We start from the raw sequence: 72,089 nt of genomic DNA, 5'->3' as shown, positions 1-72,089 counted from the left end.
TGTTTTCAGAACCTGTTCGACCACTTGTGCCATTGGCTAAGGCAATACCACCAGATTTATCAACATTATTGTGATTAAAATTCTCTTTAAAAGAACTTGTTGAATGCTTCCTTGGGTCAAGCGCTGGATTATCTAGAGAAATCAATGTCCCATTGCTATCTTTGACTGTAGGATTAAAATGAGTAACAATTACCATGGAAGTGAGGGACCCTTTGGAAATAAGGAGGGAGTTGTCACTAATCGCCCTTTAGCAGGTTAAGATCACCACGGGCATCAGGCCTCGAATCCATGAACGTGCTATTAAAAGAAGAGCTTTGAATATTACCTTTCATACCCATATGCACTTCGAAAACATGTTCAGGTCCACCCTCCTACATGGGCCTCTTCCTTAGTGCCTTACTGAAGGCCCATTTTGCATACAATCCGAAACTGTTTCATCTCTAGCGTAATTCCTAACTAAATTAAAGGGTTTGAAAAATGCAGCAGAAAATAAATTTAGAGAAAAACCAGAATTTTAAAAATTTTTCCAAAACAAGATCTTGGTTGTAATATCTAAAGTAATAAACACTTAATCAAAATTATACATTTTCGATTCTTAATCAAAATTATACATTTTCGATTCATCTAGGATGAGTGCTTCGACTGAGTAGTCTTCTCCACTATCCTCAAGCTCATGTTTATCCAGTGTGGCCTAGCTTCGAATCAAAATTTTTTTAACAAAAATTACCAGTAGAGTAATTTTTCAATTTCTCTAAACTTACGGGTTAAGTTGTAAATCAGAAAAATATCTTTAGAAATTTTCTGAAATAATCTCTTTAGAGAATTTTCTCTCTACAACTTTCTCTTGAATTCAACTGTGTGTAAATAATGACTCAAGGCTCTCTTTATATAGGAGAGTTTAGAAAGTTCAACTATGATTAAACTTAATCCCTTTAATATTAAATTTAATATTAATATTATTAAAATAATAAATTAAATTTAATATTAAGATAATAAATTAAATTTAATATTAAGATAATCACTTTAATATTAAATTAATAAAATACTATTAAGATAAATATTAAATTCAATTTAATATTAAACTATTAAAATAATATTATTTATGGAATAGTTTATTTGAAATCAATTTCTCTGATAGAGTCCTACTAGGAATATAACTCTTCCATTGCTCAACCACGGATGACTAATCGCTGCTGGCCATCGGGACGCCGCCGTCGCAACCACCGATATTGCCATGTTCGGTGAAGCAGGTGCGACACCCTAACAGCACCCCGAACTGACTTGGCTGCTACTAGTTTGGATTGGGTCAATGATGACCCGACAGGTCTAACTAGCCATCGGTTGGACCGTCGGTCCTGCTTCACATATTGGGCCCGATTTGACCAGTTCTTGGGTCTTGGTCTCAGTTTTGGGCTCCCGGGCCCAATTTATGATCTCAGGTCTAATTTTAAAATTCAATTACCCATTAGGCCAATTGTCTGCCTTGAAAATTAACTTCCAAAAATATCATATTAATTTTAATTGATTTGATTAATTTAATTTTACATGATCAAAATTAATTTTTTCAAAATCACTTAGATTTTCCAAATAATTTTTCAAGAAAATTTTTTAATCAAATTCTCTAATTTAACAATTCTTACGACCATCTAATTTAATTCCATATCGAATCAATCGACTCAATTATGTTATTCCTAAATTTGTAAAATTTTCTTCTGATTCACATGTAGTCCGATCGAGCTTTTGTTGAGCTAGCAGAAAGACCAATCAGACATATACAATTAGGCTCTAGTGATTGCAATTATATCCAAAAGCATCGTTCCAAAAATTCGCAGTTACTTAATCATGGAGTTAGTCCACAAGAAGTACCATAATTGAAAACTCCTTATTGTATACTCTTTAATTCATCCAACTGCTTTATCCAATGACTCATCATGTATGTGTTACCCTCATATGATATCATCGATTCCTTTGAGTTAAATACGTTCACTTAATACAACCCTATTTTATCTCATTGTCACCATTGTGTCTTTGTAATAATTAATATGATCATTATCAAAAAATGACTGTGATAAATTGCTTGTTTGAGAACGAGCAACACGTGGTCGCGTTCCATATTTATCAATCCATATAATATGTAACACCCCTAACTCGTATCCGTTGCTACAATGGGTTATGGAGTATTACCGGACTTATTTCTTAAGTAATCATACATTTCACCTTCATTTCACAAATCCAAAGAAAATTCATTCAAATACAGTTATATAGTCTGTGACAGCCCAAAATTGACCCTAGTCGGGAAGTGGTTTCGGGACCGCTAAACTGAGTCACCGAAATGTTTGAATGTAATATTTATTGTCTAGAATATGTAATTATGAATGTGTGAAAATTTCAAGTTCCGATTTAGCCGATTGCATGTGAATTCAGTTAGTAGGACTTGTGTGACACTTTTGAAAAGTGAAAGGCTAATCTATAAGGACCTAATAGTGCATGTAGTCAAAGGGGAGGACTTGCATGTCAAATTCCCCCCCCCCAAGTTGTAGTGGCCGGCCATGACAAGGAATCATGGGCTAAACATGTCATGAAACATGTTTTGTTGGTGCACTAGGGAGAAACAATAAACAAATAAGTATGGGTAATAAAGAAAGAAAAAAAAATGTGTGTGTGTGAGTGAAACCCCCCATTGCCGTGCATTGTGGAAGAGAAAAGAAAAAAAATTGTTCATCCATCTTTTCATTCCCTCTTGACCGAAAATACTAGAGGAAGGAAGGAATTTTGCTTCATGTTTGTTTTGGAAGAGGATTAGGAAGAGGTTGGCTATACTTGCATCAAGATTAAGGTATGTTTGAGGTTGTGTCATGAGATTGATGCATGTTTTAGTTGCTAACTTGATGTTCATGTTAGCCATGGTTCAAATCCTTGTTATGCCATGGAAATGGTGTTTGGCCAAGGTTGATATTGTGTTGAAGCCATTGCATGCTAAATGTGAAGCTTGCTAATGATGCATGTAATGATGGATTGACTACTCTTGAAATTTCTTTTTAGTATTCTTGAGTAGGGCATTGAGTTCTTTGTTTAATCATGACCAAAATTATGGTGTTGTGATGTATTCGGCCATGGTACATCCATAAGTATGATTTATGCTAATTGCATGGGAAGTAAGATTTGTGTATTGAAATTTTGTTCATGTTTAGTTACAATCAACTTGAGATTCGGCTCTAGCATATATATATGTATATATGTTTGCACACGATGTATTGGTGTGACATATATGCTATTTCAAGGTGTATATTTGCTTGTGATGATGTCTCGATTATGAAGTAAATGAGAGATGTGCATTGAGCTACGATATGTAATGCGTTAGTAGTAAAATGTATGCTGTTTTTGTGTGGTATTAAGTGTATAATTGGCCTCAACATGGACATGTATGTTCGGCCACATGAGGGGAAATTGGTGTGCATGCATTCGGTTAGAGGCAAGCATATTGATGCCTATTCTTGGCTTAGAAAATTGGCTAAGAGGAATATTAACTAATGTGTTGAGTTCGATTCATGATTTCGTACATATGCGACTTTGATGCCTAATGAGTATATATATTGGCTAGGTATCTTGAATTCCTCTTTCGATGCTCAAATGATAAAACCAATTTATTTGTTAAATTAAGCTCAAGAGCAAAGGGGAGCTAAATCCGATAAGGGGAAAGAAAAAGTCGTCGAATAGCCGTCGAAATCGTTCGACCACGTCCGAGGTAAGTTTTCGAGTATCGGAACTTAGATTTTTATTCGATTGGATGAAGTATAAGCAATCGAAATTGTGCCCTTGTATGTGGCCATTGAGCCGAAATGATATTTCTTATTAAGTGAATTGTGCATAAAAGTTTTGTTATGATATTGAAACAAAGATGTGTATGAATGTGCGATTGTGATATCGGGCTAAGCTTCAAGGCAAATGTGCGAACTATGATATCCGGGCTAAGCCCGAAGGCAATGGTGCGAGCTATGATATCCGGGCTAAGCCCGAAGGCAATTGTGCGAGTTGTGATATCCGGGTTAAGTCCCGAAGGCATTTGTGCGGGTTACCATAACCGGGCTATGTCCCGAAGGCGTTTGAACGAGTAGCTATATCCGGTTAAACTCCGAAGGTATGTGATTTGAAAATTTTCAATTAATGCACTTGTGAAATTCCCAACAACAAGGTATGTGTTGTGTGTGCTTTGCACACTAGGAGTAAGTGCGTATGAATATTTGCTCCAATGATAAACGAGTTATCGGCCTTAACTAAGCCGTTATTTGTGTATGAATATAAGAGTTGGGATTGTGAAGTAAGCATGTCATTGAGAAATTGTGCATATGAATTATTGTTTAGCTACTTGAATGCTATGCTTTGGTTGTGTGTAAATTATGGCTCGAAACTTACTAAGCATAAATTGCTTACTCCGTTCCTTTGTTTCTCTGTTTTATAGATTTTGCTCGTTAGCGATCGGATTCGGGATCATTGAAGTGAAGTCATCCACACTATCAAACCCCCTTTTTGGTACTCTTTTGGTCGAACTTTGGATATGGCATGTATAGGACTACCCCCGATTGTTTTTAAGTTCCTTGTGATGTATATGTGTACGGCCATGCGAAAATGGTTCGTAAAAGTGGAGGATGGAATTTGACCATTTGTGCTTTGTAATTATATTTGGTTTCATGATGTGATTATGGTTTGGAATGAGAGTGTTGGTCACATGATCAGCCATTGGAATGGCTAAATATGATCATATGTGGACCTATGTATGTCAAAAATTATAGTTGGCCCATGGAAACCACAAGATACGTAAAGTTTACCTTGAAAATAGATGCTGGCAGCAGCAGTGGTGCGGATTTGAAAAATCGTAAAAATTTGTAGGAATGGTATTAAATAGTGAATAAGTTATGTAAACGAACCTTGACGAGTCTATTTTCATATGAAAGTAACAAAACGATCATATGAACAGTATACCGAGAGATATTAAAGTTCTCATGAGACAGGGCCAGAACGGTTTCTGGGTCCCCTGTCGCAACTTTGAAAATTTTCTATAAATTATCCAGAAAGAATTAGAAGTAATTCCTTATATGTGAAGATTTCATTTTGAGTCTAGTTTCATTAGAAACAAACGGCACCAGTATTAAAGCCCTGTACAGAGAGATATTCAAGTTGTAACGCACGAAGGTCAGTGTAGTCGACCCCTGTAACATGGGTGACTTTAACTAATAAACTGTACCAATTGGCCCAACCAAAAATTCTAGAAATAAATCCATGGATGGTTATATGAGTCTAAATTCAGGTAAAATTTACGGAATCAGTTTCCGAGTTTTGAAACTCGAGATATGATTTTTAAGGCGACAGTGACGCAGTTTTCCAACCTGTCTGGAAATGCCAAATTGGTCGGTACTTTAAGAGGATTTGTCTCGTTAACCCCTCGTGTCCGACACCGGCGATGGTCTCGGGTTCGGGGTGTTACATAGTCCCTAACACGATCCCTCGAGTCTTAAAACAAGAATTAGAAGTGGTTCAGGACTGAACCGAGAACTCAAGGAAATTTTGGAAAAACATTGAAAATTTTCAAAGTACAGGGGACACACACCCGTATGGACATGCCGTCTCTCACACGGCCAAGAGACATGCCCATGTCACAGGCTGTATGGACATTTGAAATGAGATCACATGGCCGTGTCTCAGCTCGTGTTTGACAACGAGTAAATCTCTGACTTGGGTCACACGGCCAACCACACGCCCTTGTAACTAGCCCTTGTACCCTTCAAAATGGCCTCACACGCCCATGTGTCAGGTCGTGTGCTAGGCTATGTGAAGCTACTGACTTGATTTCTAAATAAGTACTAGAGGACACACGACCATGTCACCTAATCGTGTGTCACATACGGCTGAGACACACACCTATGTCTCTGTCCGTGTGGACAGAAATAGGCCATTTTCCAAGCCATATTTCTCACCCAAAGTGGCACCAACCTACACATACCAAATATCATATGACCATATCATCAGTAGGCATTCAAACCAATCTCAACCAAGCCCAAATCATGCAATACCAATACCAACAACCATAATGCCCATATACTTTACAATTGGACATTCAAAATCATACCAATACCACCTTCAAGAATTCACCTAAATGGTCACTTTCATATATGCATTATCTTGCCTAATACTTAGCATGCTAATACATTCTCAATTTCAACCATTTGCTACCTAAATACCAATTCACAACAAGGCATTCACATAGCAATTATAAACTACATATCAAAGGGCCATTTATACATATATACATTTCAAAATATATAACTACTTACAAGCCAATTCAAATAGCCAAAATTCATCAAAACATAAAGGTTACCTTAGCCAAAAGACCTATACATGCCATATAACCAAAATACACATAGTTCAAAAGTACCAAAACAACAGCTGGACAGTGTGATGAGATCTCCTACAACTTCCAATCCGAGCAAGCTTCGAAATCACTGTAAAACATGGAAAAATAAACAAAGTAAGCTATTAAGCTTAGTAAGCTCGTATAGCTAATAAGTAAAACTTACTATTCATTCACAATTAAAGAAGTATAAGTAAACATAGGTAAGTTTCAATCAATCCAAATGTTAGCACATAATCATAACCATGTAAATCATGTATGAATACATCAACTATGAATTATTTGTCATAATTCTCCTGAATACCTGAACTAATTCGTATCCTCCCTTATAACCTCGTACCATCATCTTTAACCGTTGAACCATTTAGAATACTCTCGGGTACTCAGGAATCTCGCACACTAAGTGCTAAAACATGATTAAAACCATCGCAATCTCATATCTCATATAAAAGCTCACTCTTGAGCTATCACTGGGTCTGCTCACACAAGCTGACTGTCAAGACATAGCTACACGGTGCTGCTCACACATACTGGTGAGTAACTGCAACACATGCCAAAAAAATCAGCCACTGGTAGAACATGCGGACCAACACCCAAAACACAATAACCCCTAATGACATGTCATTTGTATCCTATCTATTCCTAAGGTTCAATCGGGATACTTACATCATCGATACTTCGTTGAACATTTCCTTGGAGCCGTATCATTATAATTATAATAATAAAGCATTTAAAACACATTTAATTTAATGCTTATTAACGTACGAACTTAGCTTGAATTAATACGGAGAAAATCAAGCGTTCAATCCATTACTTTATTTTTCCCCGATCTAATTCCGAACGTGGCTTTTCTTAATCTATATAATCAAATTTAACTTATTTAAATATCATTCTATTCAATTTAACCCAAAATTAATATTATGAAAAATTACTATTTTGCCCCTAAACCTTTAACTTCTTTACAATTTAGTCCCTAGGCTCGTAAAATGGAATTCATTCAATTTTACCCCTACCCAAGCCTAGCCGAATATTAAACATACCTATAGTAGATCATATTTTTCACATATTCACACTTTTACTACACAATTTATAACGTTTCTCAATTTAATCCCAATTTGCAATTTCATTCAAAATCACTTAACAAATGTTGTTTATCCAACAAAAACCATTCATTTTCTATCATAAAGCATTAAAACACATACACATTCATCAATGGTGAAACTCTAATACTTTAATAGTTTCACAAATTAGTCAGTAGGCTAGCTAGATTAAGTTATAGTGACTCTAGAAACGTAGAAATCAATAAAAACCGAGTAAAAATACATACCATGCACTCAAGAATACCATGGATGAACTTAGAAAGATTTAATGGCTTTACTTCCTTTGCAAAATCAGTGGAAGAAGATGGAAAAAGATGATGACCATGTTACTTTTACTTAATTTGTCCTTATTTACTAAATTACTAATTTAACCTTTTAATTAACCATTAAAAATCACTTATATGATGTCCATCTTTGTCCACTATTAATGTTAATGGTATATTTACCACATAAGGATTTCTACTTAAAGTTCTATAGCTATTAGAAACTTTTAGCTAATAGAACACAACTTTTACACTTTACGCGATTTAGTCCTTTTTATCAAACTAAGCAAGCAATTGATAAAATTTCTTAACGAAATTTTTATATGACTCTATTATCAAGATGTAGAAATTAAAATAATAATAAAATAAATATTTTGACCTTATATTTATGGTCCCGAAACCACTGTTCTGATTTTTCTAAAAACGGGCTGTTACTTAATGCCAATGAGAGGATATCATTAACTCTTTAGTTGAGTTATTAGTTCCAGTATTTCTAGTAAAGACATGCCACACACAAGTCATGTACCCAACATACTGGCTATGGGCTCAATCATCTTTAGAGCATAAGCCTCCACTTATATCAAAGCACATGAGTTGCATACGCATGGTCAGTGAGTAATTCAGGATTTAGGTAAATCACACCATGAATGCCACAAGTGAATTAGTTCACAAACCGATTTAGAATTAATTCATCTTAGGTCCGGCCCAATGTATCATTTTACCAATGAATACATCTATGTCTCTACTCCTGGAGTCAACTACTCCGATAGCCAAGGCTAGCCATCCCTCGAATTGGAATTGCAGATGACATAATAATCCTGCTCAGTATTTGAATTAAATGCTCACTTTGATTCTTTTATGGGATTACAGACTCATTTAGATTATCTACTAAAGTAAGTTGTCTTTCTTGCAATGTAAATGTTCTTTACAATGCCACTTATCTTTAGCTTGAACTTTAAACAATCAATGAACTAATATTTACTTGTCACAATTTCACTATGCATGCAAAATATAAAAGAGATAAATACAAAAGACATAATAGTGAAATGTGAAATTAACTTTCATCACATCTAAAATTCCTTTGGCTACTGGCTCTCATATAAAGTGATACTTCTAATCAATGTGGTTCGTCCTCTTGTGACTTCTCATTTCCTTGGTATTAGCTATCGTAGCACTGTTGTCACAATATAATGTTATATATTTTTCTATACCAAGAATAACTTCAAGTTTGGTTAAGAACTTTCGAAGCCATATTGCTTCGTTCATTGCCTCAGAAGTAGCTATATACTCGGTCTCTATAGTAGAGTTAGAAGTACAAGTTTGTTTTACACTTCTCCATACTATAGCTCTACGACCTAGAATGAATACTTTTTCTGACATCGATTTCCTCGAATCTTTACAGGTTTGGAAGTCTGAGTCTGTGTATTCAACATGAATAAGATCCTCCCTAGAATACACAAGCATATAATCTTTAGTTCTTTTAAGATACCTTAATATATGCTTTACAATTTGCCAATGCTTGAGACCTAGATTTGTCTGATATCGACTAGCCATTCCTATTGCAAAACAAATATCTAGACTTGTGCAAAGCATCACATACATAAGGCTTCCAACTGCCGAAAAATATGGAACCTTACTTATATGCTCTCTTTCTTCCGTTATCTTAGGACAATCATCTAAAGAAAAATGAAAACCTGATGCAGTCAGTTGAACATCTGGTTTTGCACTGGTCATTGCAAAACGTTCTAGTACCTTATCGATGTATGAAGCTTGAGATAGTGTCATCGTTTTATTTTTTCAATCCCTAAGGATTCAAATTCTGAGAATATAACTAGCTTCATCGAAGTCTTTCATGCTAAATTGTTGAGCTAACCATAGTTTAATTGATGACTGTTCTCCTACACCATTTCCAATAAGTAGAATACCATCGACATACAAAATGAGGAATACTACCTTTGTCTCCTTTATACACTTATAAACCCAAGGTTCATCAAAGTTTTGTTCAAACCCAAAAGTCTTATCGTTTGATCAAATCTTTTATTCCATGAGTTGAACGCCTGCTTAAGTCTATAAAAGGATCTTAGCAATTTACAAACTTTCTACTCCATTCCCTTGACAACATAGCATGGGTTTAATCTTAATCGGTAAGTCTACAAGTTCTTACACCGTATTGGATTTCATAGAATCCATCTCGGCATCCATGGCCTGTTTCCAGTGCTTAGAATCAACGTCCTACATAGCCTCCTTATAAGTGTATTGATCATCATCCTCATAATTGGCTTCTGTATTATAAATATTACCATCATAAATGAATAAGTCTAATTTCTTAGAAACTTTCTCACTATGATGAATTCCCCTATGCTACTACAACTTTCTCGAGAATTAAACTTGGTGATTCTTCTATCACTCCCAAAAGTTCCTCGAGTACCACTTTACTTCGAGGCTTAAAGTTATCCATGTAATTTTCCTTGAGGAAAGTAGCATGAGTAGAAACTTTAATCATATTATCTTTCAAATTTTAGAATAATCCTCCTTTGATCCTTTTGGATATCCTACTAACATGCACAATTTTGTCTGTGCACCCAACTTCTTTTATAATAGCTCGTTTTCAGTGAAATCGAAATAGTGGTTTCGGAACCACAAATTTGAAGTCAGAGAAAAAATTATTTTATTATTATTTTATGGTTTACTGTATGATAGAAATACAATATAAAAATTTCGTTAATAAATTTTACCGTTTACATACCTAATTTGATGAAAATGACTAAATTGCATTAAGTGAAAAGTTGAGTTCTAATAGCTATTGGCATTAAATAGCTATAGAATTTGAAATTGGAGGTCCTTATATGGTAAATAAACTATTAAAATGCTTAGTGGTTAAGCATGAATAGTCATCATTGGAAATTTAATGAATTATTGAAGGTAATTTTAGAAATTAATAAATTAAGTGATATTAAATAAAATATCATCATCTACCACCAAAAAGAAAAAGAAAAAGAAAACCTAGCCATGGAAGCTTCAGATATAAGCAAGGTTATTTTGCTCAATTAGATTCAGTTAGACCTAGTACGGAGTTAGATCGAGGAAAAGGAAAAATATCTGATTAGTCGCCCTCGTATCTACATACATTTGTCGAGGTAAGTTCATATAATTAAATTGTACATTAATATGTGTTAAATTGATTTATTATTTGTGAATTGTACAATTGTCATGTATAAAAACTGATCGTATATCCGGCGATTATCGAGTCCCATTTGAACCTTATGGAATTCTTAAGATATACATTGCAAGTCATTAGGGTTATGGATTTGGTTGGGGTATTGCATGTATTACAGACATACCACAGCTCTTATGAGCTTCCCAATACGCAGCTCGTATGAGCTTCCTGTTATTCAGCTCACACGAGCTTCCCATTATTCAACTGAGAAGAGCTTTCCGTTTAAAGCTCGTATAAGCATACATGTACATGAATTGACGGATTACAGTTCAATATACTTCGTGTGTACTACCCATATCCAATGATATTCTAAATAGTTTAACGGGCATAGTCTGTTATGAAATTATATGAGTTTGATATGAACTATTACCGGTATATACATGAAATTCATGAAATGTGATTACTTGATGAATTCATCCATTTGTGTTGAATCTTATATGTGAATTACATGGCTAACATGTTGAGGATATGTGTTTAAGCTTTTGGCCAAAATGGTTTGGATATATTTATATGCTTACCTTAAATGTGATTAAATGGTAAGTTAAATTATGTATTATACGAACTTACTAAGCTTAAATGATTACTCTATGTTATTTTTCATATTTTATAGTAATTCAGAAGCTCGTTTGGATTGGAAGCTGGTCGGACCTATTTCACACTATCCATCGGCACTTTTGGTACTTTTAGTAAATTAATCCCGATTATAATGGCATGTATAGGTTATTTTGGTCAATATTGATATATATAAATGTTTTGTTGAGACTAGTCACTTGAATGGCCTGTGTTTGGTATATTTTGATACATATATATAAGTGGCCTTATCATATTAATGTGTGTTTGATATGTTAGATGAAAGAAAGTAAAATGTGGTTTGAATATGCATATATGAATTTGGTCATAGGTAAATTGTGATACTTGATTGACATGTCATTAAGTTGTCATTTGAGGTGCCTAAGGGCACATTGGTTGTATGTGGTTACACTTCATGTTTAAGACTTGTTTTTAGCTTGATTTGAATGCCTTGATATGGCTTGTGAAGGTACAAATTATTGTGTTTAGGTTGGTACCAAATTGGGTGAGAAATGTGGCTTGGAAATGGCTTATTTTCGTCCACACAGGTAGAGACACAAGCGTGTGTCTCAGTCGTGTGTGACACACGAACACGACCATTTGTCCTTGTATCTTTAAACTTGTGCAAGTTAGTATGCTCAACATGGCCTAGCACACGAGCGTGTGACTTGGCCGTGTGACCCAAGTCATGGAGTTACACGGGCAAGAACATGGGCTGAGACATGGCCGTGTATCCCTATTTCAATTGCCCACACAGCCGTATGTCTCCTGTATCTTTAAAATTGTGCAAGCTAGTATGCTTAACACGGCCTAGCACATGGGCGTGTGACTTGACTGTCTAACCTAAGTCAGGGGGTTATACGGGCACGAACACGGGCTGAGACACGACCGTGTGTCCCTATTTCGAATGCCCACACGACCTGAGACACGGGCGTGTCTCCTAACCATGTGAGTCACACATTTGTCCCCCACAACTTTGAAAATTTTCAATGTTTTCCAAAAAGTTCTTTTAGTATCTGATCTAGTCCTGACTTGTTTCTAATGTGTATTTTAGGCCTCGAGGGCTCATATAAGGGACAATATGTTTAATTTTGATTGGCTTCTGGCATGAATGTTATATAATATGAAATGTCTGTTTATTTGATCTGTAATATCTGGTAATGCTTTGTAACCCTGTTCCGGCGATGGATTCGGGTTAGGGGTGTTATAATTATTGGTATCAAAGCTACGATTTGGTCGATTCTTAGACTAACATAATGTATACGAGTCTAGCCATACATGCCATTATATAACCTGTGATAGTGTGATATCTCCTGACCGTTTTAAAACAAGTTTTCATATAGCAATTTCATTCAACTGAGCTGATTCTGATGAATTAAAGAGTAAGGCTCAAGCCTCCGTTCAAGGAGTAGCTTCGGGTGGTACAAGGACAATATCTGAGGGCCAGAGAGAATAGGCTAAAGAGGCTTTTTTTTAGATGATGAATGAATGGTTCACTGAGTTTGTACGAACAAACCCGGTTGCTAAATAACCTCCATCCCCTCCTATTCCTCAACCAGCTCCCATTATTTCTCAAAGTACAAAACCTATTAGAATTGGTAAGCCTCCTGTTGATAAAATCCATAAGCACGGTGCTAAAGAATTTCAAGCTACAGCTGAGGATGATCTTGAGAGAGCTAAATCCTAGTTAGAGAATACTATCAGTGTTCCTGATGAATTATCTTGTTCACCGGCTAAATTTCTTAAGTATACAGTGTCTCTATTAAAAGATTCAGCTTATAAGTGGTAGAATACATTAACTTCTGTTGTGCCGAAAGAGATGATTACTTGGGAATTCTTTCAAACTGAGTTCTGAAAGAAATATATCAGTCAGAGGTTTCTTGACCAAAAACGTAAAGAATTTTTAGAGTTTAAACAGGGTCATATGACAGTGCCCGAATATGAATGGGAATTTGTTCGATTAAACAAATATGCTTGGGAATGTATCCCAACTGAGACTGCAATGTGTAAGCAATTTGAGAATGATTTAAATGAGGATATAAAACTATTAGTCGGGATCCTCAAGTTGAAAGAATTTTTTGTACTAGTGGATCGGATATATAAAGCTGAAGAGCTAAGCAAAGAGAAAAGACAAGTTGAAACTGAAGCCAAAGATTCAAGTAAGAGATTGATGGAAAAGTCATACCAGTTAGCATCGAAGAAATCAAAGAAATATCACGATCGTTCTACTACTTTTTTGGATACTCTAGTAGAGACAGAGATACCTAACGCTTCAATTCTAAATCTCAGGCTACATCAGTAGCAAGTGTAACTAATACTAGAAACATCAGACCCAAGTGCAAGCACTGTAATAGGCTACATTTTGGTGAGTGTCGAATGAACAGTGGAGCTTGTTTTAGATGTGGTTCCTTTGACCATTATCTTAGAGATTGCCTGGAGAAATCTGAAAAAGAAAGTATGCAAACTTCGAGGCCAAGCAATACAACTACGAGAGGTAGACCACCTCGTAATCCTAAAAATGTAAGTGATAGCCATGGTGTGATGAAATACTCTACTGTAAGGTCTGAGGCACAAACACCAGCTAGGGCTCATGCTATTCGTGTGCCTGAAAATGCTTCTACACCAGATATTATTACTGGTACTTTCTCTCTTATTGATATTAATGTAACTGCTTTAATTGATCCCGGATCGACTCATTATATGTTTGCACAAAATTAGTGTCTAGTAAAAATTTACCTGTTGAGTCCACTGAATTCGTGGTTAAAGTATTGAACCCTCTAGGCAGTACATGTTAGTTGATAAGATTTGCAAGAACTATTCGTTAATGATTCAGGGTTACTATTTTTGGCTGATTTGATGCTGTTATCTTTTGATGAATTTGATGTGATTTTGGGCATGGAATGACTAACTCTACATAGGCCCTGTTCTTTTGTGCTTAAAAAAACACTTCTGGCTCTAAAAGCACTTTTGGAAGAAAAGCTGTGCAGAACAAGCTGCTTTCGATGAAATTTATGGCTTTTCAGAAGTGCTTTTCAAAAGCACTTCTGAAAAGGAGAAGCTAAAATTTTTAGTTTTCCTCTCCCAAAATCACTTTTAGTGCTTAATTACTTTTTCACCCCTCCAATAACATAGTACTTTCCCTTTTTTTTTCTTGGTGCTTAACTACAAATGTGTTAAAATAATTAATTAAAAATAAAAATATTTTTAAAATACTAATTACAAATATTTAATGGTTATATTTAAATATTTAAAATGTAGTTTATATATTCTAATTAAATTTTATAAGTACTTAATATTTATTACTTAAAATATTTAAAATTTCTATTTCATATATTAAAATATTAACAACAAATTATAATAATTTTTATATTCTTACTAAAATATAATAATATTAACTAATTTAAATTTTATTTAAAAGCATATTTGTTACTTGATAATAACATGTCTAAAATGGACATTTTATTTGTCAAAATCACTTTTTGACAGCAATGCTAAACACTCAAATTTTAAACTAAAATTTTCAAAAGCACTTCTCAAAAGTAATTTTCCACAGCACTTTTCAAAAGCATTACCAAACTAGCCCATAATGTTGTGGTAAATTGTAAACGAAAGCATGTCATATTGAAATGTCAGAATGGTGAGATGTTTAATATTGAATCAGATAAATTGAATAGGTTACCTATTGTGATATCAGTTATGTCAGCACAGAAATATGTGAGAAAAGGTTGTAATGCTTACCTTGCTTATGTATTGGATACTAAAGTGTTTGAGTCGAAGCTTGAGTCAGCGCCTTTAGTTTGCAAGTATCCTGATGTGTTTCAGAGGAGTTACCTAGATTACCGTCGGTCAGAGAAGTCGAATTTGCTATAGGACTTGTACCGGGAACAACACCGATATCAATAGCACCATATAGAATGGCTCCTACTAAGTTAAAAGAGTTAAAAGTATAGTTGCAAGAGTTAACTGATAGAGGTTTTGCTCGACCTAATTTTTCACCTTGGGGTGTACCAGTTCTGTTTGTTAAGAAAAAGAATGGATCGATGAGATTATGTATTGACTACCGTCAACTCAACAAAGTTACAATCAAGAATAAATATCCATTGCCTCGTATTGATGATTTGTTTGATCAGTTGAAAGGTGCCATAGTGTTTTCGAAGATTGATCTTCATTCTAGCTATTATCAGTTACGAGGGAAAGCTTCAGATGTGCTGAAAACAACATTCAGAACCAGGTACATACATTATGAATTTCTTGTGATGCCGTTTGGTTTAACTAACGCACTTACAGTATTTATGGATTTGATGAATAGAATTTTCAGACCATATTTAGATAGATTTGTGGTGGTATTTATTGATGATATTCTGATATATTCCCGAGTTGAGATTAAACATGCTAAGCATTTGAGATTTGTTCTGCAAACTTTACAAGATAAACAATTGTTTGCTAAATTTAGCAAATGTGAGTTTTGGCTTCGGGAAGTTGGTTTTCTGTTTTCTGGGACACATAGTATCGACTGAAGGCATCAAAGTTAATCCGAATAAAATTTCAACAATTATTAACTAGAAACTACTAAGAAACGTATCTAAAGTCAAAAGTTTTCTCGGATTAGCTGGTTATTATCAGATATTTGTAAAAGGGTTTTTTATGATAGCTACACTAATGACACGACTATTATAGAAAGATGTGAAATTTGAATGGTCTGATAAATATCAGCAAAGTTTTAACCAATTGAAAGCCCTATTTACCGAAGCACTAGTTCTGGTTCAGCCTGAATTGGGTAAGGAATTTGTGATTTTCAGTGATGCATCATTGAACGGATTAGGCTATATTTTGATGCAAGAAGGTAAAGTAATAACTTATGCTTCCAGACAATTAAAATCACATGAAAAGAACTATCCAGCACATGACTTAGAGTTGGCAGCTATTGTCTTTGCATTGAAAATTTGGCGACCCCATTTGTTCGGTGAAAAATGTCATATATTTACTGATCACAAGAGTTTAAAGTATCTGATGTCACAGAAAGATTTGAATCTGAGATAGTGTGATGGCTTGAACTGTTGAAAGATTATGAATTAATTTTTCATTATCATCCGGGAAAAGAAAAAGTAGTTGCTGATACTTTGAGTAGAAAATCCTTGTTTGTTTTGTAAGCGATGAATATCCAACTGACACTATCTGATGATGGCTCGATTTTAGTTGAGTTAAAAGCTAAACCAACATTTTTACAACAGATATGCGAAGCTCAAAAATGTGATAACATGATGATATCGAAATGAGTACAGTGTGAGTCGACTTTTGATTCAGAATTTCAGATAGGACCCGATGATTATTTATTATTTAGAGGTAGAGTTTGTGTACTTAAGAATCCAGAGCTTATACAGAAAATTTTGTATGAAGTTCATAGTGGTAACTTGTCTGTTCATCCGAAAAGTAATAAAATGTACAATGATTTGAGATAGATGTACTGGTGGCCAGGAATGGAACGTGATATTTCTAAGTTTGTATATAGATGTTTGATATGTCAGCAAGTTAAAGTTGAACATCAGGCACCTTCAGGACTATTATAGCCAGTGATGACACCAGAGCGGAAATGAGATAGAGTTACTATGGATTTTGTATTGGGGTTACCCCTATCTCCGAAAAAAGAAATATGCCATTTGGGTTATCATTGATCATTTGACGAAGTTTGCACATTTTATTCTGGTACGTACACATTTCTCACTTGATAGATTAGCAAAGTTATATGTTTCGGAGATTGTCAGGTTGCACAAAGTGCCAGTCTCTATTATTTCGGATAGAGATCCACGATTCACATCGTGATTTTGGAGAAAGTTATAGGAAACTCTGGGTATGCAGTTGCATTTTAGCATAGCATTTCACCCTCAGACTGATGGTCAGTCCGAGCGTGTGATCCAAATTCTTGAAGATATGCTTCGATGTTGTATTTTAGAATTCGAAGGCAACTGGGAGAAATATTTGTCATTAGTCGAATTCGCATATAATAATAGGTTCCAGTCAAGCACAAAAATGGCACCGTTTAAGGCCTTGTATGGTCGCAAATGTCGAAATCCATTATATTGGACTAATCTTAGTGAGAAAAAGATACATGGAGTTGATTTGATTCGCGAGACTGGGGAAAAAGTGAAAGTGATCTGAGATAGCTTAAAATCAGCTTCAGATCGTCAGAATTCTTATGCGAATCTTAAACGTAAAGATATAGAGTTTCAAGTTTGTGACAGGGTGTTTTTGAAAGTTTCGCCCTAGAAAAAAGTTCTTCGGTTCGGTTGTAAAGGAAAGCTGAGTCCACAATTTATCGGGACGTATGAAATTACTGAAAGAATCGGACCTATTGCATATCGATTAACTTTATCGTCAGAATTAGAAAAGATTCACAATGTCTTTCACGTGTCTGTGTTACGATGGTACCAATCTGACCCTTCACATGCTATCTCCGCGACGGGTGTCGAGATCCAACCTGACTTGATATACAGTGAAGAACCGATCAGAATTCTAGTACGAGAGGTGAAAGAACTGAGAAATAAAAATGTAACTTTAGTAAAAATTCTCTAGCAGCAACATGGAATAGAAGAAGCTACTTGGGAACCCGAGGAAACTATGAGAAAGAAATATCCGAACCTTTTTACTGGTAAGATTTTCGAGGATGAAAATTAGTTGTAACAACAAGTTTTCAGTGAAATCAGAATAGTAGTTTCGGGACCACAATTTCAAAGTCAGAGAAAAAATTATTTTATTATTATTTTATGATCTACAGTATGATAGAAATGCAGTATAAAAATTTCGTTAAGAAATTTTACCGTTTACATACCTAATTTGATGAAAAGGACTAAATTGCATTAAGTGCAAAAGTTGAGTTCTAATAGCTATTGGTACTAAATAGCTATACAATTTGAAATTAGAGGTCCTTATATGGTAAATAGACCATTAAAATGCTTAGTGGTTAAGCATGAATAGTCATCATTGAAAATTTAATGAATTATTAAAGGTAATTTTGGAAATTAATGACTTAAGTGATATTAAATAAAATAAAATAAAAAACCTATTATCATCATCTACCACCAAAAAAAAAAAAAGAAACCCTAGCCATGGAAGCTTCAGATATTAGCAAGTTTATTTTGCTCAATTAGATCAAGTTAGACTTAGTACGGAGTTAAATCGAGGCAAAGGAAAAATACCAGATTAGTCGCCCTTGTATCTACGTACATTTGTTTAGGTTAGTTCATGTAATTAAATTGTATATTAATATGTGTTAAATTGATTTATTGTTTGTGAATTGTACAATTGTCATGTATAAATACCGATCACATATCTGATGATTATCGAGTCTCGTTTGAACCTTAAGGAATTCGTAAAATGCAAATGACATGTCATTAGGGTTACTGATTTGTTAGGGTCCTGCATGTGTCGCGAACACACCACAGCTCTTATGAGCTTCCCGATACTCAGCTTAGATTAGCTCTCTGTTATTTAGCTCGCATGAGCTTCCCGATACTCAGCTTACATAAGCTTCCCGTTTATAGCTCGTATGAGCATACATGTACATGAATTGACGGATTCTAGTTCAGTATACTTCGTGTGTACTACCCGTGTATCCAACGATATTCTAAATGGTTCAACAGGTACAGTCTATTATGAAATTATATGAGATTGATATGAACTATTACCGGTATATACATGAAATTCATGAAATGTGATTACTTGATGAATTCATCCATGTGTGTTGAATCTTATACGTGAATTTCATGGCTAACATGTTGAGGATATGTGTTTAGGCTTTTGGCCAAAATGGTTTGGATATGTTTATATGCTTACCTTAAATTTGATTAAATGGTAAGTTAAATCATGTATTATACGAACTTACTAAGCTTAAATGCTTACTCTGTGTTATTTTTCATGCTTTATAGTAATTTGGAATCTCGTTCGGGTTGGAAGCTAGTCGAAGCTATTTCACGCTACCCATCGACTCTTTTGGTACTTTTAGTAAAGTAATCATGGTTCTAATGGCATGTATAGGTTATTTTGGCCAATGTTGATATATATAAATGTTTTGTTGAGACTAGCCATTTAAATAACTTGTATTTGGTATATTTTGATGCATATATATAAATGGCCTTATCATATTAATGTGTGTTTGATATGTTAGAATGAAAGAAAGTAAAATGTGGTTTGAATATACATATCTGAACTTGGTCAAATACGTAAATTGAGATACTTGATTGACATTCATTAAGTTGTCATTTGAGGTGCCTAAGGGCACATTGGTTGTATGTGGTTACACTTCATATTTAATACTTGTTTTTAGCTTGATTTGAATGCCTTGATATGGCTTGCGGATGTGCAAGTTGTTGTTTTTAGGTTGGTACCAAATTGGGTGAGAAATCTAGCTTGGAAATGGCCTATTTTCGTCCACACGAGTAGAGACACAAGTGTGTGTCTCAGCTGTATGTCACACACTGACACGACCGTGTGTCTTGTATCTTTAAAATTGTGCAAGTCAATATGCTCAACACGGCCTAGCACACGAGCGTGTGACTTTGCCGTGTGACCCAAGTCAGGGAGTTACACGGGCACGAACATAGGCTGAGACACGGCAGTGTGTCCCTATTTCGAATGCCCACACGGCCTGTGACACAGACGTGTCTCCTGACCGTGTGAGTCAAATGGTCTAGCCACACGGTCGTGTGTCCCCTGCAACTTTAAAAATTTTCAATGTTTTCCAAAAAATTCTTTGAGTATCCAATCTAGTCCCGACTTGTTTGTAACGTGTATTTTGGGCATCGAGAGCTCGTATAAGGGGCAATATGTTTAATCTTGATTGGTTTCTGACATGAATGTTATATAATATGAAATGTCTGTTTATTTGATCTGTAATCTCTGCTAATGCTCCTTAATCCTATTTTGGCAATGGATTGGGGTTAGGATGTTACATCTTTACATCATTATCCAGAACGTGTGCTATACAACCCTATATTCTAAGGTGATTTAGAGCAGGTTTCTTTCCATGCCACAATTCATAAGCTGTCTTACAAGAAGACTTGGTTGGCATATCATTTAGAATATAGCAATCTATTTGTATTGCATATCCCAGAAGAAAGTAGGAAGTTGTGAATAGCTTAACATTAAACGAACCATGTCAAGCAATTTTCTATTACTTCTCTCAACTATGTCATTCTATTGTGGAGTGCCCAACACAGTCAATTGGGATAAAATCACATTCTTGATAAGGTATCCAAAGAACTCATTGGACAAATATTCCCTACCTCAATCAGACTGTAGATTCTTTATGGATAAACCTAATTTCTTTTCCACTTCCTCACGAGACTCTCAAAATTTATCAAAGGTTTCGATTTTATGGTGTATTAGATACGCATATCCATATTGAGAATAGTCGTTGATAAAAGTCACGTAATAATCATAACTTCCTCTAGCACTGATGCTCATGAGACCACATACATTGGTGCGCACAAGTTCTAAAGGTTGGTTGGCCCTTGTACCTTTCACATTAAAAGACCTCTTAGTCATTTTACCTTCTAAGAAAGATTCATATTGTGGAAGACTAACTGCATTAAGCATACTTAAGGGGCCATCTTTCATGAGTCTAGTGATTCTTTTTTGGTTAATATGGCCAAGTCTGAAATGCCATAGGTACCCCTCATTAGAGTGAGAAGTTTTAAGCTTTTTATTCACTATTTTAGTTTGAAACATTGAGTAGTTATTTGGTTTGATAAAGTAGAGATTATTTTCCATCCATCCATTACAGTTTAAAAAATGATTTCTATTAAGAGCAATCTCTTTATTGAATGTCACAGTATAACTGTCATAAAAAAACATGCTACAGAAATTAAATTCTTCTTAAAATGAAGTACATAAAACACGTTCTTTAAAACAATCTTCCTAAAATTATCAAAGTGTAAAATAACTTCTCCCACTACTTCGGCTGAAACATACCTCCCATCTTCGGTTCACAACGAAAGGCTCCTGTCACACAGACATCTCATTTCGCTGAACCTCTATAAAGAAACACACACATGGTTAGTGACTCCAGAATCAATAACCCAATTGTCAATTGATTCTTCCACTAAGCAAGCTTCAACCACAAAGAGTTCAATACCTTTTCCCTTTTCGGCTAGGTAATCCAAATACTCATTGCAGTTTGATTGAAATGCCCTTTCCTGTTGTAGAAGAAACATTTGATCTTTTTATGATTTTTTGACTTCTTAGCCTTCTTCCTATCCATACGAGGTGAAACTGAAGCCTTAGTTGGTTTCTTCTTTCCCTTAGCTTTTTGTTTCTTCTTAGAGGATGAAGGGCCCACAACTAAGTTTGCCTCAAGTTTCTCTTGAACCGACTTACCACCATTCAACATCAACTCATAGGATTGTAATTCCTTTATGAGCTAAGTCAAGGTAAGGACTTTGTTCCCAAGTTGTAAGTGACCCTAAAACTAGCAAACTCATTGATTAAGGATCTGACTCTATTTCAATTTGAGTGTTCAAGTCTAGTTCAACCCCATTGACCTATGCTTCCGCAAAGAATCTCATAAGCTTAAGCATATGTTCTTTGATCAGAGTGCCAATATTTTATTGAGAATTCATCAATTTTGTAAAAGCAGATTGTCGAACCAATGCGACTTGGCCTCTGAGTAAATCCTCCAAATTTGTCATGATCTCTTTGCCAATACAGAAATTCTCATGTTGCTTTTGCAGCACACTACTTATGCCCACTAACATTTAACATCGATCAATCGAGTCAGAGTCTCTCCAGCGATTTTCTTGCTTTTGGTTGAGCTTTAGGAAGGCACGTTTTATCAAGAACGAATCTGTGTTTCTCACAGATGAAAACTATCAACAAGTTTCATTTCCATTCTCAAAAGTTATCCCCATTTAATTTATTCTCAGTAAGAATGCTAATGAGAGGAGTAGGAGACATATTTGAACTAAAAAAATAAAGATTTCACTAATTACTATCTTTGTATTAAGCAAATATTTTTCATTTCAACAACATATAAAAAATGAAGTATGATGCATATGTCTTGTATTAAAACCTTAAAAAAAATTCATTACTACGATCATTCTCTGTAACATCCTTAACCTGTATCCGTCGTTGAATTAGGGTTACAGAGCATTACCAAAAAAATATAAATTTAAAACATACATCTCATACATCAATATAATCATAGCATAAATCATTAATTACATGTATATCATCCCTTAATCGAGCCCTCAAGGCCCTAGAAATGCAATAGAAACAATTCGAGACTAAATTGGAATCAATCAAAAATTTCATGTAAAAGTTAGAAAATTTGAACTACAGGGGTCACACGGCCGTATGGTTAGGCCGTGTTACTCACGCTACTGAGATACATGCCCGTGTCTCAAGCCATGTAACAATCAAAATAGGGACACATGGCCATGTCCCAGCCTGTGTTGGTGCCCATGTAACTTTTGAAATTGGGTCACACAGCCAAACCACACGCCTATGTGCTAAGCTGTGTAACTCTCGAAATGGTCTCACGCCCGTTTTCCAGGTCGTGTACTAGGCCATGTAACTACTTGCCTTGTAAACCTTTAAACCTACAAGGGACACACCGCCGTTTCGCATGGCCATGTGTCACATATGATTGAGAAACATACCAGTGTCTTAGACAGTGTGGACATGAAATTGGCCAAAATCTAGCCTTTTCCACCACCATTACAAGCATGTACCTACAAGCTAGTTGCTCCCATGACCAAGGCATCACAAACATACCAAAACATGCATAAAATGACCAATTCAACTAACCAAATCCATTCAACCAATTTGCCACATAGGGCACCTCAAAAGCAAGCATATAAACCTAGCAATACATATACCTATTTGACCATTTCTCAATCATAAACATTTAGTTCAATACCATTTTCAAAACATACCATAACTTGACTATATTGAGGTTAATTCATCACATACCACTTTGGCCATTCAAACAAGCATTAACACATTGCCAAAATAACACATACTAGTAAGGCATCTATGTGTACCAAAATGATACTAATCAACCAACCAACATCAAATGGCACCAAAACAACTTATACATGCCAGTATCATCAACTAGCACTCAATTAGATACCAACACAAGTCCACTTATACATGCCATTATAACCTTGGCTAAAACATCAAAAGACTATCGATATTTATGCTAGATGGTGTGATAGATCTCCGATGAGCTTCCAAACTAATCGAGCTTCTGATAATCTATAGAGTAAAAGAAAGTAATTTCGTAAGTAAAGAATGCTTAGTAAGCTAGTATAAACTTTTAACATAACATTCCATTTCAATAATGAACTTTATAGGGTAAATATAAACCTATACTAATGTCACAAGATTTATCAAACTATCTAACTATTAACTCAACATATGAGTAGATCCATCAACATTACATATATTTTTCATTCTTAACATAATAGGATTTATAAGACATAATACACAATCATTAACATTTTTATAAGATTATGAACCACTCCATTTACTTACTTACCATTCCATTTACTTACTTTCTATTTTATTTACTTAGCATAAACTTAAATAACATTATCAATTCATAAATTAGTGTGTTTATTCATGACATAGGTAAATTCATCTATAACATGAGTAAATTTCTCACATATAAGTAAATCCTTTAACCCATCAGTCCTTTTATTTCATCATATTGCATCTCAACTATGAACTTACCGTTTCATTACCTTTTCTTACCCATACCATTTGCATAATACAAGACATAAGCATAAACTTCGACCAATTACACAAGCTTGACACAAGCCTGAATATCATCATCAATACACAAATTAGTGCATTTATACATAACTTTTTTAAGATCAACCACGTGATAAGTCATTTCATAAGAAAATATATCTTTTGATTCATACAACCTTTTCGTACACATAAGCATATTTCCATTTGGACACTTACCATTTCAATGTATATAATTAAAATTAAGCATGATATAATCCAACCATAAGCTTGGCACAAACCTAAGCACTACCCACTACACATGTTAGTGCATTAACACATAATTCACTTGAATTAACATGAGGTAAGCTAGATGTACATGAACATACTACTTTTGAATTCATCCTTTTCATGAACACAAATATACTTTCATTGAACATTTCCAATTCAATCATTTTCATATATTCATGTCATAGTTCATTTGAACATTTACCGTTCTTTTCCTTTTCATGCCCGTTGAACCATTTAGAATAACATTAGATACGCGGGAAAGCTCACACAAAGTGTGCTAAACATATAGTCGTAACCTTTCCTTTATCCTTTACATCATTTCTCACTCGAGTTGTGAAATGGGTTTGCTCACACAAGCTGACAGTCAGAATGTAAGCTACATGATGCTACTCACACAAGCTATTGAGTATCCACAACAAATACAGGACATTAGCCATCGGTAGGACATTTAAGTCCAGCAACCGAGACATGGTAACCCTAATGACATGTCATTTGTATCCTACGTATTCCTAAGGTTCAAACGGGACTCGATAATCATTGAAACATTGTTGGATTTCCACGTTTGATTTCATAATACATGAAAATATAATTCAATATAACAATAAAACATTAATTAATCATACGAACTTACTTGACTAAATTGTAGCAATGCCTGAGTACATGGCCTATTTGGTAATTTTCTCTTATACTCGATTTTCCACTCATTCTTAATCTAAATTAACAATTTTAATTTAGCCAGAAAAACCAATTCCTTTTATACAATTTATTCCTTTTTGACATTTTTACAAAATTTCCCCCAACATTTTACTTTTATTCAATTTAGTCCCTGAGCCTAAAACATGCAAATTAACCATTTTTACTCAAATTTAAGCTTAATAGAATTATTGAGATCCTACTACAGCTCATATTTTCTTTTATTACACATTAAATCCTTGTACTTTTACTATTTCAACAATTTAATCCCTAATTGTCAAATTCATTAAAAATCACTTAACAAAATACTTATAAATAACAACTAATACTTCAAATTCATCATTTAACATCTAAAATCATAAGGATTCATCAATGGTAATATTCAAAATCTTTAACAATTTAAAAAACGAAGGTATGGGCTAGCTGTACCTAGTTGCAATGATCTTAAAAACATAAAAATTATTAAAAACAGGGCAACAACACCATACCATGCATGAAATTTCACCAAGGCCAAAAGCTTCCTTCCTAAATCCATGGTTTTTTCGGTTGTGTTTGAGAAAACCAAAAAGATGATAGCATTTAGGCCCTTTTGTTTCTTTTAATTAATTTAATTATGAAACTACAATTTTGTCCATTTAAAAATCAACCAAATTTCAAGCTTTTAATTACCCAAAACCGTCCACCAATAATTCATTTGATATAGTTACCAACTAAGTCCAACAATTCACCTTTTCATAGCTATTAGACACCTTTAATTAATAGAACTCCACTTTTGCACCTTTTTCAGTTTAGTCCTTTTCACCTAATTAACCCTTTAAACATCAAAATTTCTTAACGAAACTTTAATACGACCTTAATAACACTTGAATTTAGGGTCTTACCACTTGAACCTAATTGTTCTTCTATTTATCCAAAAATCATTAAATCAAATTGTACTATTGCACCATATATTATTCGTAAATATTAAATAATAATATTTACGGACTCACACATCAGATTTGTGGTCCCGAAACCACTATTCCAACACTTCAGAGAAATGGGGTGTTACATTCTCACACCCATCAACCATGTCACCTTGGGGTCCCATGATTAATTAGGAAGAACATGGATTACATCCAATCAGTTCTTGAATCTTAATTCTCTAGACGCCACACGAACTAACGACTGTTTAATGTTTGGCTATCATCTAAAGCTTAAATATCATTTCTTGGGAAACTATTTAATAAGATATGATCTTAAGTGTGTAACCATTGGCTAAACACTCATCATAAACATGCTTTCGTTTGTGAGTCATATTAGGACAATCTCTCTGAAAGTCATGCATGACTAGTTGTCCTTAAAAGGAAACCCCATCTAGTGAACCCACATGACAAAGTTTGCCTTAAGGTACAGCAAGGTTAGGAACTGCCTCGAAACTAGCTCGAAACTTTATCATGGTATCACTTAGGGACCATCAATGGAGACTATAGGTCTTGTTCAATGACTCTCTCCCACTTAATATTTTAAAAACATTCAAGGTTTGTTATCCCAAATTTCAAGAATGATCATATAATAGTCTTAGTGGCATTCTTACCTAATCCAAGTGGCATGCTTCCAATATATGCATGGCATGCTATGAAAAATTTTATAATATTCACATTCATTCACAAGAATCAATCAATCATAAAAACAAATAATTTTAATTTTCCATATTTTTTCTTTTAAGGGAAAAACTGAAGAAATGGATGCGAATTGTGCACCAGGTAAGGTCCCAGGAAAGGGAGGTGAGTCAAATTTGACCGCTTAAAAACCAAGCATTTCCTAACTAGAGCCAACCTAGACATGCGCCTTCTCATTACCACAGTTCTCACAGTTATCGAATAACCTAAAGAAGTGAATAGAACAAAAAACACATGTATTTTCTCATTACCATAATTCTTATATTTAATCAATCAACTATGGATCATTTCATATATATATATGTATATATATCACAATTCTAACATTACATAATATAAATATTATAAACAATTATAAAACAGATATATAATGAGATAGGTAATTAAAATAAAATTGCCAGCCAAGGTTTTCATGGTTTTATTTCTAGAAAATAAATGGAAAAATAAAATTACTCGATTTTCACTACGAGGCATTCCTTGGGTTTTCAACCGGCATCACATCTTTTTCTCGTCATGGACTCCTTTTAGAAAAATTGCATTTAAGTCCTATGTCTGTTTTTGGCTCACAAGATAAAAAAAAATAGCCCTACGTGAAGACGATAGTCCACGGTCTATTTTCTAAGAACCACAACCTCGGCAATAAAAAAAATTATATAACAAATATATAATATCGCATCCATTCCCATATATAACTCAAAACATGCATAAAATCTAAATAATGTCACTTTCTATGTAATCAAATCATTCAAGAAGAAGATGAATTTATTTTGATTATCTGTTTATGCTTATAGATAGAACACAACCTGGCTCATGATACCAATTGTTGGAAAAAATGGGTTTGGAAAACGCAGCGAAAAATAAATTTAGGGAAAAACCAGAGTTTTAATTTTTTTTCCAAAACAAGATCTTGGTTGTGATATCTAAAGTAATAACCACTTGATCAAAATTGTACTTTTTGATTTTTCTAGGATGAGCGTTTCGACTGAGTAGCCTTTTCCACTAACTTCAAGCTCACGTCTGTCAAGTGTGGGCTCATTTCGAATCTGAAAAAGTTTCACAAAAACTACCAGTGGGTAATTTTGCAATTTCTCTAAACTTTTGGGTTAAGTTGTAAATCAAAAAAATATCTTTATAAATTTTCTAGAATAATCTCTTCAGAGAATTTTCTCTCTACAACTTTGTCTTGAATTCTAGTTTGTGTAAATAATGACCCAAGACTCTCTTTATATAGAGAGAGTTTAGAGAGTTCAACTATGATTAAACTTAATCACTTTAATATTAAATTTAATTTAATATTAAGATAATCACTTTAACATTAAATTAATAAAAATTATTAAGATAAGTATTAAATTGAATTGAATATTAAACTATTAAAATAATATTATTTCTAGAATAGTTAATCTGAAATCAAATTCTCTGATAAAGTCTTAGTAGGAGTGTAACTCTTCCATTACTCAACCACCGATAACCAATCGTAGCCAGCCACCAGGATGTCGCCGTCGTAGCCATCGACATTGCCGTGTCCGGTGATATAGGTGCGACACCTTTACGACACCCCAAGCTGGTTTGGTCAGGGTCAATAATGACCCGATCGGTCCGGTCTAGCCATTGGCTAGGCTGTCGGCCCTATTTGACCAATTTTTGGGTCTTGGTCTCGATTTTAGGCTCTTGGGCCTAATTTACGATATCAGGTCCAATTTTTAAGTTGAATTACCCATTGGGCCAATTGTCTGACTTGAAAATTAACTTCCAAAAATATCATATTAATTTTAATTGATTTGATTAATTTAATTTTACTTGATCAAAATTAAATTTTTCAAAAATCACTTAGATTTTCCAAAATAATTTTTCAAGAAAATTCTTTAATCAAATTCTCTAGTTGAACAATTCTTACGACTACCTAATGTAATTCCACATCAAATAAATAGACTCAATTATATTATTCCCAAAGTCGTAGAATTTTCTTCTGATTCACATGCAGTCCGATCGAGCTTTTGTGGAGCTAGCAGAGGGACCAATCAGACATATACAATTACGCTCTAGTGATTGCAATTATGTCCAGAGGCATCGTTCTGATAATTCGCAATTACTTAGTCATGGAATCAGTCCATTAGAAGTACCATAACTGAAAAATCCTTATTGTATACTCTTTACGAAAACAATTCATCCAACTGCTTTGTCCAATAACCTCGTCATGTGTGTGTTACCCTCATATGATATCCTTGATTCTTTTTAGTTAAATCTGTTCACTTAATACAATCATATTTTATCTTATTGTCACCATTGTGTCTTCTTAATGACTAATATGATTACTGTCAGCAAATGACTGTGATAAATTGCTCATTCTAGAACAAGTAACTCGTGGTCACGTTCCATATTTATCAATTCACATAATGCCAATTAGAGGATATCATTAACTCTTTAATTGAGCTATGAATTCCACTATTTGTAATAAAGCCATACCATACACAATTCATGTACCCAACATACCAGCTATGGGCTTGATCATCTTTAGAGCATAAGCATTCGTTTATATCAAAGTAGATGAGTTGCATATGCATGGTCAGTGACTAACTCAGGATTTAGGTAAATCACACCATGAATACCACAAGTGAATTAATTCACAAATAGATTCAGAATTAATTCATCTTGGGTCCAGCCCAATGTATCATTGTACTAATGAATACATCTATATCTCTACTCATGGAGTCAACTACTCTGATAGCCAAGACTAGCCATCTTCCGAATTGGAATTCTAGACAGCATAATAATCCTTCTCAGTATTTGAATGAAATGCTCACTTTGATTCTTTTATGAGATTACGGGCTCATTTAGATTATCTACTAAAGTAAGTTATCTTTCTTACAATGTAAATGTTCTTTACAATGCCACTTATCTTTAGTTTGAATTTTAGACAATCAATGAACTAATATTTACTTGTCACAATTTCGCTATATATGTGAGATATAAAAGACATAAATACAAAAGACATAATAGTGAAATGTGAAATTAACTTTATTTATTTATTCATCATTCAAATCAATAGAAAACAGTTATATATTTACTATAATATGGGCGCATTTCCCAACATATCTAGGGTCCATACGCCGTACCTAACGCTCCATCGTCTTCCTTATTAGTTTCTCTAGTTACAATCGTCATCCGTTCAACTCCTTCCTTAATATTTCGGTCCACAACCACCATCGGACACATATCCTTATTATTCCCATATTTACAACACGAGAAGTAGATAATAGGTAGAGAGTCATACTCCACTCTTTGGATTTCTCCATTCACTAACACTTGTGAGACAAACAACCTATCAAGGTTAATGTAAACTTTGATTCTGGGAAATGATCCCCTAAAAGCCCCAACAATCTAATCCAAGCCATGACCACACTTGGGTAAGGATGCAACGAGCTTAAATCCTTGGTCCACAGTTGGATTGTCATATATTAACCATAAACTATCCATGGCCCTTGAGTCAAAACCTTACCATAGTCATCGACACTTTGGAACTTAGCCAAAAAGTATCCATTTTCTATATTAATGAGATTGAAGGGTTTTGAGAATTTTGAGAGGCTACTGATTCTGTCATGGAGGGTAACATGGCCAATACTTCAACCTAGGAGTTTTAAGACCACCATCCTTTCCATCTCTTTGAAGAGAATTTGCTGAATACAATCTAAAAAATTGATTGCCGTGTTGACAGTGGATTTTGTCACGTCTCCTTCAAGCAACACAAACCCTCCATCAATTTCATCATCAGAATAATTACTCTTGTCAGATCTGGATGATGCTCCCCCTAAGCTTATCCTTCCAAGACGGTGGCGACGTAGGTACAACGTCTTCACCATTCCCTTCCTTAAACCTGACCTTCTTAGGCTTAGTTTGGATGGGCAGTGTGTTTATCTCCGGTGAGGTTAAAAACAATGGTGGTGGTGAGATTAGTTACTTTAGCGATGAGATTAGAAATAGCAGTGGATATGTGTTTGGATTCAAACGTAGCTGTAGCGGTAAGATGAGAATAAAAAATGACCATTATAGACATTAGTTTACAATGTATTTATAATAAAATAAATAATTAAATTTATATTAATATAAAATAATATAACATAAAATAAAATTTTATTTTTATAAAATGATAATTAAAATATTAAAATCATATTCAATAAAATTTAAATATTTTTAAATTATATTAATAATAAATAATAAAACATATTTAAATTATTTTATATTAAATAATAATTAAAATTATATATTTATGACAATAAATTTATATATTTATTAAATTGTTATATAAAATTATATAACAATATCTAATAATATTTTACTTTCTATAAAACTCAAAAAAAAAAAAGAACAAGGGTAATAAAGAAACTGAGCTCAGTTTTTTCTCCACTGGCACCTTCCTTTAGCTCTAGTGAAAATTGAGAGTAGCAGTGTGGTGAGAGTGCTCAATTGCACTGCACCTCAAATCTTCCAAACAAAAAACCAGTGCAGTGAAAAGGAATATTCACCCTATATTCCATCTCACCATGGGTAAAATCCAATCCAAAGGAAGCCTTAGTGTCCCAATCCTCGAAGGATCTCACAACCTTGCCACTGTCATCACTTAAAGACATTGTTTTCAGAGAATTCACGATATTACTTCTTAATGCTTTTGACTTTGAGGGTTAGTCGCAAAAGATGATATCATTTCAGAGATCACATATTTATATCAATTTAGTTTTAATATTGACTGTACCATCCGACTTTTTTTTATTGGAAACCTAAATTTGATAACCTTTACATAATTTATTTTTGTCCAGGTTGGTACCTTCTATTGTACCATTTGCTCATTTTTGTAAAATAAAATTTAAAAATATGAAAAAATTAAAATTTTAAAAATTCAATATTTTAAAAATAAAAATATATATAAATTTAATTTAGATTTGAATTTTTAAAATAATATAAAATAATTAGTAAAATATTTAGAAATGTAACATTCATTATAATTTCTCAAACCTATAAATTGTTGGTGTGTGAGGATAAAATAAATTTATAAGAAATTAACAAAGGCTTCAAGGCATGTATCAGTGCCATTTTCTTTAAGGTTCTACTTGCTCCCATCTATACTATGGTGTGCAAAAGAGTTACAGACAAATAACCCTCAATGATACAATGAAGCCCAATGGCTGACTACGTTTTGCACTAACGGAAATAATTCATTAAACACTGAGCGAAACATAACAAGGATATTGATTTCTGTAAAGAATTCTTGCAATAATTCTTTATAGAACAATCTAGGGATATGCAAGATGGTGGGAGAATAGACAGAAATTTTGTTTATATATTTTTTAGTGTCATATAAATGAAAGTTCACTAGGAGGTCTCGTCTCTCTTTATAAGGGCATAACACCTAAATAGATAGTAATTGTTTTAGTAAAAAACATAATTATTCAATATATATCTACTTGAATAATTATGACTATTTGTTAATAATTAAGGGATATAACTTTTAAATTTAAGATACATAACTCATTACTATAAATAGTGATAATTTTGGTTAATAACCAAGTGACATAATTTTGGTTACTTATAACTTTTCATTTGCAATTATTAAAACAATATATATATTGAAAATATTCCAACATAAATTTATTATATATCTATTTAGTAATAATTTTTAAAATGCTTAAAATATTTTTGACTTTGATAAATAAATATTTTTATACTTTTCAAATATATTATATTAAAATTTAACTAATTTATTCGTAATGTATACCTTTTATTTTTACCATTTACATAATAAATAAAATCCGATAATACTGTTGCAAGTTGGAGTGATGTTTTGTACTGCTAGGTTTTCTTGCGGGGTAATATGGGGACAGTTTTGCTAGGGACGTTCGATAACCAAAATAATAGGGGTCATTGTAGGAACACTCATCATGATAGGCATATTGATTTTAAGGTGGCATTTTTTGGAACCCTTGGTCCGATTGTTGGGGATGGTTGCCAGCGTTGAACGAAATAGAGGAGGCAGCTGAGTCGTACTATTGTTGGAAGTCAGATAGGATGTCTTGGTTTGACATGTTTGGTTGTTTTTGTGAGGTAAAGATACAATTTTTTGCTCTAGTTTTTATAGGCAACCCTAATTATTGATATAAAAAGTGGTATCGAAGATTAGAGATGATTCATATAAAATGTTGAAAGTTGTTAGTTGTAATTAAGAGTGTTTTGGAGAGTTATGATAAAAGAAGAGCGAAGTTTCAGTAACGAAAAAGTTGCTTGTAGATTTCTTGAATATGACTAGACTTTGTAGAGGAAGTAGTAAAATTATGGGAGTCTTTATTGGATAGAATAAGAAAAGTCTCCAAATGGATTTCAATGTGATTTGATGGTGGTCCACGTGATATACATATAAAATTCTTCAATTGAGAAATCTAAGTGGTTATCCTAACGAGGTGGTTAGATATATCACAACTATGATATGGGGACATAATAATATACATCTTAGGTTGCAACTTATCCAGCCATTGATTTTCCTGTTTCTTGATGACATGCATGTTAGAATGAATCCAACATCTGAATTTTCTGCTTTTGTTCTGTACTTAATATACAAACCAACAAAATGGGTAAAGATCTTTTTGAAGAATAGCAGGAAAAGAAAATGCTAAAATTCAATCTATAAATTCAAGTAAATTTAGCTTATGATCGAAGTGGTTTTTCCAATACAGCAGAAAAGAAAGACTCATCCTCCAATTTATCTGTCTTTGGAACAACTCTCCACAGTAGCACCTTGTAGTGTAGCCTGGAAAATTCATCCAAATACATCTTCAACTCATCTCTTTTGCAGAAGAATCGATCCACCCAAAGAAGTCCTTTGGGTCGAAGAACACGATCCCAATCATGAAGTACAAACTGAAGAAGATCTATTCCCATCCACCCATCTAAAAATAGGGTAGAATGTACAATATCGAGTGTGTTATCAAAGAAAGGCAGTCTTGAGCCAATTGATAGGTAAAGAGGTAAGAGGCCTCTAAGTGCAATCACCTCATTAAAAGGAGCCCCTAAGTTTAGGGTAGCTGATGCAATCGTTACATTTCTTTCCTTCATTAGTGCAGCAAATGTGCCGGTTGTGGGGCTAAAATCAAGTCCAATTCTGATCTCTCCTGGCTTCAATCTAAGAACTTCATCTATGGTGAATTCAGCTGAAGTTGATTCGTTGGTTGGGATTTCCCATCCTCTTTTCGAAAGATCAAAGCAGTTTGAACATTTGAAGAAGCCTCTTTTGCCTATTGTTCCATTAGACACAAGACAGGAGTAATCTTTGCACTTGTAGTGACTCCACATAATGTTGGTGTCAGCCGGTTGAGACCAAAGGGACGAGTTTATTGGAAGTGGTTTACTGTAACGTGGAGGTGTTTTCGAGAAGCATCGTCTTCTTGGTAATGGATCGCAGCCACTGATCATAAGCTTCTGAGCGATGTCCCAGTCATCAGGGCACATCCTATAGATCTTATAACCCATAAAGCGATTTACATTTGAGGCCATGTTGGCACAAAGGAGTCCTACAGTTGGGCTAATAGCTTCCACCCCAAGGAAGTTTTTCTTCCCAATCAGTCTATTTGGTTTCAAAGCGGTGTAGTTATGAAGCTCACCTGAGTTAAAACTATGAGTATCTGATCCTTGGTTGATTTCACTTTCATCAGGGTCGCTGAAGTCTTCGTCTACAGTGCTGACTTCATTTGTACCGGACGAACTGCTGTCGTAGAAATCTGATAGGGCTTCTGCAAACTTGTCTAAAGATGTGGCAATATGTAGAAGTTGATCCGCAAACGTTGTTAGTGCTTTGGATTCTGCACTTGCACCATGTAACTGCTCCAGCAGAACTCCCACTTGGCTTTGTAAATCAGCGATTTGATTCAGAAGTGAATGAGGCAAGATGAGTTGGCCTCGGGAGACACTGGCCACGGAAGTGGTGGATCTGAAGAGTAGCTGGGAATAGAAGATGTTGGAGCTTAAGATTGCAGCCATTAGGATGCTTCCAAGCACACACAGACATAGCATTACAGGAAGGCCAGCAGGAAGCCATTGTCGAGATTTCGACACACTTGGTTTCTGCATTTCTTGGTTGAGGTTGAGCTTTGTACGAGGAGCTATCAAACCATCAAGTTTTTCATTATATCCCAAGAGCTGTTGAGTATTGACTTGATTGGCCACTTGGATTTTCAGGTTGTTTTACTTCCTTAACTCATCCCTAGATGTTTGACTTACAAAATTCTACTTTTTCCCCCTCCAATAGGGACAACTTGGAATTTTATTCGTCTTTGAAAATCTCGAAGTGGTGAACATTGTTATTGTTAATGGCTTGATTTAATAAAGTGGCGTTTAATTGCAGTTGGTGCAATGATCTGGATACTTGGAAGCACTTTCAATGCCTCAGCAATAAAAAAATAAGCTACCAAAACTTATGGAAGGATAGAAAAATGACGAGATGCATTTCACATGGTGTTTTAGAGGGGTTATGAACCAATTGTTGCTTAGTTTAATAACATTGCTTGTAAAGAGAGAGAAAAGGTAAAAGATAATGGGCAGAAGTAGATCCATGCCACAAGAATTACAAAAGCATCATCTTCAGCTAAGAAGTTTTAACAGGTAATATCATCATAATGAATTATATTCTACGAGGTTTACAAATCTTAAGACAAAATTGTAAGAACTTGTTAAGCCAACAGAACATCTTTACCACAAGCTGTAGGGTAAGGGTATGTGTTTCCATCAAAGCTTACGACCAAAAAGAATGGTTAAAAGATACGACCATCGCAAAACTATAACTGGAAAACAATCTATAACTGGAAAACAATCGAGAGCAGAGGTCGACGAAAACTATTAAAGATTCTGGGGTACGCCCAGATTCCTTATCCTGCATAAGTTATTCAGTCTTCGCAGTTATGCACTTGGTTCTCCTTTGTCATCTTCATCATCCTCTCTATCTTCATTTTCATCTTCTTAACCATCATTTTCATCATCACTGTGGTCATTAATGTCATCATTCCCAGAGTCATATGGATCACCATGATTTCCAGCATCTTTTCTACCTAGTTTGGCATACTGCTCAAGAGATGTAGAAGGAAATATTTCACCCACTCTACCATTTTCTTTGTTGGTTGTGGTTTTTGATGAACTTTTAAAACTATTTTTATCCATCTGTTACAACAAAGTAAGGTAAGCATTAAGGCATTTGACAGAACAAAGCACCAGAAAATAACAACAGATAAAGGAATGGATGGCAATGTTGATATATGAAGAGTAACTCCAAGTACATATGTCCCACTTAGCTTAGAACTTGCCAATGCAGAGGTATAATGGTATATTGGAGGTACATTCAACAAATATTCAAAAGCACTGCTGAATTCCATCTGCACTGAGTCTTAGAGCCCAATTACATTTCTCCTTTCCTTGATGTTTAAGTTGATGACAGAATAAATGCATTATCAACCTTGATCTGCATACTGATTTTAAGTAACTTGTCCAAAAATAAATACATGCCTATTTACATTTTCTCACTCAAGCAGAAGCAAGAGACGAATCATAAGAAATGCAAGAAGAAATTTTGTATGTCTTGTCAAACTAATAAAGACTGATTTGTTTATCTAATTAGGATATATCTTTTTTATGAAATAGCTAACATCCAATGGCAATTGTTGGTCTAAGATTCAAATATCCTAGCACCATCGGATCTTGCCAGAAAGAACCATATCATCTCAAGCAAGGTAAATTCAATTCAATAAAGCCTAATGTAACTTCTAAGCATTAGTTTAGTCTTTCCTTCTCCTGTTACATCAAGAGATTATTAACCTAGAGGTGTAAGCTACAAAGAGCTTACTATAGTTTACAATCACAAGAACTCATCTACAATCACAACTTCAGGGTAAGCAATTTCAACCTCAATCAAGAAACCCTTACAATCAATCACAATCAGGAAAAGACTGAAATCTCATAGTATAAAGGTAAATCCCTTCTATGTTACTGCTTTATCAGAAGTTTGGATCCACTAAAATTTTATTATGCATCACCAAAGTAATAATTAATTGGATAGAACTCCTAATTATTAGCATAATCATGAACCATCTTGATTACTATCATCAAATAGTTGCAAATTATTTCCAATGCAAAGAGTTCAATTTATCAGTAGCGGACGATTGAAAGCAATAAAAGAATCATCACTGGACACTTACAGCACGTAATAATGTTCTTCTATCCCTCTCTCGAGCATTTTTAATAGCCTGAAACAACATTCGTGAAAATCAACCATCAAAGCAAACATAACATCTAACACTGAAAGCAACTAATAAATAAGAAAAGATATAATTCCAAACCAACCTCCTCAAGCATCTTTTGCTCTTCTTCAACCTCCGCAGAATCCCTATATGAACACAAAATGATAAGTTCGGCATTTGATCTTTACCCGAAATATATGCAGTGGAAATGAGATATCATAAATTTCTCAAAAGATTCAAAAACAAACCTCCCAACTATTTGATTAACGCGACATCGACACTTTGCACATACTTTTTGCTCCTTAGCACATCCTAAAACAAAATATCCATCCCAATTTTATTAATTTCAATAAAATAAATACATTTTAGCAAAATATGTCTGCTCAATTTAAATAGCAACTTTAGAATCAAAACAAGCAAAGAACTAAAAGCAGAGGAAACGAACCAGAACAAAGATTATGATAGGCTTGACGCACATTACGTTTGGAGCAAAGCTGACTGCCAAAAACCAATCCATAAATAAATAAATAAAAATCCAAAAAAACCCAGTATTACTCCGAGAAGAACATACCATTTTGCAGGCTCCGTTAGGGGTTTATATTTGCCGTAACGCCGTTTCCAATCGATTTGTTCTTTGCATCGAGGGCAAACTCCAGTTATTTCAGAGTAAGGCCTTAGCTTCCCTCCAACTTCCTATTAAAAAAATGAATTTCTTAGAAATTAAATAAAAAAATGTGATTAAAACATTAAAAGAAAAAGTAGTATTTATTTACCTTCTCGTTGATTTTAACACCGGCGTTTGGCTTCCAGGCGTAGCTGTTTTGGTGCTTCGGTGGCCCTCGCCGACTACTCATCTTTTGCTAGCTGCCGACTCGATCACCCTTTCTCTTACTAACCTTTGGAACTTAATAGTTAAACCTAGAGTATTTTTCTAACTCTTTTTTCCTTCTTTTTTTCGAATTGACAAACATCATAAATTTGAGCTTTAAATAAAATATATGAAAATATATAAATACTCATAAACTTTTAAAATTTAAAATTTACAATAACATGATTTATAACTCTTTCAAAACTTATATTTTCTATTTATTTAATTTTCTATTTTATTTTAAATTAAATTTTATCGTTAATTTTTAAAAAGAGTCAAATCGTTTTTAACGAGATATATTGATTAAAATATTAAATTTTTATAATGTTGGCATGATAATCTTTAAAATAATCCACGTGTATTTCATGCTTGCATGATATTATTTATCTTATATGATATGCCAACAAATAATTTTAAAATATAAAAATTTTAAGAAATAAAAATTAAAAATTAAAAATTATGAAAATTATGAAAATTTCATAAAAATTTAAAAATTAACATAAAATTGATATAGACTATCATGTAAGCTATCATGTCTGAAAATTTAATGTTTTAATTAGTATTTTTATAAAAAATTCATTCTATTTTTTTAAAAGAATGATGATAAAATTTAACTCTTTTAAAAATTAAGGGTAATTTAATTTAAAAAATATTGACCAAATTAATAAAAAAATATAAACATCAAATGTCAAATTTATTATTGTGCCTAGAGAAAACTATCTCAAACCTTATTGCTATTATTATATTTCTAAAATTTCCATCTATGTCAAGCATATTACAATAATATATAAGTATTTTTTGCAATTTGATGAGGTGTTTCCTTTCTATGTGGCACTATTTGATTGGATGAGATATTTTTTCACAAGAAATATAGATAGGATAATGTGATTGATATAAGAGAAGTATGGGGATGAACTGTATCAAAGTGATAATTTAATTCTAATACAAAATCCAAAAGAGATATTAAACTTAGAAAACTAAACTAGATAATCTCATATTTTTTGGGGTGTTAGAATGTTATGACCAGACTATCTTTATACTCCGCTTCAAAAATTAGTTAAAGATTGAATTAATGTATTTTAATTAAAACATTTTGTAATGCTTTATCACTATAAATTATATATTTAAGTTGTCCCTGACAAACATAAAAAAAAAAAAAAAAAAGAGAGAGAGAAATTGTAAAATTTATCAATTTATATGTAAAAGTAGAAGAAAATAAAATACAGAGATAATAATGTTATCAAACAAAATTTTAAATAATTGAGTCTAAAGTAAATCTTTTGGTAATCTTTTGTTTGATATTGACAACAATTTATCTACAAGAAACTCTTCTCTTAATTATTTGTAATTGAAATAGTTGTATTAGTTTAATTTTTATAAGTTTCTAATACATGTATATTATTGGATTAAAGAAAATATATTTTTTTTCTTGACATGTTAAAATTATAAAATTATTTTAACCAATTTCTACAACAAATCAATTGTAACACACACAAAAATATACAACTTACACTTCGCTCCAAAAGCGAATAATAACAAACTTACCTATAAATCAAATAGTCCGTCACTCATTGCACACAACTTATACAAATACTTCATTGGCTGATAGTATTGGAAAAATTGCATTTTTATGTGAACTTTGAGACATATTCTCAATAAGTAAATGTAGAGAATTTAATCATAAAATTATGCTTTCATATTCTACTCCATGAGACCTTTATAACGGTATATCATATGCTCAAAATGGTTGAGTGGTGAATAAGAAATTGATGCTAAAAGTAAGCTACTTGGAAATATTATTGAGGAAAAATAAAGTCTTAGATCTCACATTGGTTAAATACCAAAGTGTGAGATGTTTTTATACATGTGATCCCTCTTGAAAGATAATTGAATGATTAAGCTTGTAATCTTGCTTCGCACGAAGGGGGATGCAGGTCCAAACCCGATATTTTTCTCTGATATTTGTAATCTTGAAAGAAAATACTCTCTGATATTTTTCTCTTACTGAAACTCTGTTTCTTTCAAAACTCTTCATTTTCCTCTTTGTATTTTCAAACATTCCAGTGATAGAAAAAGACATTGTTCGTTCGTTAATCATTGTAAAGGTTCTACTACTTTGATCACTGTTGTTGTTGTATCTTTGGAGAGATTCGACTAATGTTACTCCAAGTACCGTAGAAGGGGCCGAATCTGTCTTAAGGAAATCGTGTTTCATAAACCTCAACGTTTCGTAAAATCTTAATTCTCCTTTATTTCAACTTTTTATATAGTTTTATTTGATTTTCGTAATTGATTAAATAATTATAAACAATTCTATTCATATTTTATTTCATATGTATTTATTTATATTTAATTTATTTGTTCGCTAGCATGTTTTTTTAACAATCTTAAGATAGATCTGATTATTTTGCAATTTTCTAATCCGAGACAAACGAGACACCAAGGCGAGAAATTTTTTTTTGAAAATCAATTTTCTTTTAAAAATTAAATAAATATGTTTCGGGATTATTCCTGCTGTTCAACAAATTTTTTTCCTCTATTTTTTTTATTTCCAAATGAATATTAAAACTAATAAAATGCTTTTGATTTTTCCCATTGCTTAATGTGTTTTATTCGATTTTGTTCCCAAAGTTAAAAGTAAATGAAATCCTGTTTGGGATTTATTCTCGCCGTTCAACAAATTTTACTCCATTATTTTTTATTTTATTTCCAAACTGGAAATTAAAGGTAAATAAAATCCGTTTCGGGATTGATTCTGTCGTTTAACGAATTTATTTCAAATTTTGTTTTATTTCCAAAAACGAGTAAAATAAAATCCATTTCAGGATTGATTCTTGCCGTTCAACGGATTTATTACATTTTGATTTTGTTGCCAAAAATGAGAAATTAAATTAAATAAAATCTGTTTCCGGATTTATTCCCACCGATTAACAAAATTTTATTTGATTTTATTTTGTTTTCAAATTAGAATAAAATTAAATAAAATCTGTTTCGGGATTTATTCCCACCGTTTAACAAAATTTTATTTGATTTTATTTTTTTTCCAAATTAGAATAGAATTAAATAAAATATGTTTCGAGATTTATTCTCGTCATTTATCAAGATTTTATTCGATATTGTTTTGTTCCTAAACCAAGACGTAATCAAATAATTCTGTTTCGAGATTTATTCCCGTCATTTAACAAAATTTATTTTGATTTAACGATATAATTTTGTTTCGAGATTTAATCTTGCCGTTTAACAAAATTGTTTTTTATTTTGTTTTAGAATTTTTATTCTACCGTTTAACAAATCAAACGGAAATTTTTCTGTTTATGGTGGCATTAATTGTGGCTTTAAATTGAATTAAAAGAAATTTATCAATGGTGAATTAAAAAGACAATATGAGAATGCATGTCTAGGATTGGTTCTTTGAAAGACTTGATATTTAAGCGTGCTGAGTGCACCACCTCTATTTTAGGGTTACCTACTTGGTGCATTGTTTTATTGTATTTTTTATTAGACCATATAAACTTTTGTTTCGGGTTTTATTAGTTTCCTACCGTCTAACAAAAGTTGATAAGTTTTCTAATTCTAGTTTTGTTTCTTAACAAAAAAATGAAGACTCCCACCAATTCAATCAATTCGCAATCTGAAGCTTTGGTCTAAAACTCACTATTGCCAGTGACGACTGCTATAAGCCATAACGAGAAACCTGCAAAATTCTCGGGATAGAATTTTAAGACTTGGCAACAGAAAATGTTGTTTTATTTGACCATGTTGAACTTGACCAAATTTTTGAAAGATGACCCTCCGACTATTAAAAAGGGTGAGGTAAATGAAGTTACCACTTTCACTGCTATTGAAGCTTGGAAACATTCAGATTTTCTGTGTCGAAACTACATCCTGAATGGATTGTCAGATGCACTGTATGAAGTGTATAATGTTAAGAATGTAACAACTCGTTTTTAGTCAAATCGGAACAGTGGTTTCGGGACCATAAATACCAGGTCAAAATATTTATTTTATTATTATTTTAATATTTACATCATGAATATATGATGGTGTGAAATTTTTATTAAGAAATTCTAGCATTTGGTTGCTCAATTTGATAAAAATGACTAAATCGCGTAAAATGTAAAAGTGTTGTTCTATTAGTAAAGGTGTCAAATAGCTATAGAACCTTAAATTTAAAGTCATTATGTTGTAATTAGACCATTATAATGGTGAGTGGACATTTTTGGGCATATATTAAATGATTTATATGTTTAATTATAAAGGTTAAATTTGTAATTCATAAAATAAACATGAATTAAGTAAAAATAAACCAAAATTTTCCTCCATTTTCATCTTCTACCACCTAAAATAAGAAAGAAAAAAGAAAAGCATCCATGGGAGGTTTTTAGGGTTCGGCCACTTTATGATTTAATTGTAAATCCGTTTTTGTCCCGTTTTTAATGATTTCTATGTTTTTGTGATCATTGCAACTAGTACTAGCTAGCCCAGGGACTATTTTGCAAAAATTTTAAAGATTTTTAATGATGCCATTGATGAATATGTATGAGTTTTGAAGTTTCTTGATAGATTTTGATTGCTTGTTGATAGATATACAAGTTTGGTTTAGTGATTTTTAGTGAAAATGCAAAATAGGGTTAAATTGAGAAATGTTAAAACTTTGTGGTTAAAATGTGAAATAAATGAAAAATATGGGTTACTATAGGTATTTGGTAATTCGGCTAAGCATGGGTGTTTTATATGTTTAATTATAAAGGTTAAGTTTGTAATTCATAAAATAAACATGAATTAAGTAAAAATAAACCAAAATTTTCCTCCATTTTCATCTTCTACCACCGAAAATAAGAAAGAAAAAAGAAAAACATCCATGGGAGGTTTTTAGGGTTCGGCCACTTTATGATCTAATTGTAAGTCCGTTTTTGTCTCGTTTTTAATGATTTCTATGTTTTTGTGATCATTGCAACTAGTACTAGCTAGCCCAGTGACTGTTTTGCAAAACTGTTAAAGATTTTGAATGATGCCATTGATGAATATGTATGAGTTTTGAAGTTTCTTGATAGATTTTGATTGCTTGTTGATAGATATACAAGTTTGGTTAAGTGATTTTTAATGAAAATGCAAAATAGGGATTAAATTGAGAAATATTAAAACTTTGTGGTTAAAATGAGAAATAAATGAAAAATATGGGCTACTAGAGGTATAATGGTAATTCGACTAAGCATGGGTGTCTAGCATGGGTGTCTTGAAATTTGCATGAATTTGTGATTTTGTGTAATAAGGACTAAATTGTAAAAATGTGAAAGTTTAGAGGCAAATGTGTAAAATAACCCTAATGTGTGTTTTGGATTAAATTGAATAGAGAGATGATTAAATAAGTTAATTTCAAATATATTTAGATCAAGAAAAGCGGAATTCAGATCTGGATCGGAGAAAAACGAAAGTTATTGACTAAACGACTTATTTCATCGTTTCCACATTCAAGGAAAGTTTGTATGTGGTAAATTTTAATACAAATGTATTTCATATGTTTTGATATTTTATAAATTGCAAATACGAGACTGTGGATATGAACGATAGTGATTCAACAACAATTCGACATTTGAACTCCCGGTTGAACCTGAGGAATAGATTAGGATGCTAGTGACATGTCATTAGGGGATACGTTGAGTTGGCTTCGGGCCATGATATAGCACTTTGGGTGCGAGTTCTATAAATTTGGCTTCGGGCCATGCATATCGACTGATTTGGCTTCAGGCCATGATAGTAGTACTTTGGAGATAAGTTACATTGATTTGGTTTCGGGCAATGGTATAGGTACTTATTGTGTGAAAACCTTGAGTATCTGACTTCTATTATGAATGGTTCAACGTGTAAAAAAAAGACGAGAATGTGTATGAGATTGGTATGAGATGGTACAGGTATGTGCATAAACCATATTAGCTCTAAATCGAAGAAATGGTGAGTGTATGATATTGGTACGAGATGGTACAGGTATGTACAAAAACCATATGAGCTCTGAATCGAAGAAATGGTAAAGAAAGTATATAGTTTTGTGAATGAGTAATTGAGAGGTTTGTTAGTTGATGTGAATTCTTATACTTATGACCAATTGTTGAAGTATGGGTTTATGATTATATCGAATTTATGTCATATGAGCTTACTAAGCTTTATAGCTTACATCATTTATTTTTCTATATTTTATAGTGAATACAAAACTAGCTCGGATTTGGGGATCATCGAAGATTGCTTCACACTATCTACCTATCTCTCGGTACCTATGAACTTGGTATTTTAAATATATGGCATGTATAGGGACTTTGAGTCATTTTGGTTATGTTTTGGTAATTATTTTGGCCATTTGAAATGGCTTGTAAATGTATATATTTTGGTTTGTATATATATAGTCATGTCAGTTGGCTTAGGATGGTGAATTTGATGATGTATATAAATGTGCAAATGGCTTTTGTTTTGAGTTGGTAATTGACTTATGTTGTGTGATTGAGGTGGATTCATGATGCTCATTGATATTAGGTAATTTTGAATGTCAATAGGTGATGATTTGTAAATTGGCATATTTGTGGAATTGAGCCTAATAATGCATATTTGTAAATGGTCATTTTGTTATTTTGAGAAGACAAAGATTGGCATGAATTTAGATGGCAATATGTGGTATTTATGTTTTGTATTGATGGGAAATGAAATGGTATGGAATATGCTTGGTATGAGATTGATTTAATGCTTATTATGCCTTGAGTTGGTGCTTTTGAATTATGGTGTAGGTACATGAAATTTGGGTGGCAAATTTGGCTTGGCAAATAGCCTATTTTTGTCCACAGGAACAGAGACACGAGCATGTGTCTCTGTCGTGTGTGACAGTTATATTGCACTGTCGTGTGCCTTTTGATGTTGAAATTAATATCAAGTCAGTATGCTTCATACGGCCTCACATACGGGCGTGTGACTTGGCTGTAATGCATAAGTCAGTATACCCTACAGGTTTGGCACAGTCTAGCACACGACCTAGCACACGAGCATGTACGACCATTTTTAGGGCACACGGGCTTGTGAGTTGGCCATGTAACCCAAGTCAAAGAGTTACACGGGGTTAAACACAGGCTAGGACACGGCCATGTGCTCCAATTTCGAATTTCCACATGGCCTATGGCACGAGCGTGTCTGGTGGTCGTGTGAGACACACGGTCTGGCCACATGGGCGTGTGTCCCCCGTTTTGAGAAAAATTTTCAAAGTTTCATGAAAGTTTCTTAAGTTATCAGTTTAGTCCTAAGCCACTCTCAAAACATGTTTAAGGCCTCGTAGGCTCGTTATAGGGACATTATGCTTGAGTTTGATTAATGCTTGCATGAAATGTGAATTTTATATGAGAATTGAATGTTTAAATGTGTTGTAAGTCTGGTAATGCTCTGTAGCCCTATTCAAGTGTTGAATACGGTTGAGGGATGTTACAAAGAAAACAACTAAGGAATTATGGACACCGTTGAACCATAAATACAAAGCCGAATATGCTGGAACTAAAAAGTGTTTAGTTGCTAACTTCTTGAATTTTGAAATGGTTGATTCTAAATTAGTTTTGAATCAAGTGTAGGAACTTCAGCTAATTATTCACAAAATTCTTACTAAAAGGATGATAATAAGTGAATCATTCCAAGTGGTAGCCATTATTGAGAAATTGCCTCTTGCTTGGAATGACTTCAAGAATTACCTAAAGCACAAAAAAAAAAAAGGAAGTGTCAATGGAAGACCTAATTGTTAGACTTCAGATTAAAGAAGACAATAGAGGAATAGAAAAGAGACTCAACAAAGTAGCAAATGACAATGTTGCTAGGGCAAACATCGTAGAAGTTAGGAAAGACTTCAAAAAGGGAAAACAATAATAGAATAGGTCTAAACTGGGACCAAAATGTGGTGTTTCCAAGAAGAAAAAATTTCAAGGAAAATGCTTCAATTGTAAGAAGATGTGGCACAAGTCATCCAACTATAGGATTCCAAAGAAAGTTAGAGTTAACGAGGCTAATACTGTGGAAGATGTAACGCCCCGATTTTTAGCCGTGGAAGTATTGGGCCTTGAGTCTGGGTTCGGGTGGAAAATGGCCCGAATAATTTGGATGTTATTATTATTTCGTATGTTTAGTTTAGTAATTAAATAAATTACGAAGGGTTTATGGTGTGGGAAAAAAAGGCCCAAGAGTAAATTTAATTCGAGGCAATTCTTGAATTTTAATTTTGGGAGAGAGGGTTCGGCGATATGGGCTTTTAAAGTTGAGGTGGTAAAATAGGACGCAAATAAGGCCTTGGTAAAGTGGCAAGGTAGCGCCACTAAGTTCCTAAAAATATGGCGTCTGAGAAGGAATTAAAGGTCTAGGGTTCAAGTTGCAAGGTAGGCATATTGTTATTTTTTTTAGGCATGTGCCGGGCATGTGATCACTTAAGTGACTTTCGGCAAGGGCCTTAAGGAGGTTGGGCCTATTGTTTTAGTTGATATTAGGGTTAGGTTCTTTTCTTTTTCTGTCTTGGAGAATTAAGGTTAGCTACCTGAAAGCTTTCACTGTCATTTATCCTTTCTGAGTTCTCACAAAAGCCGAAAATGCAAATTCCTTCTCCTTGGTGCCGATTTCTTCTTCCTCTCTTTTTCCTCCATTTTATTTCTTCCTTTTTGCTTTTTCTTCTAGCTGAAACCTTCTGATCACCTTACTCACCTCCTCTGTCGATCCCATCCTCCACAAAACCTCCATAACCGATTGCCATAAAAGCTAAAATCCCGAAAACTCACTTCCTGTGCCGATTTCTCCAAGCCAAAATCCTTCAGTTATTTTTGTTATTTTTGATCAACTTTCATCTTCTCTAAACCCTTAGTATCTGTCGGCAACATTACTTCAAAGTTATAGCCTCAAATCGTCATCTTCTTCGTCACTTAAAAAGCTGAAATACCATAGATTTAGGGACTTATAGCCCAAACTTCAGATCTCCTAGATTCGAGTTCTACTATCATTTAGAGGATAGATCTGTATCAGATCTGCGTAGAAATCAAAGAGGAATAAGTGGTAAGTGCTCATCACCTCAGATCTAGTCTTATTTTACAATTTAGAAAAGCCAAAGTCCCTAAAATCTAGGGAGGCTGTCGATTTGGGCATAGGGCTTTAAGGGTCTTTAACCGAAGATTTCTTTTCGTTTTTAGTGTCTTCTAGAGGTTTGATCGAAGGCTTAGATCTTTGGAGCAACTAGACTTGGACCTAGTCATCGGTTTTCAGTAAAAAGGTAAGATTCTAAAGACTTTAAGGGCATGGTTTGAATATGGGTAGGTGAATATTAGGATTGGTTGTTGTGGGTTGCAATCTAAAAATTATGGTAATAAATTGTAGGACATCGTAAGGGATCTTAGTAGCAGTCATCGTAAAACAGGTATGTATCGAACACCCTCTCATAGTTCAATTCGGCAAAAGCCGAAATGCCGAAATTTTGGCATTTCGTGGGCTTGTGAGTGTGCGAGTGCTCACAAGACGTTTAGAAATCATTAGATCTGAAATCGTAAAGTGGTAAGTTAGTCATGTGTGAAATTTCGTGCACTTCGGTAATTGAGCCTCGATAGGCTAAAACTGGGCCCAATAGGCTCACGGGCCCATACGGGTTAATAAATAAAAAAATAATATAAATATATAATATAAAAAATAGGCAATAAGTATGTTCTGTTAGACTGTAGAATCAAAACTGCTTAAACCGGTAAACTAGTCATAAAACTTGGGTTAAATGGGCTTAAATGGCTAATGGACACTGTAGGGCCCATTAGGGGTTTTAGGGCCCAATGGCTAAAATTGTGAAATTGAGACAAATAAATTATTGCGATGTCAAATGGGCTAGTAAGGATAGTAACATTCGTGAGAACCCTTAAAACTGATAAAATTATTGAAATACCTTTATAGGTAGAAAATTTACAGATTTACCCCTAGGGGCAAAATTACTGATATACCCCTAGGGTTAAGGTTGACCTGAATGCATGTTTGACTGTTACTATTTACTGCATGCCATGTTATTATTATCTGATAAGGTTGACCTGAATGCATGTTTGACTGTTACTATTTACTGCATGCCATGTTATTATTATCTGATGCATGGGACTGGGTTATTGATAGAGGAAGTACTGAAAGTGGCTTAACCACGTACTAGAGGCTTTGCCTCAACTTACTGATATCTAAGTAGCAATGTTGCAACTGTGGAGTGTAGGGCTAGGTGGGTTGAGCTATTCCCCACATGGAGTGTAGGGCTGGTACGGGTGGAATGTAGCGGTTGGTTATAGGCTGGGTTGGGCTTGCATACACGAATATGTCTGTTCTGTTCTGGAATGGGCCTATGGGCTATACTGTTATCTGAAAAGGGGCTAAGACCCAGTTTACTGTATTTTGAAAAGGGCTTCGGCCCAATACCCATGTTATCTGAATAGCGCTTAAGCTCAATGGGCTTGAGCTGACTTGGGCTTTGGATGGGTTTTCCATACACACTGAGTTTTCCAAACTCACCCTCTTTCTCTTCCATCCTTGCAGGTGAGCCCTAGTTGGTGGACTTGGAGCTGGGCGGGATTCAGGGTGGCCACGAAGATTAAATTTCTGGTTTTTTTTTAAATAAGTTTCAATTAGCTTCATTTTAAATTTTGCATTTATTTTTGATTATTTCTATTTTGGTTAAAGTTGTAATAAGACCGCTCTATTATTTTTATTTTGGGTTTTTAAATTGGTTAGCTCTAGGGTGCGTTTTATAAAAGTTACTTATTTTCAAAATATCACGATAACCGAGCAAAACTTCCGCAACGTAAATGTTTTCAAAGGAAATAAATATTTTAAATAGACTTAGAACTTAATTTGTTGTTCGTGGACAAGTAATAAGCTTAAAGTATGGCAATGGATGTGTGCATGTCTAGGATTGGATCATAGAAGAGCTAGGTACTTAAGCAGTCTAATTGACTCACCTCCTCTTTTCTTGAATCTTACCTGGTGCGCAGCTTCCATTCACTTTAATTTAAAACGAAAATGTTCTTTAAACACTAAGAAAGATTTTAGATAAAACATGACTTCTCTAATAATGCTTCAATGTGACACGTCAGATTCAGTCGGAACGTCTAGGCCGGGTTTGGGGTGTTACAGAAGAAATTTCCAAGGAAGTGTCTAATATGCAATTATGTGTCTAACATACGCAAGAACTATGAATAAGAATGTTCTTTGAAAAAGGGAAATGCTTGTGGGAAGGAGATATGTATTAAACTAAATGCTATCTTTATAAAAGTAAAACTATGAATAAGAATGTTGTTCTTTTTCTATTTATATGATTAAGTCATTTAATTTATGGCATAGTAGCCTCGGACATGTTAATTATGATACTTTACGTACATAAATTAACTTAGAGTATATTCCTTTGTTTCACAATAATTATAATTATAAATGTGAAACATGTGTTAAGGCAAAATTAACAAAGGTTAAAAAACCACGTGATTTAATACATAGCAATTCTTGTCAAGCATTTTTAAACGCGAGGAATGAATAAAAATGTTTATTACCTTCATTGCTACAAGCTAAGAGAAGATAATTTATTCTCTATAAGCAAGAAGTTGAAAACAAACTTAATAAAAAGATTAAGTGATCGTGGTGGTGGATATGTTGAATCATTTGTATAATGTACACAACTTAATAACACCACTATACTTTCCTCAAATAGATTAGCCGAGCAGAAAATCAGACTTTAAAGGAAAAGGTGAACGCACTGCAAAAAAAGCTCTAGGTTATCACATGAAATGTAGGGGGGGAGCATTTCTATAAGTTAATTACCTTTCTAAATAAGGTACCCCACAAGAAAAGGGGCAAGTCACCACATGAGTTATTGAAAGGTAGGAAACCATCCTACAACCACTTCAATGTGTGGGGGGTGTCTTGCTACCATAACATATAATGGTAAGTTGAGACAAATGAGCCGTTGACACAATATTGTTAAACAAATGATCTCAAACAAAGTTATCTCTATTGATTTTGAAAAATCAAAAGATAACATCGCGGATCCGCCAATTGAAGGCTTAAAAAGAGATCATGTTGTTAAAATATCGAAAGGAATGTGACTAAAGCCCATGAAAATAAAAGGCACTATGCGAAGGAAAACCCTACCTAGTTTACTAGAGATCCCAAGATCTAGGTTCAAAGGGACAACCTAATTGCATAAACCTTGTGAGGTCACTGTGGGGCCGCTTCAAGAAGACTGTTGGGGCATAGTTCTCTCAAACTCTTGCAGAACCAAGAGATGTTCGTAGCTATATGAACATAACCATGAGAACTAAAACCTTGCCATGGAGGTAGTTGTGTGAGGTATATCATCGTTTACACAAAAGGCAGAACAGTTCAAGGACATCACATCTACTAGTCAGCTAGTAAAGTAAATATACTTTGCAAGGAAAGGTTCAAGGGTTGATACTTACCTATACTATGCAACTATCGATCGTAGATTCTATCACCACATCGAGTTAATGTTTTTCAATAAAACTATTAATTTTCATTCATGTGGGGGTTGTTGGAAAAATTGCATTTTTATGGGAACTTTGAGCCATATTCTCAATAGGTAAAGGTGGAGAGTTGAATCATAAAATTATGGTTTTATATTCTACTCCATGAGACATTTACAACAGTATATCATATGCTCAAAATGGTTGAGTGATGAATGAGAAATTGATGATAAAATTCAGCTACTTGGAAATATTGTTGAGGAACAATATAGGCTTAGATCCCACATTGGTTAAATACCAATGTGTGAGATATGTTTATATCTATATGAATCCTCTTAAAGGGTAATTGAATGACTAAGCTTGTAACCCTGCTTTGCGCCCAAAGGGGGTGTAGGTCCAAACCTGACGAGGTTGGGGTGCACCCACACGACATGGATGACGCGAAATGTCTGAACCGGCTGGGCTCAAATAGACCTATGGATGTTTTATCCCAACATGAATTTATTTTCCTTAGAAAACATAATTTGCCTATATAAGGATATTTATCTTATTGATTTGATTCTAATAAATTTGATTAAATTTTTTTAATTAAATTGATTTAATGGGAAATTTTGTGGATATTCTTTTTCCAAAATTCCAATATTCTCCATGCCTATAAAAGGCCATGATTTCTGAAGGGTTACGCAAGAAAATACTCTCTGATATTTTTCTCTTACCAAAACTCTGTTTCTCTCAAAACTCTTCCTTTTCTTCTTTATATTTTCAAACATTCCGAAGATAGAAAAATGCATTGTTCGTTCGTTGATCATTGTAGAGGTGCTACTACTTTGATCACTGCTGTTGTTGTATCTTGGGAGACGTTCGACCAACATTACTCCAAGTACTATAGGAGCAACCAAATCTGTCTTAAGCAAACTGTGTTTCATAGGTCTCAACGTTTCGTAAAATTTCGATTCTCCTTTATTTTAACTTTTTATATGGTTTTATTTGATTTTTTATTTGATTATAAATCATTCTATTTATATCTTTATTTTATATGTGTTTATTTATATTTAATTTATTTGTTCGCTAACGTGTTTTGTCTAACAAATAGAACATAAATTAGTTTTACCTTGACTTAAATCTTAACTTTCAGCCATACAAATCATCAACAAGGCCACATCAGTGGGGTGTTACAATTCTCCCTCCCACGAAATTCTTATAATCAGGCACAACATCATATTGAGTTCTTATATCACAAACACTGGCTGATACCTTCGAACGAGTCTTGGCATATTTTTTCACTTGAAGTTCCTGGTACAGAATTCGATCTTCCAGAATTCCTTATTTTCATCTTACTTTGATTTTTACTACATGGTTGAGCTGTTCAATCATCTTGGTTTCCAGTTCTTAATGGATAGTCTCTTACCAAATGATTAGGTGATCCAAATTCATAACTAACTTTCTTCGCATTCCAATATATCCCCACATGGTTCCTTCCACAATTATTTCAAACAAGATTCTTCATCTTTTTCGATCCAACAAAACTTGTCTTAGATATAGTTCGATATTCACCACTATTACCTCAACTTTTTATCACTTGAGACTATTTTGCTTACTCATAAAAAAAAGTTTCTCATATCCATAGATTTCTCAAAGCTTGTAACACACATCGATTCAACATTCTTACTGAACTTTATATAGACTTACTCTATATAGGCTTATCAGAACTTATCTTAGATAAGAAATCCAAAACATCGTTTAATTTTGAAAAAAGTAATTAGAAAAATAAAAAATCAAATCAAAACTGAAAACATGAGTTTTAAGTTAAAACTTACAACTTATTTCCATTATCCTTACAAAAATATATCTTGAAATAGGATAAAAGAAAATACATTTGTTGGTTTTTCGATTAAAAATTAAATAAATAAGATAAAATATTTGGTACACTATCATTGGAGTTTTTAGACGAAATAAGGTTAGGGAGTTGACAAGTGTCCTATAAAGGTATAGTAAAATATTAATTAAAAACACATTGTAATTTTTAAGACTGTTTGTGAAATAAAATATATATTATCGATGTACCAAATATTTAACCCAATAAATAATACACTTTGCAACTTGTGGAATTAAATAAAACTAACTCTAGGATTGGTGTACAAAATAATGATCTAAAAAATAAAGTATTTTGGTTGAGCTTGTAAGAGAAACTAATAATTTAAAAACAAATTTAAATTAACATATTTATAATTTAATTTAATTCGGTATATATAATAAATGAAAGTTTAAAATTACTGAGAGAGACAATTTAATTTATTTAAGGTTTGGTATACTAACAATATATATATATTATTCCATAAACAATGTTAAAAATTAGCATGTGCTTCTTTTTAAAAATATTTTTTTATATCCTATAGAAAAGTTGTTAATCGCTAACCCTACTTGTACATTTTAAAAACTCCACTAGCATATCAAATATTATTCCTTGGAGGACTTGGATTCAAGAAAATTGACAGTCCAAATGATGCTTTCCTCAAGAAAATTGACTTTAATATTGTTACGAAGCCTGATCAATTATGGCTTTGGGTTTTTAGAACAAAATATAAATGGAAGGGTAAGTTGCCTACTACCTTACATGCAGGTAATTCATCTCGACTATGGAAGGGGATTTGTAGAAGCTAGAGCAAAATACGAGATGGTGTTGAATGGAATGTAGGAAAAGGTTTGGGTGTTGATTTTTGGAGAGATAATAGGGTGCAGGAATAGGATTCTCTTATGGACATTTGTACACAACTCGATTATATACCCATTGACACTTACCCATAATGGATATGGTATCGCCGAGTGGGGACAGGAATTGGAATGTGATTAACTCTGTTTTGCCGCATCCACTGGTTTGACCATATGGTAGGCTGCGTCGCTTTTGCAAATTTGCACCCTAAACCGCGGGAAATTACGTTTTGTTTTTTTAAAGTTTTTTTTGGGGTATTCTAGGATGTATATATGATAAAAATAAGAAGATAGGAGTGAGTCGTCATAGAATATTGAAGAAAATAACTCGAAAAACACCATTGAAGCCAATTTTGAAGCAAATTTCCGTCAAGATTGAAGATTCGCATTTGATTTCTTAGGAAGCCATCATGAGTTTCTTTGTTTCTTGTGGTTATATTGTATTTTTGTTGTTTTAATTTTCAAGTATGAACTAATTTTCTAAATACCTAAGGGAGATGAATCTTATGATAAATTCTATCTTTTGTTTTTTTATTTTACGCAATAAATACTTAGTTTCTTGTTCTTTATTGTATATGCTTAATTCTTAGTTTAATATTTTTAGATTATTGATTCATGTTTGATGTGCTTAAATTAGAGGAGGAATATACTTTATTTAAGAGTAGATCTTACGTGATTGAGTGGAGTTACATGTAACCCTAGAAATAGGACGACATAAATCTACCGGATTAAAGTCAAATCTAATAGAGGAATCTATAACACGAGACAATGAAATAATTAAGGTTTTAATTAGAAAGAAATTTCAATTAATCAACCTAGAATCAGTTGCTCTTACTCTCGAAAGAGATATTAGAATAATTTAGGGATTTCTACAGATCAAGCTACTAAATGAAGAAATTGCGTAATTTAGATTAATAGTAACAAATGAAATCTAGGTGAATTCTTTTTTGGGTATTGTTTCGCTTCTTGGTTATTGATCATTTTTTTTGTTCTTTGACATGTTCATTAGTTAATTTTAGTTTTTAATCAATCACTTGAATTTATCGGTTAAATAATAGAAAGACGGTAATTACTAGTACTTTTAGTCTTCTTAGGAACGATATATATTCTCATCGTAGCTATACTATTAATTGATAGGTGCACTTGCCTTAGTCAAATTTTTAGTTAGTTTTATGCTGCATCGTATAGACAAACTAAAATTTACAGATTAGTTAGGTGGATTCCACCTAAGGATGGATGACATAAGGTGAATATCGATGGTGCTATTAGTAATGTGTCTGGGAATGTTTCAACTAGTGGTTTAATCCGTGACAAACAAGGCAATTGGATTCCTAGTTTTTCTAAAAATATTGGTCGTTGTTCTGTACTCAATGTCAAGCTTTAGAGGTGCTCTTAAAGGATTGCAAGTAGCTTGGAATCTAAGGCTAAAAAAGGTGGTACTTGAGATGGATAGTACTGCAATATTCATTTGAATCAAGCAACTTCAATAGAACAACATCACTCAACTATGTTACGAACTATTAAAGATTTATTCCAACTATCTTGGATGGTTTAGGTTACAAATGTATTTAGAGAGAGTGACGGGGTAATTGATGGTTTGGCATTAATGACGTCCTCAAGGCCTGAGCAGGTATATCTACATACAACCACCGAATGAAATTCTTTAACTACTACACAATGATTGCTCTGAAATAACTTGACCTTGCCTAGCCTAATTATAGTTCCTTCCTTCTCCTTGTACCAAAAAAAAATATTATTCCTTTATTTTATAGCTAAATATATAAAATCATATATACAAGAAAGGTATCTGACCTGGCCCCGGTTCTTCAATGGATCTGCCCCCAGAGAAGCAGCGAGGAAAGTACACTGCTTGGACCTGATAAGATTATCACCTATTCAATGTTCCAACTAAAAAACAAAAATATGAAATTGAAGCTAACAACTCTCCAAATCCAAAGTTAGGCTTTGGAATAAGATTTATAATCATTTCTCACTTGTTCGTCTCTCTCTCTCTGGTACCTACATGGTCTTGATTTCTAATGAGAACTTCACTTTCCATCTTTTGTTTCTGTCCAGTATTTGAAAGCAAGTTAAAGAAGAAGCCGAGCAAGGGAAAAGCTAAATCATCACTTCCTCAACATCTATGCCGTCGATTTTCACTCGACGAGATCAGAGTTGCCACAAATAACTTTGACTCCCATTTGGTTATTGGTACAGGTGGCAGTGCAGTTGTATACAAAGGGCTTTTCGATGACGGGGCTTCGGTTTTCGCTGTCAAATACTTCCTGCTCGGATCCTCACGACAGAAAACACTTGAAGACTTTCGAAATGAGATGCAACTACTTTGCCAGCTGCGCCACCAACATATTCTTACTCTGATTGGATTCTGCGATGAGGCCGAAGACGAAAAGGTCATAGTGTTCAATTATATGAGCAACGGATCGCTCTTTGATCATCTCCACGGTACTCGCTATGATCCCCTCCCATGGAAACAGAGGTTAGAGATTTGCATTGGGGCAGCTCGTGGACTACATTGTCTTCATGTAGGAGCAAAGCGTGCAGTCATCCACCGTGACATCAAGACCAAAAACATTCTTTTGGATGACCTAAAGGTTTCTAAGATTGCGGATTTCTCCTTGTCTAAGATCGGCCCTTTTAGTTTATCAAACGCTCCCATCAGAATACAGTTACCTCCTCTGGATGAAATTGAATTGGAAACAAGTCGAACTAGGCTGTTTGGTACTTTGGGCTACGTCGCTCCTGAGCGTTTCATTGATACTACTCTTGTGACAGAGAAGTCAGACGTTTACTCATTTGGGGTTGTTTTGCTTGAAGTACTTTGTGGTAGAAAAGCAATAAAGTTTGATGTGGAGGACCATAATCATCGACATATAATTTCTTGGGTCAATGAACACCTAAAGAATGGAAGTATTTATCAGATGATGGACCCATATTTGGAAGGGCAAATAGCCCCGAGTTGCTTACAGAAATTCCTGGACATCGCATTAAGTTGCGTCCATGTTGGGGAACATAAACGACCTGCTCTTGGGGAAGTGGAGGTGACATTAGAGGTTGCCTTGGAGCTCCAAAAGAAAGCAGACTCCGAAGTGGAGTGGCATGGAGAAGTTATGTATGAAGAAGTACTTTTCCCTGCATCTGCCTTCAACAATTTCGCTGATTATCAGACTGATGTACTCTGGCCCCATGGAAGTTCTTGTGTGGAGGATGCATTTAGCTGCAAATCTGAGGATACATTTTCAGACATTGAAGATAAACAATCTGGATGTTTGGAGGGGTCAAATTAATTAGGCATGTTTAAGCAGATGGGATGTTTCTTAGCTTTCCTGACTGTTGTACGTTGAAGATTTGACGGTTCAGAAAGGAGAAACTTAGTTTGTTAAGCAATAGGATAAAGACAGCTTTTTTATTTTATTTTCTACCGTGATTTATTTGTGTTATGGTGTGAAAATAGCTGTACTTAAGAAGGGACAGTTGACTTTAGATTTAATCAAATGAAGAATTAAATAATTTTCATGTCCTATCACAGTTAAGAATTTGTAAATTTTAACATTTTATTATTCTGTAAAAGGAGATAATTAGATTTAATTATTTTAAATCTATTGATATAATTATTATTGTAAATGCAAAAGGATATGTGTTTGAATGTGTTCAAAATTTCAAATGTATTATATCTTATTTATGAGTTAAGGAGTAGATATACATAGTTTTGAGCTAGATATATTGAGAACTTATACCTAGATTGTTAAAAAAATTAAATTAAATTATTTTTATTTATTTATGTATTCGTAGTGGGTTAGTGCCTGGGAAATTAATAATTTTAGTAATTTGTTTTATTAAAAATAAATTTTAATTATAAATTTATTTTTGTTAAGTAGTAAATATTTATTTTACTTTTTGAGATAAATCATTTACATCAAATTAATTTTGAATCAAGTGAGAATAATAATTTTAAATTAAAAATTATTTCAAAAGATTGTGAACGAATATACATAAATACGTGATTTTAAAATAACAAAATGTTTTTCTTTTTGCAAATCGTGCATTGCTCCTAATTAAATAATTTTTTTAATAAAAGATCTGATTGGATTCATTTATATGACTAAAATACATGAAAGCAGAGTTTGGGCTACAATCCATAAAAATAAAAATAAAGGAAATCAAAAAACAGAAGTAAAGGTCTATTTAGAATCTGGCCTAAAGAGAGAACTAGTATAAATAGCCCCATTTGTCTGAATTTAACTAGACTAAAATAAGAACTAAGCCTTATCCTGTACCAATCAAATCAAATAGCTGGAAACCAATAGTTGTCATCTTTTCAAATCAACCGTTCTAACCATTAATTATAGCAGGTTTTCAAAAAATGCATTAACTTCTCATCTGCTACTTTTCACTTCACAACTTTTCATTTCTTCTTTCACTTAGTCTGGAGCTTTTGGCCAAAAACTCTCCACTGCTTGGCGAACTGAATCTGGAATTCCTCCCATCAGGTAAAATCTTTCTCTTCTCTTAAGGGCCTCCTTTGCTATAACATGAGCGTAGACATTCTCTGCCTTAGGGATAAAATGAAAGTCGATCTCCTGTAATCTATCTTTTTTTGCTTTGTATGTCTCTGATAATTGCTCCAATGACAAATTTGTCTGTATCATTTCTTTGGCATTTCTTAATGATAGTTTTCGAATCTCCCACTACTTCTATTTTGTTTAACCCCATAGAAATCCCTAATTTTATTGCCTGTAATCCTGCATATGATTCTACCGTGAACGAAGTTGCTATCTCGGAGTGCATGACTGCCTTCGATGCGAGGATCTCCCCCTCCTCGTTCAGTACAAGCAAACCCGTAGTCGATCTGGACGATAGTCGGTCGAAGGTTGCGTCAAAATAAACTGTGATCTTTCCCCTTCTACATATCTGTTGAGTATTTTCAGCTGGTTGAAGAGTAAATCTTGTCTCCTCTATTGCATCCAGTTCTACCATAACAAAAGAGCCAGATCTGCTCATCTGTTCCTTTATCATAGACCTAGGTAAGCCATTGCCATATATTCAGATTATTATGGCTGAAAACCTATGTTAGTCTTAACTGATTCCAAACTTCAATTATAGATGGACATTATTGAAAAATATGAGTGTTGTCCTTATCTCCTTGGCGACATCTAGGACATTGGGCATCCACCACAACCCTCTTGAGCCTAAGGTTGAGAAGAGACGGAATGAAGTTCCAAGATATTCTCCAAACTGTAATTTGAATTTTTGAGGGGATGCATAATTTCCATAGTTTTCTGTAGAAATTTTTAATTTCGATCTGTAAAATAATAGTATTAGGATCCAAGCAAATTTCATGTAATAGTTTGTAGGCACTCCTAACGGAGAACTCCCCTGTCAACTCCCCTTTCCATACTTGAAAAGCTTCATGTGCTGTCTCCGCTAGCGGGATCTTCAGAATTTTTTCCGCTACATCCATTTGGAAGGTATTCCTTATGACCTTTGTTTTCCAGCTTCTAGTAATGGCTTCGATTAAATTTGAAACTAACTTAATATTATCATTGTTGTCTTGGTTTGATATTCTATCTGCTTCATTTCCTGATATCAATAAATCATCCCAAACAGATATTTGATCCCCTCTCCCAACCCTCTAGCATAATCCTTTCTCCAGAAGCCCTCTCGCAGCCCAGACACTTTTTTAGGTAAGCGAAGGTAAATTTCCTAATCGAGCTTTGTAGAAATTCGAATTAGGATAATATTTTACCTTCAAAACATGGGCTAATAATGAATTTGGGGAATTGATAAGACGCCATCCCGATTTTGCTAAAAGCGCAACATTAAACTTCGCAAGATTTCGAAACCCAAGGCCACAATCTTCTTTTAATAAGCATAAATCTTTCCAAGCGCACCAATGAATACCTTTCCTATTGTGTTTCTTTTGCCACCAGTATTTAGCTATTATGCCTTCCAATTCAGCACATAGAGTTTTAGGAAGTTGAAAACAAGCCATTGTATAAGTTGGGATAGATTGGAGTATAGCTTTAATAAAAACTTCCTTTCCTCCTCGGGAGAGATCTTATACTCCAATTGTTAATTCGTTGTTTAAATCTATCCTTCAAATTTTGAAATGATGACCTCTTTTTCGTTCCCACCATATTAGGGAGCCCTAGATATCTTTCTGGATCCGTTGACCTTCTTACTCCAAGTATGTTCGAAACTACAACCCTTTCCCCTTTTTGTGTATTTGAACTGAAGAATAAAGTCGATTTATCATAATTAACACATTAACCTGAGCTCCTCTCATACTCATTCAAAACTTGTTTTAGTAATTGTGCCCCCCTTTCAGTAGCTTCGGCAAATAAGATACAGTCATCTGTAAAGAGTAAATGAGAGATGGTTGGCCCACTTCGACTAACTTTTAACTCCTTTTATAATGTTTCTTGTTCTCGCCAGCCGCATTAAACTCGAAAGCCCTTCCCCACAAAGTAAAAACAAAAATAGACTTAAAAGGTCCCCTTGTCTAAGACCTCTAGATGGAAGAAAATTTTCTCCTACATTTCCATTGAAAACTACAGAATATGATACTATAGACACATAATTTATTAACGGACTAACCCATCCTGGGTCAAATCCCATTTTCGTCATTACTCCTTCACAAAGCTCCATTCAACCCTATTATATGCTTTACTCATGTCCAGTTTCATAGCCATAAACCCTTTTTTTCCTGTCCTTTTGTGCTTTAAAGTGTGCAGAACTTCATAAGCTAGTAATACGTTATCGAAAATCAGTCTTCCTAGAACAAAAGCACTTTGTACTGAATCAATGCATTTATGAATCACTGCCCAAAGCCGATTAGCAATGACCTTAGCTATCAATTTATAAATCACATTGCATAAGCTAATTGGCCTAAATTGAGTAATACTGAAAGGGTTTAGAATTTTTTGGATTAGCACTATTTTTTTTGTTGATTGAATGTAATTCCATACTTTCATTTAATCTTTGAAGGCAAAAAGTGGATACATCCTCCCCAATGATCGGCCAACATTTTTTATAGAATAAGGCTGGAAAACCATCCTCTCCAGGTGCTTTTTTAGGACCAATTTCTAATAGAGCTTCTCTTATTTCCTCCTTGGTGTATCTTGTCTTTAATTTCTCATTATCTTCATAAAAAATGCTTCTGTCAATTTAGGACAAGATTTTAGAGAAGTTATCCTGTCTTCCTGCTGAAAATAATTTTAAAAAATACGATCTAGCAATTTCCCCCATCTCTTTAACCTCCTCTGTCTCTCTGCCGTCTTCAAACTGCACCTTGTGAATAAAATTACACTTTTTTCTTTGGGTCACCTGCTTATGAAAAAAAGCTGTATTTTTGTCTCCAAGTTTCAACCAATTTATTCAGGCCCTCTGCTCCTAATAGCATTCATCCTTTTCAATCTCAAAATTCAAATTAATCTTTGTATCAATAAGCTCTGCCAAATTTTCATCACTTCTATCGGATTCCAGTAATGTTGCTAGCTTTGATGTTAGGACCTCTGTTTTTATTTTTTTACACTGTCGAATCTAGTTTGCCCAACTCGTTAAATCTCTTTTGATATCATCCAGCTTGCTCAAAATATCACCTCCGGCATTTTCCTAAATACGTCTAACTTCCTCAAAAAATGTTTCCTCCAAAACCCACCAGGCCTCAAACTTAAAGTTTTTTTGAATCAGCCTTCCAACTTTGTGCTTTGTACTAATAAGAAGTGGACAATGGTTCAAGAATGAATAGGGGAGATGTTTAATTTGAGAATTTGGGAATAAAAAAATCCATTCTTCTGTAGTTACACCCCTATCCAACCTCTCTTGAATGTTCGTTTCTGGAAAGTTCCCTCTTTCCTAAGTAAACCAATTACCTAAATAACCCACATCCACCAAGCTACAATCTTCTAACGTCTTTCAAAAAGCTTCCATTCTTCTCTTATCTTTAGGGAGACCTCTTTTCTTCTCAAAGCCATATAAGATCTCATTAAAGTCCTCACAAACCAGCCATGGATACTCTGCGTTATTATTTAATCGTCTTAACAAATTTCATGAATCATCTCTATTATGTGTGTAAGGAGAACCATAGAAACCTATAAATCTCCACTTCTTCTGATCACCTACATCCTCAATAATCACATCAATATGTCGATTAGAGAAACTTTAGAGCATTATATTAGCATCCCCTTGCCATGTTAAACTTAGTCCCCTTCTAGAACCAATCGAATCAACATCAATACCAAAATGAAACCCGCAACTCGGCTGAACTTTTTCCATCTGATACTTATTAATTTTTGTCTCCATAAAGAAGACCACTTAGGGATAATGTAACTTCAGCGTATGCCGAAGTCTTCGAACTATCCGTGGATTCCCCAAACCACGGATGTTCCAACTTAAGATTTTCATTGCGATCAGTCTGCTTGCCTCTTGGCAACTGCCGATAATAAATGAGTAACTTCAGACATTCTCCTATTTCTTCCCATCATGGTACTGCTTTCTTCAATGTCCCCTCTAGGCCTCTTTTTCCCCTCCTCGCCTATAATCACCTCATTCTCTAGATCATGATCCATTGCCGTTTTAATTTGACCACCCAATGTTTCGTCATTCTCTAGGCTTGAGTGAACCTTTTTGCCTTCCAGATTGAATCCTAAGATAGGGTCAATGTTTGTATCACAGCCAAAACTTCTAACATCTTCCTATCTACTGTTTCCTCTGGGATCTGCATTAAGACTGCTCACAACTCCTCCTTCCTCCCTTAACCAAACACTACTCATTGTTTGGGCCCTTTTTGTCTGTGCACGTAAAGTCAGATCCCAACCCATGTTAGCAATTTCTGACCCTAGCTCCATCTTGGCTGCACAAAAGGAATCACTATGACCTAGACGGCCACAATAGAAGCAAAAAAGGGCCAGTCTTTCATACTTGAATCTGACATAAAAACACTTGCCACTAAACATGATTTGTTTTTTCCTTTTTAAAGGGCGACGAATATCAATTTGAACCCGTATCTGCATAAAATTTCTATTCTCTTTCTCGAAACTTAAGCCATCGTACTCCAGAAGATTTCTTATAAAATTTCCCAACTGTGTAGCCAAATTTTCAGAATAGTAACCCATGGGAATGTCATGAACTTGTACCCAAAAGGGAGTTAAGGTTAAAGGGACTTTTAATGGATCCTCTTCCCTTTGCAACTTATGCAAAATTAAAAGATGATTATTAAACATCCAAGGGGATCCCTTTAAAACCTTTTCCATATCCATGATGTGATAAAATTGAAATAATACCTTTTTTCACCCAGATCTCTAATTTGAACACCCTTAACAGGATTCCACAAATTAGCAATAGTGCTTTTCATTGTTGGAAAGTGAACAATATTGGCTGTAAGAAAACATCCAACCAAATTAAGAACTCCTCCTTCACTAACTGAATTTGGATCGACCTCTATCTGCAGAATTGCATCTTCTTCTTCATCAAGTGTTAAACCGGCGAATTCTGATTCCATGGATGTAGACAGAAAAACAAGAGGCGTTGAAAATTGATTTTTAAACTTAATAAGATTATGGAGATGGTAGCCGCCCAATAAAGGAGACTCAAAACAGAAAAACCTAAAGGCTTGCTAGAGAGAGCAGACAGAGACGTGCTAGAGTAGCAGACTTGAAAATCCTAATTAAATAAAATTAATTTGCAAATAAATATGTTGATTAAAATATTTAAAAATAAATTAAGAATGTTATAATTAATAATATCATATTTTGTTTTTATATATAATCTTATGTATCTTTATCCATTTTATAGTTTGAGTTTAGTCTTATTTGGGTTGGAATAATATTCAAATAAAACATTTTCAACAATGCCGACTCCAAAATTCGATTTGGATCTAAATTATAATTTTTCTAATTAATATTATAATAAATTTTAGATTTAGTTAGTTATATTTAGAATTTATTAGTTAGTCATAAAGTATTTTTCTAATTAATATTCGAGTAAATTATAGATTTAGTAACTTATATGTGCTTTAAAGTATGCTTTGGTCATCAAACTTTAAAAAGTTAGTTATTAACGTTATCCAAAATTACAATATTGTTATTAATTTATTATATTTTGATCACTAAACCATTAATTACCAATGGGGTGTAACAAGAAAATAACATTATGCATTATATTATAATCTTAAACAAAAATTTTAAGTCAAATTACATAACTAATTCTTATGCTTTTTCTTTTTAAGCGATTTAATTCTTGCCCTTTTATTTTCTTTTTCTTTTTGTTTTGCGTAGCTAAAAATGATTTAATGAATTGATGTTGATGAAAAACTACAATTAGAGAAATTATTAGATAGATCTTTCCTAACAAGTAATAACAATCCCTCCCAATAATTTTATGCTATATAAATCTTTTTCCACATTAGCTTTTTTTATTCTCACCTAAATTCATCATGTTTCTTTCTAACTTTTATTCTTTCCCCTTCCTTCATTAACCGGACTCATCACAGATGGAGTTTTTTCCCTATAGGTTGATCATATTACACTTTTTCTAGTAAAATTGAATTCCATCTAATTTTTTAACCACCTTCTTCACATCAACTATATTTGAATAACATACAAATCTCAACTTTAAAGCCCCTCTCAATCTGTTTTAGGGTTTAGCTAATACACTTTGGAGTTGAACTTTTTTTTTATAGTTATGGTTGGAACGTGGGTTTAGGGGTTCAACTGTATGACTGTTTTCTTGTGGTGTTTTTAAGGAGTGATGTAGTTTTTCCCTTATTCTAAGGTATTGATTTTGAATTTGTGTTCTTAAAACTGTGGGGGCATGTATATATGTTTTATAATATTTGGGAGATTGGAGACAGTGATAATTTAAAGTGAAATTATGCAAAACGATTCTAAGGAAACTCTTAAGAATTTTATTGGCTTTTCAATAGTAATCATGTCTTGGGTTTGTTTGAAGAATTTACAAGGAATAAAACATAAGTTCTTAAGAAGTGACGATGAATGTTTAAGGTTTATATATGCGAAAAAGGGATAAAAATACAAATGGTTTTGGAAGCAAACATTGTTGTAGTGCTTTGGTAAAAAATAATTTGTTTGCATCTGCCGATGATTTTAAGGTGAAGAAGGGGAAAAAAGATAAAAGATGACAGAAAGAAATGAGGATAAATTTTTATGAGACTAAAAAGAAGTTCGATGTGGTAAAAAAACTGTGGCACAATTTTTATCGCTAGGGACCATATCTTATGTGGTGCACAGAAGAATAGTCCACGTAATAATTTCTCCTAGGTTTGACAAAGAGAATCCAGAAAGAGACACCAATGCAATTTGCTCATTGGAATGGATATTAATGACTAATCTTATACACAGAAAGTTGAGAAAGATTAAATTTTAAATTTGAGCATTGTGTAGAGATTAAAATTAAAAATTCATCTTTATTATATATTTTGTTATGTACTTGTAGAAACTCCTCTCAAGATGGAGTAGTTCACATGTCACATACATTGTATGTGATTTTATGAATTTACTTTTTAAATTTATTAATTAAAATATTGTTATAGTTTTAAAATAATATATATTTTAATTAAATGAGAATTGGTATAATTTATAATAAAATTTCATTAATTTTGAAAAATAATTGAGAGAATAAAATAATATTTTAAAAGTAATGAAAATAAATAATTGGGAAAGCAACTAATAGTAAAATATTAAATACTTAGATAAAATAAATTATCATTCGAATATGAGTCAAAATTTCATTTACAAAGAACCATTACACTAATATTTCATTGCCTTTGACATAATATTTTACAACACAATGATAAACAACATTGAAAATGTAACATCCCTGACATTTATCGAGAAGTGAATAATGTCAATTCAGGTTAACATGTATTCAAAATTTTCAGAGAAGATAGAAATAGAAATATTAATATTAGTGGATAGGATAATTAGATATTATAGGAAAATAAAAATGCTTTTGAATTTAGAGAAATTAAATTAAGGAGTGGACTCAATTGTAATAGCGTGAAAAGTATTGGGCCATAGTGTAAAATTTAAAAATAAGACATGATGAAATTAATGGATGAGAAAAAGAGAAAGAACTTGGAGTATAAATTGACCATGAAAGTACATGGAGATGTAACTTAATGATGATGATTAGATTTTATTTTAATTAAATACTATTTTAAAGGAAAAAAGAGAAAGGATGGATAGACATTTTGGTATAAGGTTGTAGAAAATGAAATATGGAGAAAAAGAAAAGAAAAGAAAAGAAAAAAAGATGATGGATAGATTTTGGGTATAGAAAGATGTAGAAAAAGGGAGGAAAAGAAAAAGTCAACTATTTTGGTTACTTTCATCTTTTTCCTCACAGTCTCTTTCAACCCCATTTCTATCAAATTTCATTTTCTTTCATTTTAGTCCTACTCCATCATTTTAAACCCTTTCAAGCTTTAAACTCCAAATTCTTCATAGGTTTTTAGTGAAAATAATAGAATAATCCCATAGGGAGATTATCATATCGCGAATGTAGCTAATAGTCATTGTAGAGGAGATAGAAAAGTTAAGGATTTTGAGTAAATAAGTTAAGAATGGTGAGTTTTCTTAAGGGAATTCATATTTATCTATTTGAAATGCGTGGAAATGATGTATGATTATTGCATTGATGAGTAAATATTGTGTATGTGTATTATGACAAAGGAGTGAAGAAAGAAGGAAAAAGATTCATACAAGCATTTTGTGTAAGTATATCAAGAATTTTACTTTATTTTAATTCAGGTCTCTAATTGAAAATTTGATTGATTGGTTTAGTAATATTCATGGGATTTATTAGTGTATAAAGAGTATTTTGAACTATGAAAATTATTTGAAATTGAAAGTATTTTCTTATAGTGATTTGAAAAATATGTATGGTAATTTGAAGAATAAAGACTTAATTGCAAAGAGTACAAAATAAAATAAGCAATATATATGTTAATATGAGGTATTCAAGTGAAATGTAAAATTTTGATAAGGTGAATGTTAAGTGAAATTTGATGAGTGTTGGTTCTATTTAAATAATGACTAAATTGTTAAAAATAGTAAAATTTGAATTGTTTCATTTTGAGAAATAATTATATGAAGTACATAAGTGAGATATTTGATGGTGATGAAATAAAATATTGAATGAAAATAAATAATAGTTTATTGTATATAGAGGAAGGACTAAATCGTAAAAAGAGTAAGTTAGAATATTTAAAATTGGTGAGTGAATATAGTGAAATTGTGTGTGTTAAATACCCATGTAGACAATATGAGAATTAGTGGGATATAAATTGAGGAAGGACTAAATCGTAAAAAAGAGTAAGAACAAGTGATTGTTGCACTACAGGAATGGCACTTCAATGCAAAGTGATATCTGCACATTCGTGCGTAGAATAGTGACACTTCAATGCAACTGATCGATATTTTCATTTATCCTATCATGTTCTATTAAGTCTACAATTGGACAATAGCAATATGAGGTAAGTGAATTTAATGTGGCATAAGTAAGTAATTTGAAACTAGTAGAATTGATGTTTCAATAAAGTTATTATGGAAACAAAATTTTGTATATGGTGATTGAATGGAATGATAGTAGTATATACATATATGATTATATACGTGATTGTGTAAGAAATTAATTTTAATTGCATGGTATGATTCTTGATATGCTTACCAAGCTCTCGTGAGCTTAATTCGTTTCTTTCAAACGCGTAGGTGTAGATCTTTTGAAGTTAGAAGGTGAAGATTGTCTCCAACTCATCTTATCACATCTCAAGCTTTGGAGGAAGTATGAATTTAAGTTTTGGGCATTAGATTTGGCATGTACATAGGATTTCATTGCAAAAGTTAGATTATCTAAAAGATAACATCGTTGGATAATGATCTTCACTGTAAACCTTGTGTTCTGGGTATGTCTGAAATTGTTTCATGATGATTTGAGACATGTTTAGGGTTGATAAAATTATATTTGCAATGTTTCCTAGGTTGCATAGAAGGTATATAGCATAAGGAAGTGTTTTAAAGTTGTTAGGAGTAAAATGGACATTTGTTGACATCAAAAAATGGACACTTAACCCGTCACCCATTGATTGAGAAATGAACGCGACAAATACACATTTATTGGAAAATTTTCGAGGATTACTCGACAACTTGGCTCAATGAAAAGCTAGCTCAAGGAAAGGGTAGATTGCTTAGACAACTTCCCGATAGGGAAGGCGCAGGAAAGCATAGCTTAAGAAGTGCTAGGACGTGGAAAATAGGTACGTTACCACTCCATACCTCCTTCGGGGAGGCTTAACACTACTAAAAGACTCAGTAGTTCATAATACAGTTAACTTTACTATAGAACAATGAAGTATCGCTCGAGGGCTATAACTAATAGCCCCTTGTGTAGGTTTTGAAGTTACTGGATTGACGCCGCGACATTGTAATTGTGTGTTTGTGACTAGCTATTCTATAACAATTGACTTTTAGTGGTGCCGAGAATGACAATTTTAGAACCTTTTTTTTGATGATTGAGTTCGTAAATATTATTATTTAATATTTACGAGATTAATATATAGTTTAATTAAAGTTTGATTCCTTAATTTTTCAATCAAATAGTTAATCAATGTATAATGACTAAATTGTAAAAGTGGTAAAAGTTAATCGCTATAAATTTTAAATGCTAAAGAAATAAAATAATAATTAAACTAAGGTTTAAAATGGTAATTAGACCATTAGAAGATAGTGGACGGTTTGGTGGTGGTGTTTTGTTAAAACAATATTAAAAATTAAATAATCATAATATAAAATAAAAATAAATTAAAAGAGAAGAAAACCATTTTCTTCTCCCATTCATCTTTTTGGAAGAAACGATATAGAACGAAGAGAGCTTGAAGTTTCAATCTCTTTAGCTTTGCATGGTAAGCTTAATTTGGTCCATTTTTCATAAATTTTATGTTTTCGAGATCGTAGAAACTCCATTTAGCTAACCGGTGTTTTATTTTTCAAAACTGTTAAAGTTTCAAAATATTTCCATTGATGAATTCTTGAAGCTTTTGATACTAAATTGTTAGATTTTAAGCTTATATATGAAAAAAAAAAAGAGACTAGTTTGTGAAGTTTAATTGCTAGTTTTTAAACATAGGGACTAAAGTTCATGAATTTTAAAATTGATATTATATTTACGTAATTTATGATAATAGATGGTTGTAAGGGGAAAAAATTTAAATTATATTGAAAAATGAAGCTCAAATGTGAAAGTTATAGTTGTTTCAGTTTTAGGGACTAAATTGAATAAAATGAAAACTTTAGGAAATATTCAAAAAAATAAAATTGAACTGTCAAATGCCTGTAATACGATGTTATAAAGTATTTTGAATTGATAAATTGAAATGAATTATTATTTAGATAGAGAATTGAATCAATAGGAGGATAATCAAGGAAAAGAAAAAATTACAGATTAGTCCTTGCTGTCTTGTTTGCTTGCTTTTTTCTAGGTAAGTTCATATGAGACTTACTTTATTAATTCATGATATATTTGTATTATAGTGTTTTACTTTTAAATTTGAATTGTTATGTAAATAATGTCTTTTGGCTTCAAAAGGATTAAATCGTAAATATGAAATAAATGACTAATATGAATAGATACATGATATTGAATGGATGTGAAATCATTACATGATTGGATGGTATTGTATATAATGATGTTACAAGGTTTAAAATGTATGTGGATTGTTTTTCAAAATATTAAAAGTGTGTATACAGTTACAAGGTTTAAAATGATACGAAAATAGTAACAGTGCTCGTGTGGACTTAGTAAATGATAAGGATAAAAATTGACATGCTTTTGATCAGGGATTAATAAGATGGCTTGAAATCCAAAATTTTTTGCGAAATCTCTAAAGCTAGTGTTAGCAATATTGTACTAAGCTAATGTTAGCAACCCTAATCTAAAGCTAGTGTTAGCAGCCCAAATAAGTTAGCTTATGTAAGCAAATTAATCCTGTGTATCCAAGTTTTGTTTAGTTTAGTTCTTTGGGTGAAACGAAAACGAAAATGGGTATTAAAATGAAAATGAAATGGTTGGAATATGTGAACATGAATTGAGTGGTTATATAAGCAAATTAAGTATAGATTGAATGCAGTATAACATAATATGAATGGTTATATGTGTAATTTATTTGAGCATCATAGTCTTGTTATACAATTGAACTAACCTATTGGTTGTATTATTGTTTTAAACATGAAAGTATGAAGATGCCAAAGATTGTCATGTACCACTATGTTTTAATAGCTTAAATTGTTAAGTATCAAGGTAAATTAATTAAATTTCATATGGACTTACTAAGCATTCAAAATGCTTACCCATTGTCTCCCTTTTTCCTTATAGATTGTTGGATTTTGGAATGTATTAGTCGATTCAAATCGAAGATCACACTATCCTACCATTGACTTGGCAGTCTTTTGATCATTTTAGTTTGGTTATATGGCTTATATATAGGTGGTACATATGTGTTAGCTTAAGAATAATGGTTTGGTTTGAACTTATATAAGTTAAGTTGGATTGTTTTGATATTAAATGAAAGTTATGTTGAACTAGATGCTTGAAAATGGTTAAATGCTATGTTTTGGCATAGTTGTATATATATAATTGTGGCTAATTGATGGTTGAATGATTGGTATAGTATGGTTATATGCATAGTTAGTTTGGTAAGAATTGTACAATTAGTTTGAAAATTATTGGGGTACTGTATAGAGGTACATTAGTTTAGTTGAATGTATATTAGTTAGTACTATACTTTGGTAATGAATTGGTATGTTTTATTATCAAATGGTATCAAATTGTGGTATATTGGTTTGGTTGATATTAGGAATGGATAAATGAATGTTTGGTGTATGCTTTGAATTGGTTTTATACAGATTCTAAGTGTGCTTAAAGGCACCAGTTTGAGTAAATTTTAGTTTGAATATGAAATGGGAACCAAAATGGAAGATTTTGGCATATTTGACACTGAGGTATTGATATCATAGGCGGAGGTATTGATACTTAATATTTTTCAACTAATTTTTCAAACTTCGAATCCCAAAAATGGTATCGATACCAAACTTAAGTATCGATACTTATATCAGACTATCAATATTTTTACAAGGGTACTGATACCATTAAACTTTTGTTTTAAATTTTTGGCAAAACAAAATGCTAAAATGGCATCGATGCTAAAGTATGGTATCGGTACCTATAGGAAAGTATCAATATTATAAGCCTAGTATTAATACATTTTGATTTAAATTGATTTCTGAAACATCAAAGCTTGAAATGTTATCGTTACTTAGCAAGGGTATTGATACTTGTTCTAGAATTTTGAAAACTTTGTAATTTGGTCTTACTTTATGTTTGAATTACAATCGAGCTTTCATAAGCTTGATTGAGTCTCGAAAAAAGTTTGATTAGTGTCTAATGACTGTATTTATGAGATGTTTGATTGTTTAAATGATTTATTTTCGATATTTAGATGGTAGTTATTTCGATAACAGTTGTGGCATCCTGTAGCTTGGATTTGACAATCGAGTTGGGTGAGAGGTGTTACATATTCCACATCATGATGAGCTCCTGAAGACTTGAACTTATTCCTTTTTGTCCCGAATCAAATTTTGGTAAGCAAGATAGCTTTCGAAAGCCCATATTAAGCTCGAATAAGTGTCTGAATCATATTTTAATTGTATTTAAGCTTAACAACTTGACAAAAAAGTATTATTGATTAGGAGTCATCATAGTTGCTTCGAAAACGAATATGGCATCCTGATACTTTGACCCGACGATTGGGTCGGGTAAAGGAGTGTTACATACAATTATTTAACTATTATTAAAATCAAATAATAGTAAAACTACCGAATATCAAATAATATTAACTAAACATCTTAAATAATAATGAAAACATGACCTTTTGATGATGGAAACAAAACATATTAAATAATGCAATTATATGGTTTTTTTGAATGAAAATGTCTTGCTAATGCATATATTATCTTGTAAAATATTAGTTTTAATTGGTATATAATTGTAACACTAATTAAGTGATAATTAATCTCAAATAATAAATGTAATTTAATACGGATCCAAAGTCCAATTAAGTAATAATAACTATTACATTGATAATGAAAATATTATTAATAATTAAATAATTAAGTTTATACATTACATTAGATTACCGCTATATTGATATTTTCTTTTATATATATAATATCAATATCACAGGTTTATTTTATTAATTATAAAAAATAAATTTAACATTATTAATTATTATCTTATTTAAAATAAGATAATATTTAGACAAAAGAATTATATTCATTTAATTAAAAATCTTATATTTTTATTATTTTTAATTTATCCAATTATATTCATATTCAATGATTTTATAAATTTATAATTTTATTAATCAATAGAATATTATATTATTTTTAAGTATAAATTTTAAATGAAATAAACAACTTAATTAATTTCACACTAATATACTATCATATTAGTTAATATTTAATTAATATTATTTTTATTATTATCACATAATAATACTAATAAATTATTATTCTAATGTCAATTTAGTAATATAATTAACAATAAAAGGTATTTACTCTAAATAAAGTATTTAGAATAACCATGACATTATAAAAGTAAAGATACAAAATTAAGTAAAAAAATTAAAACATAGAGATTAAATTATAAATTTGAGCATAATATAAAACCAAAATTAAAATTTGATCATTATTAAATAATATAAAAGAAGTAAAAAGATTATGTATTTGGACAATATTTTTATCGAATGACG

At 33.0% G+C, this 72,089-nt stretch overlaps 3 protein-coding genes and 1 long non-coding RNA gene across 9 annotated transcripts; 2 read left to right on the top strand and 2 right to left on the bottom strand.

Annotated features, from left to right (window-relative positions):
• Positions 1-33,611: 33,611 nt before the first annotated feature.
• On the bottom strand, positions 33,612-35,030 carry LOC108473154 (probable methyltransferase At1g29790). Its single transcript, XM_017774699.1, has one exon. It carries the CDS (start codon positions 35,028-35,030, stop codon positions 33,612-33,614), a length of 1,419 nt encoding a protein of 472 aa, XP_017630188.1.
• Positions 35,031-35,552: 522 nt separating this feature from the next.
• On the bottom strand, positions 35,553-38,176 carry LOC108465658 (uncharacterized). 3 transcript variants are annotated; one of them, XM_017766179.2, is made up of 7 exons: positions 37,960-38,176; positions 37,758-37,879; positions 37,632-37,684; positions 37,435-37,498; positions 37,290-37,332; positions 37,145-37,192; positions 35,553-36,364 (listed from the first exon to the last, which is right to left on the bottom strand). In XM_017766179.2, exons 1-7 carry the CDS (start codon positions 38,038-38,040, stop codon positions 36,338-36,340), a joined length of 438 nt encoding a protein of 145 aa, XP_017621668.1. In that variant the 5' UTR covers positions 38,041-38,176; the 3' UTR covers positions 35,553-36,337. The 3 variants fall into 3 exon arrangements, with proteins under 3 accessions (XP_017621668.1, XP_017621552.1, XP_017621612.1); XM_017766063.2 differs by having other exon boundaries at positions 35,553-36,113; XM_017766123.2 differs by having other exon boundaries at positions 36,070-36,411.
• Positions 38,177-55,046: 16,870 nt separating this feature from the next.
• Positions 55,047-56,553, top strand: LOC108473142 (receptor-like protein kinase FERONIA). The gene has a single exon (XM_053030963.1). The coding sequence runs from the start codon at positions 55,288-55,290 to the stop codon at positions 56,551-56,553; it is 1,266 nt and encodes a 421-aa protein (XP_052886923.1). The 5' UTR covers positions 55,047-55,287.
• A 943-nt stretch (positions 56,554-57,496) lies between these two features.
• LOC108458988 (uncharacterized) lies at positions 57,497-63,034 on the top strand. 4 transcript variants are annotated; one of them, XR_001867329.2, is made up of 5 exons: positions 57,497-57,756; positions 58,036-58,290; positions 58,370-58,734; positions 58,874-58,950; positions 62,718-63,034. It is a non-coding gene; the product is annotated as an uncharacterized LOC108458988 (long non-coding RNA). The 4 variants fall into 4 exon arrangements; XR_001867327.2 differs by having other exon boundaries at positions 58,874-58,960; XR_001867330.2 differs by lacking the exon at positions 62,718-63,034 and adding an exon at positions 60,254-60,432.
• The last annotated feature ends 9,055 nt before the right edge of the window (positions 63,035-72,089 follow it).

Source organism: Gossypium arboreum, chromosome 7 (assembly GCF_025698485.1).
Source record: "Gossypium arboreum isolate Shixiya-1 chromosome 7, ASM2569848v2, whole genome shotgun sequence".
Lineage (NCBI taxonomy): Eukaryota > Viridiplantae > Streptophyta > Magnoliopsida > Malvales > Malvaceae > Gossypium > Gossypium arboreum.
This window is presented reverse-complemented; position numbering and strand designations above follow the sequence as displayed.

Excerpts from the sequence above, each read along its gene's own strand:
- LOC108473142 (XM_053030963.1), top strand. The coding sequence starts at position 55,288 with ATGAGAACTTCACTTTCCATCTTTTGTTTCTGTCCAGTATTTGAAAGC.
- LOC108473154 (XM_017774699.1), bottom strand. The coding sequence starts at position 35,030 with ATGCAGAAACCAAGTGTGTCGAAATCTCGACAATGGCTTCCTGCTGGC.
- LOC108465658 (XM_017766063.2), bottom strand. The coding sequence starts at position 38,040 with ATGAGTAGTCGGCGAGGGCCACCGAAGCACCAAAACAGCTACGCCTGG. Across the intron at positions 37,685-37,757 it reads CTAACGGAGCCTGCAAAATG|TCAGCTTTGCTCCAAACGTA; the intron begins GTATGTTCTTCT and ends GGTTTTTGGCAG. Across the intron at positions 36,114-37,144 it reads GAAGAACATTATTACGTGCT|ATGGATAAAAATAGTTTTAA; the intron begins GTAAGTGTCCAG and ends TTGTTGTAACAG.